Source organism: Chlorocebus sabaeus, chromosome 11, assembly GCF_047675955.1.
Source record: "Chlorocebus sabaeus isolate Y175 chromosome 11, mChlSab1.0.hap1, whole genome shotgun sequence".
Lineage (NCBI taxonomy): Eukaryota > Metazoa > Chordata > Mammalia > Primates > Cercopithecidae > Chlorocebus > Chlorocebus sabaeus.
The window spans coordinates 50,538,081-50,608,182 of NC_132914.1; the positions used below are offsets into that span (position 1 = coordinate 50,538,081).

Consider the following 70,102-nt stretch of genomic DNA (forward strand, 5'->3'; position numbering starts at 1 on the left):
ATTGTCACATGCCTTGCTTTAACATTCATTCCTCCATTGCCACCACCTTACACTCAAGTCAGGCTGGTCTTCGGTCCTTAGCCCACCTTCAGATCCCCCTACTACAGGGCAGCTCCTAGACCACCTTAGCCCAGATCACCGGGCAGGCAGAGCAAAACCTTGGAATTAAAATATCTGTAGAAGAGTCCACAAATGCTTGGAAGACTCATCATTTTAATCCCGGGGGGTTGGGTTGGGAAAGGCAGGCTGGAGGGAAGTGGGGGATAGTGCCTGGCTCATCTGGAATAGTCAAACAGGAACCTTCTTCTACACATGGAAATTTTCTAAAAAACTAAAATTCAGTCCCATAAGAAATCAAGCTTTTAAAAAAAATGTCTATTAAAATTTAACTGTGCATACATTTTCCTTCAGCAATTCCACTTATAGGAATTATTAAGATATCCTCACCGTTGTCATAGAAAATACTCACCAATAGAGGACTGGTTAAGTAAATTGTGGCACATCCCAAAGTGGAATATTATGCAGCTGTGAAAAAGAGTGGGGAAGCAACTTAAATGCTGATATGGAAGGAACAGGTATTAAGTGAATGTTAAAGCAAGGCATGTGACGACACATATAGTACAATACCCTTCATGAAGGATACATAGAAATGTATGCATGTATGTCCCTATGCAACTATATATAATAAATTATACCTGGAATGAATCACAAGAAACTGGTAGCATTTGCTGTCCTCTGGAAAAGAAACTGAGTGACTGGTGAAGGGTCCTCTTGTACTTTTGAATTATGTATAAAGGCCGGGCGTGGTGGCTCACACCTGTAATCCTAGCACTTTGGGAGGCTGAGGCGGGCAGATCACAAGGTCAGGAGATCAAGACTATCCCGGCTAACATGGTGAAACCCTGTCTCTACTAAAAAATACAAAAAAACTTAGCCGGATGTGGTGGCGGGCGCCTGTAGTCCCAGCTACTCGGGAGGCTGAGGCAGGAGAACGGTGTGAACACGGGAGGTGGAGCTTGCAGTGAGCCAAGATCGTGCCACTGCACTCCAGCCTGGGCAACAGAGTGAAGATTCCGTCTCAAAAAAAAAAAAAAAAAAAAAAAAAAAATTATATATAAAATGTATTTGTTACCTATTCAAAAAAAAATTGTTGACCGGGTGCAGTGGCTCATACCTGTAATCCCAGTACTTTGAGAGGCTGAGGCAGATGGATCACTTGAGGTCAGGAGTTCAAGACCAGCCTGGCCAACGTGGCAAAATCCTGTCTCTACTAAAAGTACAAAAATTAGCCAGGAATGGTGGTGCATGCCTATAATCCCAGCTACTTGGGAGGCTGAGGCAGGAGAATCGCTTGAACCCAGGAGGTGGAGGTTGCAGTGAACTGAGATCAAGCCACTGCACTCCAACCTGAGTGACAGAGCAAAATTCTGTTTCAAAAAAAAAAAACAATTATTGACACGTAAACGTGTTAAAAATCTAGTATTACTGGCCAGGTGCAGTGGCTCATGCCTGTAATCCCAGTGCTTTGGGAGGCCGACGTGGGCGGATTACTTGAGGCCAGGAGTTCAAGACCAGCCTGGCCAACATGGTGAAACTTCATCCCTACTAAAAATACAAAAATTAGCTGGGCATGGTTGTGGGCGCCTGTAATCCCAGACTCGGGAGGCTGAGGCAGGAGAATCGTTTGAACCCAGAAGGCGAAGGCTGCAGTGAGCCGAAATTGTGTCACTACACTCCAGCCTGGGTGACAGAATGAGACTCTGTCTCTTAAAAAAGGCTGGGCACAGTGGCTCACACCTGTAATCCCAACATTTTGAGAGGCCAAGGTGGGCGGATCACCTGAGGTCAGGAGTTTGAGACCAGCCTGCCCAATATGGCGAAACCCTGTCTCTACTAAAAATACTAAAAAAATTAGCTGGGCGCGGTGGTGGGCACCTGTAATCCCAGCTACTTCAGAGGCCGAGGGAGGAGAATCTCTTGAACCTGGGAGGCGGAGGTTGCAGCGAGCCGAGATCACGCCACTGCACTCCAGCCTGGGTGACAAGAGAGAAACTCTGTCACTCAAAAAAAAAAAAAAAAAGAGCTAGGCACAGTGGCTCACACCTGTAATTCCAGCACTTTGTAAGGTCAGGAGACGGAGACTATCCGGTCTAACACAGTGAAACCCCGTCTCTACTAAAAATACAAAAAATTAGCCGGGCGTGGTAGCAGGCACCTATAGTCCCAGCTATTCAGGAGGCTGAGGCTGGAAAATCACTTGAACCCAGGAGGCAGAGGTTACAGTGAGCCGAGATTGTGCCACTGCACTCCAGCCTGGGCGACAGAGCAAGACTCTGTCTCAAAAAATAGAAAAAGAAGAAAGAAAAAAAAAACTAGTATTGTCAAGAGTCAGGACACCACTTACATAAGCTTAGACTGATTCTACCCCCATGAATGGGGTTTTAAGCCCTGCCTCACAGGATCGTTGGAGAGTTGAAATGAGATGACGCACAAGCAGGTGAAGTGGATATTTAAGAAATATCAGCTTCTGTTCTTCCTGAGTTTCCTCATCTAAATGACAGTTGGATTTCCAGCTCTTCTGTCTGTGTAGTTTCTGAAAGATAAATGGGAGGGATGGTGTCCCCTTAATGCTGGGTGACCTTGATCCCATGGTAGATGTACCAGAACCTGGAAGGAGCAAGCAGGGAGGGAACTCCCTGGAGCCATCCTGCCTTTCCCTGAGCAAACACCCAGGGCGTGGAAACTATCCCTGGAGACTATCTGGCGGGCGGGGAGGGGAGCGGGGGAGCCCTGGCTGCCCCCAGCATGCCTACTTCTGGGAACAGGGGTTGATAAGACAAGTGACTGGCTTCAGGGAGGATTGGGTGGGGCACAATTGAAAATATTGACTTATGGCACCCATGGTAAGAGATCCTTCTCACTGGGTACTATGACTGCCCCGGGCTCTAACACCACCCACCTGATTGTTGCTGAGGGCCAGGCTACACGTGAGCAGAAGGCAGGAGGTTGGTATTGTTTCATGAATTGTTATTTCAGCTATATATATGTATAAATACTTGCAGGTGGTGATAAAATGAATTTCTTACTGTGGGCCTCTGCCAAAATAGAGCCCCTGCTCTGGATAATGGTGCCGTTAATGTGTACTACCAAAGAGTGAGATCCTCTAAGGTGACAGTGTGCAGATCCCTGGGCCTGGCCCATGGGCTGGGTGGGAGGGATTGGCGGTGGGGGGTTCCTGGGCTCCGTCTGGAAGCCCAGCTCCATCGATGTGGGTAGCTAGTGAGGTGCTGTGTGGTAGCTAGGGAGGTGCGGAGATGGGGCCCTCAGAGGGGAGCCCGGGGGCTGGGAAGCTGAGGGCCCAGGGACAGGAGCCCTCAAGAGGGACTCCACAGCAGAGCCAGACAGGAGCTTCCTGCACCAGCCTGTACCCACTCACAGTACCCTCTGCCTGTCTCTGTCTAATCTCCGTTGGTGTTTCAGAAAGTCTGGAAATGCCCCCATCTCAGTCATGCTAAGGGCTTGTGCACCTAGCCCAATGCCAAATGGACAGGGTGGCTGCCTGGAACTCTGTGCTGGTGGCAGTGGAGCAGGACTGTGGGGATGCACTGCTCCACCCAGCTGTGTCCTAACCCCTCCCGCCCTGAACCTTGGAGGTTGTCTCAAGAGTCAGGCAAACCCCTTCACACACTGTGCACACCCATGCACACACAGTATACCCTCCACATGCAAACACAGAATGCACACACACCCTTTATATCATACACACAGCATATAAAAACGATAGGAAAGGGGTGGTGGCTGTGACTGAGTGGAGCGGGGAAGAGCCCACATATCAAAGCCAAGTCCCATACAATCTTAGCTTCTAGAAATTGTGGGTGTGACACACCCAAAGGCTGAGAATAGACTCTGACCCTCTGAGGGGATGGAAAAGCCAGGATGCCTTAGTCCCTGACTGCAAAGATTGAAGGTGATAAAAAGACATGTCTGGCCACAAGGAAAGACCACGTGCCTGGCCAAGGAAGTGTACAAGCCTGAGAGCTGGACAGCTCTGGGTTCCAATGCCAGATCTGCTCGTTTCTAGGTGAACCAACTGCTTGGCTTTTCTGAGCCTGGCTTTCCTTATATGCAAATAGCCGGGATGCCAAGGTATAGGGAAGCACACTAAGCTCTCTGCTGCTAATGCCCTCAAAACTTGCTCTGCCTGCCTCTTAGGCCTTGCTACACAGATCAAATGAACCCTGGTATTTGAAAGCACGCTGTAAACCAGAAAGCACTGTGCACAGGTCAGTGACTATTATACAGGTGTACACGTCTATGGCAACGAGCAAGGTTTCAACCAGGTTTCAACAAAGGAGCCTCTTTAGGAACAGTTGAGGGGGTCAGACTTTCCCGCTGTACACCCCCTGCTTCCTGGACCCCTCCCTCCCACCTCGGTCGGCATCAGATGCACACACAGCAAGGACAGTTGGCAGAGCTAGCTGAGGTTTTATTTTGGACCAAAAAAAGAAGCAATTGAATTGTTTTATAGCTGGAGGCATGGGCAAGGGGGGTTCCCACGTAGTAAACTCCCCTGTGGGTGGGCTGAGGGCCCTCAGGTGGGTCTCCTGTTCCCAGTGGTACCCTACATAGCGGTCTCCCTCCCAGGCTCTGGGGCAGCACAGGAGGGGTAGGCTGGGAGGGGGTGCCACAGCTGTTCACTTGGGCAGGACGTCAGAGGACTCAGACACCAGCTTCCCATCGCGTGTCTCGATCTTCTTCACAACTACGGCCCTGGAGGAGCTGGTGCGGCTGAAGGAGCTGGAGCCCGCGCCAGAGCCAAAGCTGGAGCCCAGGCCGTAGCTGAGGCCGGGGCTTGTGAGGCCCCCATAGGCCGAGCTCAGACCACCTGGTGAGGGACAGAGGTAACCACATGAGTACAGAAGCCCACCCTGCGGCAGGTTCCATGCCCCTTCCCCCTGCTCACTCCCAACACAGCCCCAGGGATGGGAGGTTAGCCCAGCTCTGCCTGACCACTGATTGCATGGTCCACTACTCCAGCACTGTCAGGGAAAACCAAGAGCAGGGTGGGAAACAGCTGCCATATATACAGCTGTGTGACCTTGGACATTTAACTGGACCTCAGCTTCCTCAACTGAGGACATTTACAGGTGTCATATAAAAAATAAATGACAGCCAGGCCCAGTGTCCCATGCCTGTAATCCCAGCACCAAGCACAAGGTCAGGAGTTCGAGACCAGCCTGCCCAACATAGTGAAACCTTGTCTCTACTAAAAATACAAAAATTAGCCAGGCATGGTGGCATGCGCCTGTAGTCCCAGATACTTGGGAGGCCTGAAGCAGGAGAATTTCCTGGACCCAGGAGGTGGAGGTTACAGTGAGCTGAGATCACACCACTGCACTCCAGCTTGGGTGACAGAGCAAGACTTCGTCTCAAAAAAAATTAAATTAAATTAAATTAAATTAAATTAAATTAAATCAAATCAAATTAAATTAATGAATCACATAAAGCATGTAGTATACTTAGCACAGTGCCTGGCACAGAGCTATGGTTTATTTGGATGCTTTCTAATAGTAACTCTATTACTGGGGTCCTGAGCATGTGACCCCCACCCTGGGATTCTCCCAAGAACGTGAGTGCTCAGGCTGAGGTCACTGTGAGCGACTGAGCACAGCCCCCTCCCTGGAGCTGAGGCCTCCCTGGGCCCTGCCTCCTGCCCTCATCCCAGGGCCCTGGACACCCACCTGCATAGCCGCTGGTGGTCTTCGTATGAATACTCATGTTCTGCATCCCGGACTCCAGCCTGTACCCAGACACAAGGGGTATCAGGACCAACTCCTAGCCCTTCTTGGCCCAGAACAACAGGATCCCAAGTCCCAAGGGGCTTCAGGGGGCTTCCACCCTCCCCACCCCAGGACACAGGGATAGGGAAGTGGGTCTTGTCAGAGGTCCCCACACCCACCGGCTCTCCTCGCCCTCCAGCAGCTTCCTGTAGGTGGCGATCTCAATGTCCAGGGCCAGCTTGACGTTCATCAGCTCCTGGTACTCACGCAGCTGCCGCGCCATGTCTTGCTTGGCCCGCTGCAGGGCGGCCTCCAGCTCGGACAACTTGGCGTTGGCATCCTTAATGGCCAGCTCTCCACGCTGCTCGGCATCTGCAATGGCAGCCTCCAGGGAAGCCCTCTGTGGGGTAGGGGACAGGTAAGCAGGTCAGGTTGGGTATGCCTCCCCTGCTCCCACCCTCCCTTACGGTCCTCCCCACCACCACCTAGGCTGACTCCCCCCAGCTCAAATTAAATGAGACTAAGGAAGCAGATCAGGGAGACATGAGCAGCTTCCAGGTGCTTCCCCCTCCACACCCTGCTCAGACCTGTGACACTGTAAGGTCCTCCCATCCTAACCGGACTAGATCCCTGGGTTCTAGACTTTCCTTAAAGCAGCAGAGCTCAACCTTACCCTGATACATATGACTGATTTAAAAAAGCAGACTTGGGAGCATGCATCCCGAGCCCCAACATACCTGCCTCAGCCCCCTTTCACCTCTGTCCTGGCCCAAGGGACCTTCCCTGCATCCCTTAGCTTCCCAGAAGCAGACTGAGAAGCGGAACTGTGGCTGCCCCTCCAACTCCCGAACCCTGGTCTAGGATTCCTTCCCCAACTCCCAGAACCCTCATTCTTCCTACATTATCTCCTCTCACCAGGATGTGACTAAGGATCCCCTCCCATCCCCAGCCCAGCCCATACCTGGCCTTTGAGGCCCTCAATCTCAGCCTGAAGCCGGCTGATGTTCCGGTTCATCTCGGAGATCTCAGTTTTGGTCCGTCGCAGGTCATCCCCGTGCTTCCCAGCCAGGCTCTGCAGCTCCTCATACTTGATCTGGTACATGCTCTCAGCCTCAGCCCGGCTGCGGTTGGCGATCTCCTCATACTGTGCCTTGACCTCAGCGATGATGCTGTCCATGTCCAGGGAGCGGCTGTTGTCCATGGACAGCACCACAGATGTGTCCGAGATCTGGGACTGCAGCTCCCGGATCTCCTGTGGGGGGAGAGGGCAAGTGGTGAGGCCCTGTCTCTGCACACAGGGAGCCCCCTTTTCCACAACAGCCTTCCTTAGGGGATAAGACAGGGGACAGGGGCAGCAGAGGAGAGGAGCAGGTGGGAGTCAGGGTTAGGGAGAGGGCAAAGTTCCTGAAAAAGGAACTAGGTGCACCAATACTAGGTGCACAGAGGGATCCAATGCAACTCAAAGATTAGGAACAAAGACTTTGGGGACAGAGTTGCTGCTGAATCGCCACACCCTATGATGACCTTGGATATGTTATTTCACTTCTCTGAACCCAGTTTCTCGTGTGTGAAATGGGGTTGATGACTCATCCCTCATGCGGGGGACAGAACATATAGACCAATACTAGCTGAGCAAATACTGGTGGCTGTAATTAGTCAGCAGTGGACCTTTGTCTTATTAGTGTGCTGGGGGCTGGGAGGAGCCTCTGGCTGAGTCTCAGCATGGAGGCGCTGACAAGGCTGGGGGACCCTCAGTCTCCTGCGACCAAGAACATACCTCTTCATACAGCTGCCTGAGGAAGTTGATTTCATCAGTCAGCCCTTCCAGACGAGACTCCAGCTCTACCTTGTTCATGTAAGCTTCATCCACATCCTGGGGCATGAGAAGAGGGGAGCCTGAGCTGGGTTTCCACACCCAACCCCAACCGAGGGACTCCCAAGTTCCACCCAATGGCCTGGTCACAGGACTTTCTAATTGCCCACTTTGTGGTTTGATCTTCCAGCCCAGCCTCTGCCCATCACATGTGCATTCTCAGCCCACACACCACCTCTGCTTCCTGCAACACACCCTCTTCCACCTCCTTCTCTAGGAAGCCTTCTAGGGTCAGATCTCCAGTTCTACTGCTCTGTTTTCTGAACCATGTTCCAACATCACTGTCAAGAGTTCTGTCCAAATGCACCTACCACTCTATACTTGTCTACCTTTCTGTGCACCCAAATGTTGAAATAAATGAGTTTGTCCCACTACTTAGGAATATTTAGGCGCAGAACCCAGAAAGCCTCTTAGTCTGAGTCTCCGAGCCCCAGCCTCCAGTGTCCAGATGGGGGAAGGGAGACTCCCTCACCTTCTTGATGAGGACAAATTCATTCTCCATCTCTGTACGTTTATTTATCTCATCCTCATACCTGTGAGGAAAAGACTTAGAATTAGAGGATGAAGGCAAAAGGGAGGTTGCCCTTGGTCTTTTGGGAGACAAGGACGTTGTGAAAATCAGGAAAATTCAGTTCGCAGAGATGCAGGATATGAGAGGGCTGGTCCTTCTGTCTTCCCCAGCTACCCTCTCACACCCTCACCCCTCCCTCAGCCTGTGGGAAGCAGGAAATCTCTCTCCAAATCCACGAATACACATCGCATTGGACACCTTAAGAGTGTTAACAGCAGGACCTGACATGAGACCTCAAACAGAACTTGCTGGAGTTTGCTAGAGGTCAAGGGTCAAGACTAAAGAGGGGCCAGAATGTACAAAAGTGAGGCCCGTAGACTGCCTATCTCTCCCATCTCAGGTTTACCACATAAACGTTGACACATAATTTTTTCTCCAAATCCAGACAGTTGAGATTGAAAGGGGGTGGGTACTATCAACAATTACGCTAGGACCCCGCACATAAACACAGACTGTTTCGAGCAAACCTCATCATGTGGTCACCCTAATTAGATAGGACTGCGATGCCCACAACAGAGGGCCATAGGGACTTAGTCCCAAGGTCCCAAGGGGTGGAAGAGAGCACGGTGACTTCAGTTGGGTGGAGAGTGGGAGTTGCTCACTTGTTCTTGAAGTCCTCCACCAGCCCCTGCATGTTGCCAAGCTCTGCCTCCAGTTTCAGCTTCTCCTGGCCCAGAGTCTCCAGCTGCCGCCTAAGGTTGTTGATGTAACTCTCGAACATGTTGTCCATGTTGCTCCGAGCTGTCTTCTGCTGCTGCAGGAGGCTCCACTTGGTCTCCAGCATCTTGTTCTGCTGCTCCAGGAACCGTACCTGTATGAAGTAGGAGAGAGCAAAAAGGTCCACATCAGGCCAGGGCTCAAAGTCTGGAGGGAAGGAAGCAGTCTTTTCTCTTAATCCACTCTCCAAGCAGTAATGTCTCCAGGCCCCAGGAACCTGGTTAGCTGTTCTGGAAGGATCGCCTACGTCCAGGGGTAGAAAGCAAGGCATGATGGTGAGTGAGGTGGGGAGCAATGTCCCTTAGCATTGAGTGGGGGAAAGAGTTAGAAGGAGATGGTGAGGGAGTTATGCTAAAACTGCATTTGCAAATTAATAGGTCTAATGTCATTTACATAGATTGTATATTACAGATCAATAAAAAAGGCCAAGCTTTCTTCCTTTTTTTTTTTTTTTTTTTTTTTTTTTTTGAGATGGAGTCTCCCTCTGTCGCCCAGGCTGGAGTGCTGTGGTGCAATCTCAGCTCAGTGCAAGCTCCACCTCCCGGGTTCACACCATTCTCCTGCCTCAGCCTCCCGGGTAGCTGGGACTACAGGCGCTGGCAACCACGCCCTGTTAATTTTTTTTGGTATTTTTAATAGAGACAGGGTTTCACCGTGTCAGGCAGGATGGTCTCGAACTCCTGACCTTGTGATCCGCCTGCATCGGCCTCCCAAAGTGCTGGGATTACAGATGTGAGCCACCGTGCCCGGCAAAAAATAGCAAACCTTTCTAAAGATGTTAAGATTGAAAAACAGGCCAGGTGTGGCGGCTCACGTTTGTAATCCCAGCACTTTGGGTGGCCACGGCATGCTGATTTCTTGAGGTCAAGAGTTCAAGACCAGACTGGCCAACATAGTGAAACCCTGTCTCTACTAATAATACAAAAATTAACTGGGTGTGGTGGCGCACACCTGTAGTCCCAGCTACTTGGGAGGCTGAGGCAGGAGAATCATTTGAACCCGGGAAGCAGAGTTTGCAGTGAGCTGAGATCATGCCACTGCACTCCAGCCTGCGTGACAGAGTGAGACTCTGTCTCAAAAAAAAAACACACACACTTTGTAACTCTTTATAAACTGGAGGGTCTTCTTGGAAGACAGAAATCTTTTAAGAGTACAGCCTAGTTCCCTCCACCACTCTCTGCAAATCGCTTTCTTCCCCAGGTCATTCTGTCCCAAAATTATTAAAAAAAAAAAAAAAATAGTGATTATAACATCTTATCTTAATGGAATGTGGGCCAAGCACTGCTGAACTCTTTACATACGTAAGTTTCAATAGGCAAAAACTCTTGGATTTAGGGGCTCTCGTGTTCATTTTATAGATGAGGAAATAAGACTTGGCAAGGGAGTCCATCACCAGGAACCGGCAGAGCATTGCGAACCAAGAATTCAGATTCCAAAGCCTATGCTTAGCTGCTCTCTATAAGGACCCCAGGGCTAGCAAAACGCAGTCAACAAGTCAAGTCCAGGCACTTGGAGCGCCAAGGGCCCCCGACCACAGGGTTCCTGGGGCTCCGGTTCCTCCCGGCTCACTCTGCCCCAGGATTTCCCTCCTCCCGTTCCCACAATGCCTCCCAGGAGCCAGTCAGCGTGAAGGACCCAATCCTCGGGGCCGCCGGAGGCCGGGGGCCCCTAAGGCAGCGGAGTCCCAGGGCTGCAAAACCCGGCCTGGCTCCTGCTGTGTGAACGTGGAGCCAGACCGCTGGGGCGGAGCAGGGACACGACGCGAGAAAGGGACACGGGCTGAATGGGCGAGGGGTGTTGGTGGGCGACTGCGTTATCTGAAGCCATAAACTTAACAGGACGTGAACCCCGGGCGGGGCGTCCCACACCCACAGACTTTGAATCCTGGATGGGCTTTCCGAGGCCAGGTGCTGGCGCCTCCTCCACCCCACCCCAGCCCAGCCCAGCCCAGCCCAGCCCACCCCACCCCATCACACCCCCGACGCCGAGCTCCGCCAGGTGGAGTAGCGCATCCCGAGACGGCTGCCAGCAACCCCTCACCCCGCCCGCGGCCCCGCCCACGCTGCCGGCGCAGAGGTCAGGGTATGACTCATTCTGTGACCCCCGCACTCAAGCCTCCGGGCGCCAAAGGCCTCAATCAATATTTGCCAGTTTGAACCGAGACATCCACTTCCTTCTCCTAGAATGCTAGAATCCCACCAAACACCTATGTAAAAAAAAAAAATCACAAAGGCACCACTGGGGAGCCCTTGGGGTAGTGCCGGGTAAAAGGCGAACCTGGAGGAGGGTAGTCCCAGAACAGCTGGGACTGCCGCAGGGTGATAGCTTAAAAGACAGTCAGAACTCGGGTTGGGGTGAGAACAATAACTGCTATTATTTTCTATAATTTAGGAACAGAATGACCTAGGGAAGAACGGGATTTGTAGAGAGGGGTGGTGGGAACTAGGCTGTACCCTTAAGTTGTCTCTCTCTTCCAAGACGCTCCAGTTTAAAAGGGAAGGAGGAAGCCCCAGGATTCATCCTGGCTGTCCAGACCCTCTCCCCATCCTCACCCAGCCCAAACCAACGTGCACGGGAGGGGTGAGTCGGAGGCTGGAAGGGAGAGTGTCGCCAGGGCAGGTGAGGCCTAGCAGGACGCCAGTTGGGGGCTGGAGATGTGCACAGGGACCGGGACTACCAGGAGAAAGGGGGCGCGGGCACAATCCGCCACGCAGGAGGGACCCTCACCTTGTCTATGAAGGAGGCAAACTTGTTGTTGAGGGTCTTGATCTGCTCCTTCTCCTGGGTGCGCACGGCCTGGATGTTGGGGTCCACCTCCAGGTTAAGGGGGCTCAGCAGGCTCTGGTTGACCGTGACTGCGGTGATGCCTCCCATGCCGCTGGCCCCACCATAGCCGCCGCCCAGGCCACCCCGAAAGCTGCTGCTTCCCACTCGGGAGAAGCTCGAGGAGCTGATGCGGGCACCGGGCCCACTCGTGTAGGAGCGGCTGCTGAAGGCCCGGGGGCCAGAGGTGGACACCTTGTAGGACTTCTGGGTCACCCTGATGGACATGGTGGAGGCAGGAGTGGAGGCAGGCGGGCCGAAGCAGAAGGAGATCCTAGAAGGAGCGGAGATGAGGAAAGCTCTCAGGAATGGCCTTTTATAAAAGAAAGCCCAGCCCCGGGGGATGGGGGGGAAAGGCCTCGTACCTGAGTGGCTAGGCCCAGAGGGGGCTGGGCCTAACCCGTCACCTGCCACCTCCGGGCAGGACTCAGGTGGGGGCAGCAGAGAGCTGCTGCCACCCAAGGACCCGCTCCAGCCCTGGAGCCCACTCCAGCACCACCCCCAGAAACCCAGGAAAAGGCAATTCAGTGAATATGAAACTGGAAGAAATCCTGTCCTGGCACAAGCGCCTGTAACAAGGAGACTTGCCTGGGCGGCCCAGCCACTACAACCCTGACTCCTGGGTCTTGTCTCCCTCCCTCCTGGGGGAAATAAACTGGAGGACTGCGAAGTATGGCAAAAAGGGGTCTCCTAGCATTTGGGTCTCCTCTGAGCTGCGGACACCCCAAAGAAACTCTCCTGTGTTCTCCCTGAATGAAGCGATTACCAGGGCCTGCCTGGGCTGGATGACAGAACAGCTGGAGTCCAAAGCCTTGAATCTGAAATCAACCATTTGCCTCATCTCTCCAGGTTACTGTTCTACCCCTAGCACCTGTTGCAATGCCAAGAGGGTCTGGGTAGATATTTGTGGAATGAATGAATGAATAAATAAACATCACACACACACACACACGCATGCACACAGAGTGGCTGTCATCCCTCTGCATCTGAAGGTGCAAGATAAAAGGAGATCCAAGGCCAGGCGCGGTGGCTCATGCCTACAATCCCAGCACTTTGGGAGGCTGAGGCGGGCGGATCACGAGGTCAGGAGTTCAAGACCAGCCTGACCAACATGGTGAAACCCCATCTCTACTAAAAATACAAAAATTGGCCAGGTGTGGTGTAATCCCAGCTACTCAGGAGGCTGAGGGAAGAGAATCACTTGAACCCGGGAGGTGGAGGTTGCAGTCAACTGAGATCGTGCCACCACACTCCAGCCTGGACAACAGAGCAAGATTCAGTCTCAAAGAAAAAAAGAGATCCAACACAGCTCTTTTCCTGAACATAACCCAGGGGCCTCCTCTCCTCCCAAGATCCTAGGATTCCCTGGGCCAGGTGAACACTGTAGGCCTCACTGAAGGGCCTAGAGAATGATGAGCAAGACTAGAAGGCAGAGAACACAGGGATGGGGGGGCCAGAGGAGATGGGAGCTATGTCAGGGACTTCATAGTTCTTACTGCTCTTTGCGGGAGTCACTCCCATTTCTCCCAGTGGTGAATAATGGGAAGTGAGACAGGATGGCGGGGGGTACAGTGGAGTGGCGTGGCACTGGTGGTGCTACCTAGACCCTCCTGCTTTTCCCAGTCTCCCAATGGGCCAGAGGAAATAGAGGAAGAGTCCCTGCACCTGTCTCCCTGATCCCATTATCAAAGTGAGTCAGGAGGGCAGGTTGGGACGTAGCATGTACCTGTGGGAGGTTGGAGACTGGGGAGCTGAGCAAGGCACCCCAGGCCTGGGTGGGGCCGGGCGGGGCACGCTGTGGGTGGAAGGCAGGAGGTTTAGGTCCCCAAGGCAGAGATTCCACCTGCAATTACCTGATGGCTGGGGCTGGGTTCTCTGGAAGATACTGCAGGGTATGTTGTGGGGCCTGGATGAAACTGAACTGAGAGGACCAACAGATGACAGCCAGATCCCCTTGAGGAGAGGGACAGGTGACATACAGTCCTGACCCAGCAAAGGGGGTGACCACCTACTAGGAGGACAGATGTACAGTTTCCTCCCCATCCTTCTCTAGGAGAGACACCCAGGCTCACAGAAAGATAGGCATATAGGACCCCTACCCGGAAGGACAGAGAGACCCAGAAGCCCCCTCCTTGGAGGACAGACATAAACCTAAAAAGACAGACACACAGACAAGCTCTCTTCACAATGCATGCATGCATACATACACACACACACACACATCACATTGAAGTCCCTTCCGGAAAAATGCACATATCCCCAGAGTGGGCACAGAGAGTGGCTCCTTTTCCTCGCCTTCCTCCCCTCCCCAGGCCCTGCCCCCTGCTGTGCTGAATGGAGCAAGGGAAATTCAGTTAGCACCTGTTTACACTAGGCCTTCTCCCAGCTCCTTTAAACAATGCCTACTTTTCCGAAGACTGATTGGAATGCATGCTACCCCCTCCCCAATAAACACTCTCACCCACCAGGGCTGAGAAACTTTTTCCAGAAGACCAAAGGCAGAAAGGCTGGGCCCAGTGCCAAACCTGGGACAGGGAAGGCGGAAGGAGGGAGGGAGGGGCTGGTCAGACGGGTATGGCAGGCCTGGAAAGGGAGGACAGGCCCTCTCCCTATCTTCCCTCCCCCACGCTGCTGTTAGAGGGAGCAGGAGGCACTCAGGTCCTGCTCCTAGGCAGCACAAGGAGCAAAAAAACAGCACTCCAAAGCCCTTCCTGACATTTCAGTCCCCTCCACCCCACCTTTCTGGATCCCTGGTTCTAGGCGTGTCTCTTGTTTAAGGTGAGGACAAAGGGGGTTTCCAGGGACCCTGCAGTATGCAGGCTGGAGGGCTGACCCAGACCTTACCCAGCCAGGAAAAGCCCATTTTTTCTGGGGCAGCCCAGGACAGTCCAGGGCCAGAAGTGTTTGTGTCTCATTTGTCAGCTCTCTATTGCCCAGAGACCCCAGCCAAACCCTCCCCCAGATGCTCCAAGCCCAGCCTGAGTGCAGGAGAAGAGGCCAGAGTTGGCCTCTCTGATGGCCCCTGCCTGGGACTTTGGGGTTAAAGGCAGAAGGGGAAGGCCCCTGGGACTAGGGCCAAGTGGTGAGGGAAGAGAGAACCAGACTGGGGCGGGCCCACAGGTACAACTCCTTGTAAGGCATTGTGGTCTACACACAGCTGCCTGCCCAACAAAAGGGAACAACATGTTTGCGGTGCCTGCCCTACCCAGACAACTCTGCCTCAAACCGCCTTTCCTGGAGAGTGAACCAGGGAAGGAGACACTCCCTGTGGGCCAGGAGTGAGGGTCAGCCCCCCTACTTGTGATGGTGCAGGATAATTCAGAGAAGGACCCGAGACCCTGAGCAGTGGCATTAAGTCTTGGGGCCAGTGGGGTAGGCAGGTAGCTGTTATCATCACTCATGATCATGGGAAGAGATGGTCTGAACAAGTTTTGCTTAGTGTTCAGGACTGATGATCTCATTCACTGCAGCATTGTTCATAATAGCCAAAGAGTGGGAACAAAACAAATGTCCACCAAATGATGAATGGATTTTTTTAATGTGGCATATCCATACAATCTAATGTTACAATTAAAAGGAATGAATTACCGATGCATGTTGGGTGTAGATGAGCCTTGAAACCCATATGCTCAGTGAAAGGAGACAGTCATAGAAGATCAGGTACCCTCTGATTCCATTTGTATCACATGTGCACAATAGACAAAGCATACAGACAGGAAGTAGATTAGTGGTTGCCTAGGGTGGGGAGGAATGGAGGTGAATGCTAAAGAGCGTGGGGTTTCTTTTTGGGGTGATGGGAATATTCTAAATTTGATGGTGGTGGGCAGGCACAATGGCTTTACCTATAATCCCAGCACTTTGGGAGGCCAAGGCAAGAGGATTATTTTAGCCCAGGAGTTTGAGACCAGCCTGAGCAACGTAATGAGACCCCCATCTCTACAAAAAATACAAAACTTAGCCAGGCATGGCGGCACACGCCTGTAGTCCCATCTGCTCTGGAGGCTGAGTTGTGACAATCACCTGAGCCCGGAAAGTTGAGGCCGTATGCATTGAGTCAAGATTGTGCCTCTGCACACTAGCCTGCCTGGGAGACAGAGTGAGACTGTGTCTCAAAAATAAATAAATAAATAAACAAACAAATAAACAAATTAGATGATGGTGAAGCTGCACAACTCTGTGAACATACTAAAAACCACTGAACTGCAAGCTTCAGATTGTTGAATTATATTGTATGTGAATTACAGCTCAACAAAGCTATAACAAAAAGATAACCGCAAACGCATAAATGAGCTACACATAAAAAGCAGGGCCTTTGTGCCCAGCATAAGGGTCAGGGGAAAGAAGGAAAGAGTTTGTTTTAAGATGCCCCAGGTAGAGGCTTTTTGCCTCTGGGTTAAGGCAGTGACCCAAAAGTACCCAAAATCCCTTTAAACGATGGAGCATTTTGAAATGTTATTGTTGGCATAGAAGTAGCTGCATTTAGCATTGAGACAGCAGAATAATTTGTTTAAATAGGAAGCCACAGGTGGTGGGTACACCCCTCAGCAAGCAGCATCATGAATAATAGAGTCAATTCGAGTGCTAATTTTATGTTGTGTGCCTCAAGGCTAAAATTTTTCTTTGTCAAAGCTTAGCAAATGGTAATTTTTTTGCTCTTGATCAGTGGTGAATCTGATGATTAAAGCCAGCCAGGATGGAAATGGACTGCCTAGAGAGGGAACAAGCTCCTGTCCCTGGAGACATGGAGAGGGACCTTGCTCACCAGCTGTCCACTGCCTCAGTGGGAGTGGGCGTCTCACATTTGCTAGGGTTTGAATTAGAATGTCCAAGTCCCACCAACTCTGAAAGCCTTTGATCCACTTCCACTACCGCAGAGCTTTACATACTGAAGATGAAAATCTGCAAATGTTCTCTGGTTTGAAATTTTGGTTGTGATAAGAGATACGATTAGAAATTATTAGAACAAGAGTGAGGGAGGACAGCACAGCCTTGTTGTGGAGGAAGGAGACACAAGTCCAACAGCCTGGAGATGATGAGGTCTCCCACACTTTTTTTTCTTTTTTTTAGAAACAGGATGTCGCTGTGTTGCCCAGCCTGTCTCGAACTCCTGGATGCAAGCAATTCTTCTGCCTCAGCCTCCCAAAGTTCTGGGGTTACAGGCGTTAGCCACTGCGCACAGCCTGTCTCTCACACTTTCAACATCCTGTCACCCTCCTCTCCACTGACACCAAACCAAGAAGATCATCCCACTGGGTGAGCATGAAGCCTAGGTGGAAGGTCCCAGCTATGGCTCAGTCCACAGAGTCCTTCCCCTTAACTCTGGTTCTCCATCACATCAAGATTGCCCGTGGGAGATTATAAAAGTACACATGCTCAGGCCACATCCTGTCTGCATTTTCAAGGCTTCCTCTGTGCAGTCAGAGTCAGGCACCATGCTTTAGCTCTGGTCCCACCACCAAGACCCTTAGGAACACAATTCCTTCCTCTTCCCAGAGGAAATAGGCCAGAGCTCAAATCCAGAGCACTGCAGCGTTCCTGCTTATAAAGGGTGATATACTCTGTCCCTCAGGAAGGAAAACAGAGTGGTTCAGTCCCCAGAACCTGACACTCCACCACCGTTGGCCAGGGCCACAGAGACAGAGACTGCGAGAGGACAGACACAAATGGGTCCCATGCCTGACAGTGAGGACAGCAGTGCCGGAGACTTGAGTGACGGGAAGTGGAAGTTATTGAGAGGATTTCAAGGATTTCAAGGAAACTTCAGAACCTGACATTGAGATAGGGGAAGCCCTCATGGTGTTCAGGCAACTGGACAGGAGTGCAGGAGAGGAAGGACAAACAGGAAGGACCTGGGGCTCAGCTATAGGCATCCTGCCCACCCCCACCCCAGCCCTGAGGATTCCCCTGGCCTGAGTGCTTAGCACTGGAGCTGATATCCAGAGGCCCACTGTTCTGATTTTCCTGCTGGGCAACCTGAGGACAAAGGTGAGAGTGGCAGGCAGGGACTAGAGGCCTTTATTCCTTCCTGTATTCACCTATTCATTTATCCACATATTTGCTTATCAGACACTAGTCTAAAAAATTTCGGGAGATGAGCTATTTGGGTCCTCTCAAACCAAAGGAGGCAGGAGCCTCCTTTAGCCAAAGCGAGGTATTTCCTGAAAGTCCCTGTTGAGAAGTGACCATCAGGCCAGACGTGGTGGCTCACACCTATAATCCCAGCACTTTGGGAGGCCGAGGTGGGCGGAACACCTGAGTTCAGCAGGTGTTCACCCGATTCTGGTATTCCCCGCTTCACCACCACCATCAACAAAAGGTTTATGATTCTATGTACCTTTCAAGGACTCTAAAAAATTTGGCATCAGTCTGAAAACAATGAGGATTTTCAGGATGGTAGAGGTGAATGATGATAAGCAGGTGTTTTTGAGCAGGTGTCTTTATATGCGTGTATCCATATAAATCCATATAAATCCAAAGCACACGTTTGATGGTTATCTCCCAGAACAAACAGCCCCCTTAACAGGCCCATCTCCCACCCTGTGGGCACACAACCTCAGTCTATAGCACACACGCCCTCTTGTCCCTCATACACTCTCTCATACACCCCACCTGCCCTCTCACTTGCATGGCCTGACACACAGGCCAAGGTGCAGTACCACCTCAGATCCTCATCTCAGGCACAAGCATGTGTGTGTACCACCCGTCAGAGTTCCGTGCATACCACCTTCCTACGAACATCACACACACACCTGTGCACACACAGCCGTATATAACACACATCCAAACCCAAACACACAGTTACACGTTTGTTTGTTTTTTCTTTTACACAGACAGAGGTTTCACTATGTTGCCCAGGCTGGTCTCAAAATCCTGGCCTCAGGCTGAGAAAGGGGGCTCACGCCTGTAATACTAGCACTTTAGGAGGCCAAGGCCAGTTGATTACCTGAAGTCAGGAGTTCAAGACCAGCCTGACCAACGTGGTGAAACCCCATCCCTACTAACAATACAAAAATTAGCTGGGCATGGTGGCGGGCACCTGTAATCCCAACTACTCGGGAGGCTGAGGCTGGAGAATCGCTTGAACCAGGGAGGCAAAGATTGCAGTGAGCCAAGATCGCCCCATTGCACTCCAGCCTTGGTGACAGAGCAAGACTCTATCTCAAAAACAAAACAAACAAAACAAAACAAATCCACCAGGTGCAGTGGCTCACACCTGTAATCTCAGCACTTTGGGAGGCCAAGGCAGGCAGATCACCTGAGGTTGGGAGTTTGAGACCAGCCTGACCAACATGGAGAAAATGTCTTTACTAAAAATACAAAAAAATTAGCCTGGCATGGTGGCGCATGCCTGTAATCCCAGCTACTCTGGAGGCTGAGGCAGGAGAATCGCTTGAAGCAGGAAGGCGGAGGTTGCAGTGAGTTGAGATCAAGCCATTGCACTCCAGCCTGGGCAACAAGAGTGAAACTCTGTCTCAAAAACAAACAAAAAATCCTTGCCTCAAGCGATCCTCCCACCTTGGCCTCCCAAAGTGCTATAACTCCCAAAGTTACAAGCGTGTGCCCCAGCTCCCAGCCAATGGATACACATTCTTGATTGCATATGACTAAAACCCAACTCAAACAGACTTAAGCATAAAAAGATCATTTGTTTGCTCTTATAATTGAGAAGTTCAAGGGTGCATTTGGCTTTCAGCCTAGCCAGATAAGGGGCTCAGTGATATCATCAGGCAAGGCTCTTCCTCCCCATCTCTTGGCTGTTTTCCTCCATGTTAGCTTCGTCCTCGGGCAGGCCATCTCCCTGCTGCAAGAAGGGCGACCACTAAGGGAGAACCTCTTTCCAGATGCTTCCTGCTGAAGTTCCAGGGCTGACTCTCACTAGGCTGATGTAGGTCACATGCTCATCTCTGAACCAATCCCTGTGGCCAGGGGAATATAATACTGTTATGTATTCTAGACTAGACTAGATCATGTAACAAGACCCTGCGGAGGGGTGATCAGCCCCGCCCAACCTATAGAGAAAGGGGGCAAAAAAATGTGATTTGCCAAAAGACCAGGAAGAAATGCTGGACAGGGCCGGGCACCATGGCTCACACCTGTAATCCTAGCACTTTGGGAGGCTGAGGTGGGCGGATCACCTGAGGTCAGGAGGTTGAGACCAGCCCAGTCAACATGGTGAAACCCCGTCTCTACTAAAAATACAAAAAAATCAGCCAGGCGTGGTGGTGCATACCTGTAGTCCCAGCTACTCGGAAGGCTGAGACAGGAGAATCACTTGAACCCAGGAGGCGGAGGCTACAGTGAACCAAGATCGCAGCACTGAACTCCAGTCCAGCCTGGGCAACAGAGCAAGACTCCGTCTCAAAACAAAAAAAACAAAAAAAAAAAAACAAAAAAGAAAGTAAAAGAAATGCTGGACGGGCAGAAACAACAGATGTTCACTACATACACTAACCAAAATGTACACCAATAAAGAGGTGGAACCAGAGAGGCCAGTTATAAAGATATCCGTGTACACACTGAGCCCTTGTATAAATACAAATACTACCTGGCCAAAGTCTACCTTCTGTACCTTATCAACAGAATATTGATTTCAGATAAATAAATGATTCAGATGTATGCTATAGGACTTCAGGGGAAGGAGAGGGCCCTTAGAGCAAGCTGAGCTTAGAAAAGTAAGATATGGATGGAAAGATCTGGAAATGTGATAAACCATTGGACAAGAACAGGATTCCTATGGAAGAGTAGAAAGGCTAGGTACTGGGGAGGAGGGTGAGACTAGGGGTTTCAGAGACCAGACAGAGCTTTCTTCTGCAGGCTTCAGGAAGGGAGGAGCAGGGTGATGAGCTTAAAGAAGTGTTTTAGGAAAATTAAGCTGGCTGGGGTGTTCAGGGTAGATTGTAGGGGCAAAAACTAGGGGCAGGAGACTATAAAGGAGGCTACTGCAGAAAGCAAGTCTGGAGGCCTGTGGTGTGGTAGGAGCAGGAAGATAGGGATAGACTCAAGCTAGAACCAACAGGATGTGGCAGTTGACTGCATGGGCATGAGTCCAAGGTCACTCAGCTGCACTTCCAGCAGCTCCCTGCTGAACCCTCGCACCTTCTGTTCCAGCTAGACTGTTCCATGCACTTGCTATGAGCCACTGGGCTTACCATCGTGTCATCCAATCAGTTTTAGACACAGCTCCTTGGAGACAGAGCAGGTTCCTGCAGAGTCTGTGTCTGGTTCCTGTCTCAGTGCCAGCATCTGCCTGGCATGGCACTGGCCCAGAGTAGATGCTGCAGAGTAAATGTGTAGACCTTCCCCTGAACATGCAGTTTACACTTGCCTTCTTAGCTTGGTTCATCCCACACATACCCCTTCATTCCAGTAACAGCACGATGAGGCTATCTCAAAACCCACCACAGTCCTTAGCAGCAAAAGCAAGTGTGGACAAGCCCGCCTTCTTGCATGCTGACCATGCTGGAGCAGGGTTTGGCTCTTATCTGACTCCTAGGACTGACCGATGCAAGGAGGTGCCTGGGATAGTGAGGAGAATGGGAACCATATTCCAGTGAGACACAGCGCAGGAGCTGGGAGTGCCAGCCCTGGAGAAGAGGTTCCCAACATGTGTTAAACCTCAGGACTGCCTGGAGGAAGAGGGTACATTCATCTGTGTGACCCAAGGGATATAACCAGCACCAATAGGAAGGATTCCCCCAGAGAGAGACTTCTGCTCCCTGTAATCAATGACTTCCCAAAAGTTGGAGCTTTGTGAAAAGAGAGTCAGCGGCCAGGCACAGTGGCTCACGCCTGTAATCCCAGCACTTTGGGAGGCTGAGGTGGGTGCATCACTTGAGGTCAGGCATTCAAGACCAGCCTGACCAACATGGTGAAACCCTGTCTCTAGTGAAAAAAAAAAAAAAAGAGAAAAGAAAAGAAAAGAAATTAGCCGGGTATGGTGGTGGTGCACACCTGTAATCCCAGCTAGTTGGGAGGCTGAAGCAGCAGAATTGCTTGAACCCAGGAGGTAGAAGTTGCAGTAAGCCAAGATCACACCATTGCACTCCAGCCTGGGCAACAAGAGTGAAACTCCATCTCAAAAAAAAAAAAGAAGAAGGCTGGGCGCAGTGGCTCACGCCTGTAATCCCGGTACTTTGGGAGGCTGAGGCAGGCAGATCACCTGAGGTCAGGAGTTCAAGACCAGCCTGGCCAATATGGTGAAACCCTGTCTCTACTAAAAATACGAAAAATTTGCTGGGCGTGGTGGCACAAGCCTGTAATCCCAGCTACTCAGGAGGCTGAGGCAGGGAGAAATGCTTGAACCCGGGAAGTGTAGGTTGCAGTGAGCCAAGATCGCGCCACTGCACTCAGCCTGGGTGACAAAGCAAGACTCCATCTCAAAAAAAAAAAAAAAAAAAAAAAAAAGGAAGAAGAAGAAGAAGAAAATAAGCCGGGCACGCTGGCTCAAGCCTGTAATCCCAGCACTTTGGGAGGCCGAGGCGGGTGGATGACGAGGTCAGGAGATTGAGACCATCCTGGCTAACACGGTGAAACCCCGTCTCTACTGAAAATACAAAAAACTAGCCAGGCGTGGTGGCAGGCACCTGTAGTCCCAGCTACTCGGAGGCTGAGGTAGGAGAATGGCGTGAACCCGGGAGGCGGAGCTTGCAGCGAGCCGAGATCGCACCATTGCACTCCAGACTAGGCGACACAGTGAGACTCCGTCTCAAAAAAAAAAAAATTAAAAAAAGAAGAAGAAGAAGAAAATAGAGTCTGTGTCAACTGGGAAGTTCATGAGGAGGGTTCAGGCAGAAGGTCAAGGGGCCTCTACTGTATCAGCTGGGTTGTTGGAGCCTCAGAAACATGTGGGCCTACTGTATGCACTGCATGCATCACCTCGTTTAAATTCATAAAGACCCCACCAGGCAGAGATGGAAATGTGCCCACATTCACACAGCCATGAAGGGAAGAACTGGCATCTGAGCCCTGCCAGACGCCGCACAGGTGGAACTGCCCCAAGCCTGCCCATGCACGTTCTGCTGCCCCACAGCCATGTGTGACCAAAACCCAAAGGACAGTGGGTGCAACCAAAAGAATTTCGCAGCCACTTCCTAATGGTGTAAAGAGTTACCTCACCAGCTGAAAATGCAGATAGTAACAACTACCTCAGAAGACTGATCTGATCATCAGGTAAGGAACAGTGCCTAAAATCGCAGGTTTTCAAGACATGTTAGTTTGACTCTCACCAACTTTCCCTGCTTGTACCCCAGCCTTTCCCAAAGCCTTTCTCCACACAATTTCCCCCATCCCCTCACCACCTTCAGACCACCCTCACCCATGGAACTTGTGCTCACATCACTTTGATACATTTGCCCTGTGAGAATTTAAGCTTTGTGTTTCCCTACAAGAAACAACCTCCTTGCAGAACGGAACAGTGTCTAATGCCTCTTCCCAGGGTAGGTGGTCAGGTGGGAGAAAGTGCTAGCTCAGCAGGGTGGAAGGTAACTAGAAGGAGGTGGCAACTGGGTCTATAAGGAGAAGCTTATAGGGTAGCAATAAAGAAATGGCATGTAAAAATCCTCTGTTATGCAAAACAGAAGCTTGCAAATCCAATTCCTAGGGAGCTAGCCATGCAAACGGAGCCCTGCCTACTGACGCCCACTCGCTTTCCCCAACTCTCAACCCAGGGCTCCTTTCCTTGCCAGTGATGGTGGCAGTGGTAGTGATTAGGATTGGGAACCATGGTGATCATGATGGCTTTCTTTTCTTTTTTTCTTTTTTTTTTTTTTGGAGACAGAGTCTCACTCTGTCACCCCGGCTGGAGTGCATGTAGTGGCACGATCTCAGCTCACTGCAACCTTCGCCTCCTGGGTTCAAGTGATTCTCCTGCCTCAGCCTCCCAAGTAGCTGGGATTACAGGCATGCACCATCACTCTCTGCTAAGTTTTTGTATTTTTAGTAGAGACAGGGTTTTACCATGTTGACCGGGCTGGTCTCGAACTGCTGGCCTCAAGTGATCCGCCTGCCTCAGTCTCCCAAAGAGCTGGGATTACAGGGGTGAGCCACTGCACCTATTATTTATAATCCTAAACTAATCCATGAGGAAGGTAACATTGTTCCCATTTTACAGACAAGGAAACTAAAGCCCAAGGTCCTTCAGTTAGTGTGACAGAGACAGGAATTGAACCCAAGTCTGAAGTAATTTTAGAGCTTGAACATTCTCTTTTCAATTATGCTGTTTTATAGTTAGGATCCAATTATCTCCATTAAGAGATGCAATAATGTCAATAATTCAAAAGGGAGGATTCAAAACATGTTTATTATTTTATTTAGCAATCCAAAAGAGCTATACTACATTTATTTATTGAGCATCTGTACTACGTCTCCTACAGTAGGGATTCTGGCAGACTTGGGGGACTCTCCCCATCAAAATGGACAGCCCCAGCCTGGGCACAGTGGCTCACACCTGTAATTCCAGCACTTTGGGAGGCCAAGGCAGGCAGATCACCTGAGGTGGAGTTCGAGACCAGCCTGACCAACATGGAGAAACCCTGTCTCTACTAAAAATACAAGATTAGGCCGGGGGCAGTAGTCATGCCTGTAATCCCAGCATTTTGGGAGGCCAAGACGGGCAGATCACGAGGTCAGGAGATCGAGACCATCCTGGCTAACATGGTGAAACCCCATCTCTACTAAAAATACAAAAAATTAGCCAGGCGTGGTGGTGGGCACCTGTAGTCCCAGCTACTTGGAAGGCTGAGGTAAGAGAATGGCGTGAACCTGGGAGGCGGAGCTTGCAACGAGCCCAGATCATGCCACTGCACTCCAGCCTGGGTGACAGAGCGAGACTCTATCTCAAAAAAAAAAAAAAAAATTAGCCAGGCATGGTGGCGCATGCCTGTAATCCCAGCTACTTGAGAGGCTGAGGCAGGCAAATCACTTGAACCCAGGAGGCAGAGGTTGTGGTGAGCTGAGATAGTGCCATTGCATTCCAGCCTGAGCAACAAGAGCAAAACTCCATCTGAAAAAAAAAAAAAAAAAAAAAAAGGACAGACCCATGAGGGCAGAGACCTTAACTATGTTGTTGACCGTCAGATCCACAGCATTAAATAGGCATCTAACAGGCACTCCACCAATATATGATGAACGAATTCACAAATGGCTGAACCAGCCTGCCAGGTCAGCCTGTGCCCAACCAGGCACAGTGGCTCACACCTGTAGTCCCAGTACTTTGGAAGGCCAAGGGAGGATCACTTGAGGCCAGGAGTTCAAGACCAGCTTGGACAACACAGCAACATAGCAAGACCCTGCATGTGTGCGTATGTGTCTGTAAGAGAGAAAATGAGACAGAGAGACTTAGAGAGCACGCAGCTCAGCTAAAGGAAAGACCTGCTACCCACCACTCTATAACCAACCTGCCCCCCTCCCCATTCCCTGGTCTCTAAGGACTAAGATAACCCCAACCCAGATACAATGACCCATTCATAGGCCATAAGGAAAATCTGCTGACCTGGATGGTGGGAATGGGCTAAGCCTGGGCCAGCCCAGGCCAGTTTAGCCTCAGGGACCTGTTAGTCAAGCTCCCATGGCAACACAACTAATTGTGTGTTTACGCATTCCCTACAGAACTCCAGGCAGAGGCCATCTATTCCCCAAGGCCACATTCTACCTTCTCTCTCCTTCCTTGCCTCCCCAAGTTTCCTGGGTGACCATCCAGGGAACATTAAGAGAAGCTTGAGTAGCAAAAGCAGCCTCCAGAACATGGAAAGCAGAGGAGGGAAAGCCTCTCCGAGGGAGAGGACCAGTGCTTTTTGCTCACAATTGTCCAGCTGCAAAAGTCAAACTCCCTAGTCCTCCTCCTGGACCCACAGCCTCATGGCTTCAATGGTTCCTACATGTCACCACACTAACCATCCATCCCTAGGCCCCCATGGCCTGACCCTATCCTACTTGACTGCCAGGTCCTGCACAAACTCCCTCTTCACTTATGCAGCGCACAGGCCCAGGGTCCCTCCTTCCTCTCTCTCTGTGTCCCTCTACCCTGGCTCTACCCCCAAGGACTTCCTTCAAGAAGCCCTCCCAGATGGACTATTCCTCCCAGGCTTCTCCCTCCAGCCCTCCAGCCTGGAGCCTCTGATTGTGCATCCCCAGCTCTGGCCTGATCTCCCAGAGCTGGGCATGGGTTCAGCTATTCCCCCACGGCCTAGGAGTTTCCTTAAGGTGGTAAAGCTTTTAATTCTTACAGAAACTATAAAATAAGCATTATCTGCATTTTAGAGTGGAGAAAACTGAGCCTCAGGATTAAAAGCAATGTGTGCTGCTTGGCACAGTAGCTCACACCTGTAATCCCAGCACTTTGGGAGACCAAAGTGGGAGAATGGCTTGAGGCCAGGAGTTCAAGACCAGCCTGGATAACATAGCAAGACCCTGTCTCTACCCAACTCCTCCACAAAAAAAAATTGTTCTAATTATCCAAGCAGAGTGGTGCACACCTGTAGTTCCAGCTACTTGGGAGGCTAAGCGGGAGGATAACTGGAGCCCAAGAGTTTGAGGCTGTAGTGTACCATAATTGCACCTGTAACAATGGCACTGGATGACAGAGTGAGACCCTGTTTCAAAAAAAAAAAAAAAAATGTAGCAAATGGGAGAACCAGAACTGGACCCTGTCTGCCTCCAAAGCCATGTCTCTCCTCCCTACCTTATACCTCCCTCTTTCCCTGAAGACAGTACAATATGCCAGGCACTCCCTGTACCATAGGTTTTTATAACCGCATTTACTCCTCACAATTAAATCTATCAGGAGGCCGGGCGCGGTGGCTCACGCCTGTAATCCTAACACTTTGGGAGGCTGAGGTGGGTGGATCACTTGAGTTCAGAAGTTCAAGAACAACCTGGCCAACATGACTGAACTCCGTCTCTACTAAAAATACAAAAATTAGCCAGGCGTGGTGGCACATGCCTGTAATCCCAGCTACTCGGGAGGCTGAGGCAGGAGAATTGCTTGAACCCAGGAGGCAGACATTGCAGTGAGCCGAATTTGCATCACTGCACTCCAGCCTGGGCGACAGAGCAAGACTCCATCTCAAAATAAATAAGAAAACAAACCTATGAGGAAAGTACAAATAGCCTCATTTTACAGATGAGAATATGAAAGCTCAGAAACTTTCCATCCACTTCTTTTTTTTTTTTTTTTTTTTTTTTTTTTTTTTTGAGACGGAGTCTTGCTCTGTAGCCCGGTCTGGAGTGCAGTGGCCGGATCTCAGCTCACTGCAAGCTCCGCCTCCCGGGTTCACGCCATTCTCCTGCCTCAGCCTCCGGAGTAGCTGGGACTACAGGCGCCCGCCACCTCGCCCGGCTAGTTTTTTTGTATTTTTAGTAGAGACGGGGTTTCACCGTGTTAGCCAGGATGGTCTCGATCTCCTGACCTCGTGATCCGCCCATCTCGGCCTCCCTAAGTGCTGGGATTACAGGCTTGAGCCACCGCGCCCGGTCTCCATCCACTTCTTAAGTCATGTAGCATCTAAGGGCGAGGGTCAGAATTCAACCCAGTTCTTCTGGCTCCAAAACCCAAAGTTTAGTTTCCCAGTCCCCTGGATCTAGGCAGACAGGCTGGGAGATGCAGGAGGCAGGAAGGCAGATTCTGCAGCAGGCATGAGAGCTTGAACGGATCGGCCAGCACCTCCGATAAAGGAAGGTGCCTTCCAGAAGACCTCCAGGAGCTTCCCCGCTGATCTGGGGAGACTCAGGAGGCCCAGGACAGCTGAGTGAGGGCTCGGCAGCCAGGCTCCCAGCTCTCTGCCCTCTCACTCATCCTGTGAGCTGAGCCTCCCTCACATCACTGCACTTCTGCAAATTCCTACCACTACCTCCAAAGTGCTCTAGGATGTGTGATTAAAATCAGAGTGTTCTAAGGTTTATGATGAAAATTAAATGAAATTAAGTTAAATTTTTGTTTTTAGAATTGTTTTAGACAATTCCTAGAACAATGTGCAGTAGGAGGAAAACAGAAGTTTGGAAATCAAATAGCCTATGTCTCAACTCGGTCGCTTAATTGCTGTGTGACATTGGACAAGTTACCGCTCCTCTCTGAACTACAGCGGCCTCATCTATATAATGAAGGGGCAGGACCATTTATTTCTAAATTATTTTTATTATTAATTATTAATTTTTGAAATTATTTTAAAAGTATCTGTATTATTACATTTAAATTAATATGGATTTTAGAGCTTTGAATTGCCTAAAGTGCTTGCAGTGTAGTGAGAAAAGCATTATACTTTTTTTTGTTGTTGAGACGGAGCCTCACTCTGTTGCCCAGGCTGGAGTGCAGTGGCATGATCACGGCTTGCTGCTACCTCTGCCTCCCGGGTTCAAGCAATTCTCCTGCCTCAGCCTCCCAAGTAGCTGGGATTACAGGTGCCCACCACCACGCTTGGCTAATGTTTGTATTTTTTCAGTGCAGATGGGATTTTACCATGTTGGCCAAGCTGGCCTCAAACTCCTGACCTCGGGTGATCCGCCTGCGTCAGCCTGAGCCGAGGTGTGAGCCACCCACCGCACCTGGCCAACAGCATTATACTTAAAATCATACTTGATTCGGGCTCTCAGCTTTTGTTCTCTCATCTGTAAAATAAATTAGATTGAGGCTGCAGTGAACTATGACAGGCCACTGCATTCCAGCTTGAGTGACAGAGCCAGACCCTGTCTCGAAAAAATAAATAAATAAAAATTTAAAAATAAAATTAATTATATGATGATGTTTGTAAAGCTAATTGCTTGTATAGGACTCTACTGTGATGGGAAAAGATCATGCACTCTTCTCTAAGAATTCACCCTTCCTTCTCTCTTTCGCCTTCCTCCCCTCAGCTGAAGGGCTCCTGGAGTGAAGCGGATCCTCAGCTGTACTCTCTGGTCTGAGGCAACAGCCAATGCACAGAGGAGCATCCTCTCCTTAACTAAGCACTGAAAGGAAGTGAAAGGGTAGACTGAAGGAAGGACTTACTAATTCAAGGAATCATTGGAGCAGAAGTGAGTGACCAGGAATGGGGAGGAGGCTTCTGTGGAAAAGGAACAGGGCTAGGCCCCCTTGTCACTGGTCCTAGACCAGATCAGGCCTGCCCAGAAGCCAAGAAAAAGATGGGGTATAGACCTCCATGGGGCAAGGCCAGGATGATGGAGGGGATACCTTCAGGGGAGGAGGTGCTAGGCAAGTTTCTGAAAATGGTGCGTTCAGACAGCTCACTACTTCCTGTGGTAATTCCTGGAAAAGACTGAGTAAGACAAGGTCAGGCCAGGGAGGAACGCAGCTGGAGGAGGTGTGTATGCACAGTCTCCCCAGAGTGAGCCTGTCCAGAGCCTTACACCTTATCTCCTTCCTCTGAAGAGCTGGGATCGCTATCTCTGGCTCCCAGGGGCTCAGGCTGAGTCAGGGCTGGAGGCTGGGAGAGATTGTGGGCCCTGAAGCATACCTAAAACTGTGGGACCATTCAGCACTTAGGTATGAATGGAATCATATAGGTCTGAAATGCTCACCATTTTCAGAAACCTGTTCAACACCTCCTCCCCTGCAGGTATCCCCCTGCAACATCCTGGCCTTGCCCCATTGAGACCTGAAGTGTGGTACATTCAGGAATGAGATTGGAGCAAAAGGGATCTCTTTGGCAGAGGTGGGGTCAAAGAGATAGTTTAGGATGATTCATCTCCACAAAGGTAGATTCCTACCAGCCAGCCCCAGGCCAGAAATTTCCCCTTCCAGGAAAGCTGGGCTCCAGGGCTGGGTAATACTATCACCTCAATTATCCCTCTGTTCTTGAGTTTTAGGGGTTATGCACAGTTCTTAATGGGGCCTAACAGCTTCTTTGTCTCTTCCAGCCCTCTATCTTAGAGGACAGGAGGTGGAACCTGCCAACAAAGGGACCCAGGTTCACATTCCAGGGCTGCCTTTCTCTCTCCCTCCGGGCCCAGTACTCTGAGCTGGATCCGGGGTAGGGGACGAAGGAGGAGAAAGGAGGCAGTGTTCTCCTGTTCTCTGTGTCCCTGAGAAATTCCCCCACCTCCCTGCCAAGCTCCCTCCTAGCAGGCTGGTGAGACCTGCCCTGGAGACAGGCTGGTGCGAGAGGCCCCCTCTGCAGAGTGGAAGGGGGTGGCATCATTGCCTGTCCTGAGCCTCCTAGACATATACACACTCTCCCTCTGCCTGGTGTGTCCCTGCCCCCTACCACCTCTCCTGCTCACTCAGGTGTCCTCTCCCATGCCCAGCCAGATTGATCTTCTACAAACATTGCTTTGATCCTGTCACTCCCCAGCTCAGAGCTTCCCGTTGCCTTCAGAATAAAGGTCAAATTCCTCATCTGGTGGCTGAGGCTTAGCCTTCCCCACCTGGCACTAGCTGCCTTCCCCACCCCACCCCAGGACTGTGCCCTCCTCTCTTGAAGCACCTCCTTGTCACCTGCACCTGTTGAAACCTTACCCTTCCTGCAGGTCCTGGCTCCAGTTCACCCCATTCATTCCGCAAACATTTGCTGAATGAAAATCATGCATCAGGCACCTCCCCACAAAGTCTGCCCCAGTCACCTCTGCCAGAAGTGGCCACTCCTATAGAGACCCCAAGAACAGGGCTTTGTTACACTCCTGGACTGGATTACACTTGCTGTGGGCATGTCTGAACTCCCCTCCCTGATTGCAAACCTGATCCACAGTCATTTAGCATGCATTGAACATCCACTATTAATGAGGCATTTTCCATATTTATCTCATTTGACCCTCACAAGGACCTTGGGAGTTCAGTCTTCTTATTGTTATTTACAGATGAGGAATCCAAGGCTCTGTGCCCAGCAAGTAGTAGTCAGGGCTCAAACCAGAGTCCTGGACCCTAAGTCCAGGGTCTGCACATCAGCATTAAGGCACCTTCCTCAAAAGTAGGGGCATGTCTTATACATGTTTCTGCTTCCCTCCACACCCAGCACAGGAACTTGATTCACTGAATGAATGAATGAATGAATGAATGAATGAATGAATGAATGATTCAATTCTACACCATGAGTCCTCTTCTCTACTCTGACCCTATCTCCTCTCTCCCACATTGCTTTTCTCCTGTCTTCTGTCCTTTACCCTGGACCCCAAGGATTCCCACCAAGGGAGGAAAGGAGCTGTGATTGTTTCATGGATAGCAGAGATGGGAGCTAAGCCTCAGAAGGGTGTCCACAGCCTGGACACACCCCAGGGAGGAGATTCAGGACAGGAAGACCCCTTCCCCTTCACCACCACTCGGTTTGATAGACCCAGGAGAGTCCTAGTCCTTCTCTCCAACCCTCCCCAATTCCAGCAGGAAATAGGTGGGCCCGAGGGAGCAGCAGGACAAGCCAGAGAACAGTGAGAGGGCGAAGAGGGGCCCAGATTCAGTGACTCACCACCCTCGGGCCTCCCCGGGGGAAAGGGTGGGGAGTCTGGACACTTGGAATTCCTGCCTGTCCCTAGGGAGACCCTTGGGTGTTAGGAGGCTGAACAGGAGGAGGAAGAGCTCTGTTTGTCCCAAACTAAGGGGTGGCCATGGCAACAAGGCTGGAGCCATCGGGGCTGGGAGCAAAGGTCCTAGCCAGGGGTGGAGTCGCGAGGGCCCTGCTGCCTGCCTGCCAACTGGGCCACTGTCCACACCATGCCAGCCAGGACTTCTCTGACTGAGCACCCCCTTGTGGGCAGAGCTGAACCTGAAATCTGGGGAGGGGTAGTCCTGAGGGGGAAGCTACCCGCTTTACAGATACACATATTCTTGTCCTCTCCCAGTCCCTCCATGTGTCTTCTCAACTGCGACCAGAGACAGACTCTAGAATAGGGAGCGCTCGGCCAGGCACAGTGGTTCATGCCCGTAATCCCAACACTTTGGGAGGCTGAGATGGGTGGATCACCTGAGGTCAGGAGTTCGAAATCAGCCTGGCCAACATGGTGAAACCCGTCTCTACTAAAAATACAAAAATTAGCCCAGCTTGGTGGCAGGCACCTGTAATCCGGCTGCTTGGGAGGCTGAGGCAGGAGAATCACCTGAGAGGTGGGAGACTCAGGTTGCGGTGAGCCAAGATTGCGCCATTGCACTCCAGCCTGGGCAACAAGACCGAGACTCCGTCTCAAAAACAAAAACAAAACCAGGGAGCGCTCTTGGCCTCTGTGCCGCGGAAAAAAAGGCATGGAGAACTGAGTCTGCTGCTGGGAAGGGGGTAGGTTGGAGGTGTCAGTCTGGGAAGGCTTCCTGAAGAAGGATGTCTCAGGCTAAGGAAAAGACAGTAGAGGCTTCAGAGCAGAAGAGTGTGTCTCCTCCACTGGTGTGAGAGACCAAAGCAATGTGGCTGGAGTCACAGATGGCGCCATCCCTCCTCTTCTGCTAGTCACCAGAATCTTGGTGTCCCAAGGAGCCCCCAATGCTGCCACCACCATCCTTAACAATGCCCCTTATCATTAGGCATGTACATTCCCACCCTCACCTCCCCTTGGAGGTGGAGATAGCACTTCCTCTGCCCAGGGCCATGCCTCCACCTGTGCTCTGATCCACACACCCCTCCCTTCACACACAGAACCTTGTCTCATCAAATAGTATCTCTCCCTTGCCATACTCCTCCCACCCCCATCCTAGGCTGAATTTTATTCCTCTTTACTTGTAGCCATGCTCATGTCACTTCCTCCTTTAAAAAAAGAAAGAGAGGGGCTGGGTGCAGTGGCTTACGCCTGTAATCCCAGCATTTTGGGAGTACGAGGAGGGCGGATCACCTGACGTCAGGAGTTTGAGACGAGCCTGGCTAACATGGTGAAACCCCATCTCTACTAAAAATACAAAAAATTAGTGGGGCATGGTGGCTGTAATCCCAGTTACTTGGGAGGCTGAAGCGAGAGAATCGCTTGAACCTGGGAGGCGGAGGTTGCAGTGAGACAAGATCGTGCCATTGCACTCCAGCCTGTGCAACAAGAGTGAAACTTCATCTCAAAAAACAAAAATAGAAAGGGAATCATCCTTGACCTGTGTCCTGCACCCACTACAGCCCTCTCTCCTTGCCTCTACAGTCAAGCTTCCCAAGAGGGGAGACCATACTCATTCTCAATTTTCACCTCCTACATCCTCAACCCTAGCCACCATCCATGGAAATAGCTAAACCAATGATCAACTCCTAGCCAAATTTGATGGACTCTTTTCTTTTTTTTTTTTTTTTTTTTGAGACAGAATCTTACTCTGTCGCCCAGGCGGGAGTGCAGTGGCGCAATCTCGGCTCACTGCAACCTCCGCCTCCTGGGCTCACGCCATTCTCCTGCCTCAGCCTCCTGAGCAGCTGGGACTACAGGAGCCTGCCACCACGCCTGGCTAATTTTTTTGTATTTTTAGTAGAGACGCGGTTTCACCGTGTTTGCCAGGATGGTCTCGATCTCCTGACCTCGTGATCCGCCCACCTCGGCCTCCCAAAGTGCTGGGATTACAGGCGTGAGCCACCGTGCCCATCCTGATGGACTCTTTTCAAACCTTTTCTTCTCTGCCTCCCTGGAATAGTGGATACCACTGACCACTACCTCTTTCTTTCTCTTTCTTTCATTCATTCTTTCTTTCTTTCTTCTTTTTTTTTTTTTTTTTTTTTTTTTGACAGATTCTCGCTCAGTCGCCCAGGCTGGAGTGCAGTGGCACGATCTCAGCTCACTACATTCTCCGCCTCCCAGGCTCAAGTCATTCTCTTGCCTCAACCTCCCGAGTAGCTGGGATTACAGGTGCCCACCACCACGCCTGGCTAATTTTTTTGTATTTTTAGTAGAGGCGGGGTTTCACCATGTTGTCCAGGCTGGTCTTGAACTCCTGACCTCAGGGGATCCGCCCACCTCAGTCTCCCAAAGTGCTGGGATTATAGGCATGAGCCACCGCATCTGACCTCCTTTCTTAAAAGACAATTCCTTTGGCCTCCTGACATTGCCTTCTGCATTTCTTGCTATCTCTCTGGCCACTTCTTTCCAGTCTTCTTCCTTGAATCCTTTTTATCTACTTACCACTTACACCTGTCATCCTTAATCTTCTTGGTGGGCCATGCTCCCCTTTAAGACTCTAATGCAGTATCACAGATTGCAAGCATCTCCCATACAGCTCAAGGGGCACATGCACTTCTGAAAGCCACCCACAGAGGCCAGATTAAGAGCTTTGCTCTTCAGTGTTAGGATTCCCACCTCCCTGCCTCCACCTCTTCAGGCCAATTCCCATCCACTCTCAGGGATGATGACTCCCAGATCAATATCTCCAGACTCTCCTCGGAGACCCGTGTTTCTAATTGCTGCCTGGATGTCCCACCCAAGCCTCCAACTCACAGGTTCCAAACTCAAGTCGTTATCCAACGCCATCCTCCAGGCCTCACTTCCTCTCATAATTCCTCTCTGGTGGACATCACTGCCTCCAAAGCAAAAAGCCTGGAGTCAGCAAAAATGCTGAGGATGGCACTAGAACCCCTCTCACAGGATTTCTATGTTAAATAATGTGATACATGTGAAGCACATAGAATGGTGCCTGATGCATCATAGATGCTCAGTGTTAGTTATTATTGTTACTATTATTGCTGCTTATTTCCCCTTACATCCAATTAGACACAAAGTCCTGCCAATTCTATCATCTTTATTTATTTATTTATTTTCTTGAGATGGAGTTTCGCTCTTGTTGCCCAGGCTGGAGTGCAATGATGTGATCTAGGCTCACCACAACCTCTGCCTCCCAGGTTCAAGCGATTCTCCTGCCTCAGCCTCCCGAGTGGCTGGGATTACAGGCATGCGCCACCACGCCCGGCTAATTTTGTATTTTTAGTAGAGACAAGGTTTCTCCACGTTGGTCAGGCTGGTCTCAAACTCCCGTCCTCAGGCTATCCGCCCACCTCGGCCTCTCAAAGTGCTGGCATTACAGGCATGAGCCACTGCTCCCGGCCACCAATTCTGTCTTCCAAACTTCCCTTTTTTTTTCTCTTTTTCCTCTTTTTGAGACAAAGTCTAACTCTGTCACCCAGGCTGAAGTGCAGTGGCACAATCACAGCTCACTGCAACCTAGACCTCCTGGGCTCAAGCGATCCTCCCACCTCAGCCTCCTGAGTAGCTGAGACCACAGGCATGCACCACCACACCTGGCTAATATTTTTATTTTTTGCAGAGACAGAGTCTTGCTATGTTGCCAAGCTGGTCTTGAGCTCCTGGGCTCAAGCAATCCTCCCACGCTGGCCTCCCAAAGTGCTGGCATTACAGGCAGGAACCTCTGCACCCAGCCCCTAAATTTCCTTTGAATCTATTTTCTTCTGTGTATTTCCACTGATTCTGTCTTAGTTTAAGCCATCATTACTACTAAGCTAGATGATTGCAGTAATCTCCACTCTTGTCTTTTCAAATCTTTCCAAGACATCCGGCTAGAATGTTGTCAAAATGCAGTTCTGATCATGATGCTTCCCCACTTCAAGCTTCAGTGTCTCCCCAGATTCTAAAATAGTTTTCCTCAGTTTTTGGTACTTTCCTAGGGAACTTGTTATAGAGATCCAGCCCCAATCCCAGAGAGTATTATTCTGCAGGTCTGGGATGATATTGGGCACCTGCATTCATGACATGTTCCCAATCATAGCTGGTACAAAACAAAGTTGAAAAGCAAGGCAGTGCAAACTCTTCAAGGTCTACGAGGCTCTTCTTGACCTGGTCTTCATTAACCTTTCCCACTTCATCTCCCACCTCTTCCTTTTTCCACTACTCACTGGCTCCCCATATATTGCATATATATATTTGAGATGACGTTCCACTCTTGTTGCCCAGGCTGGAGTGCAGTGACATGATCTCGGTTCACAGCAAACCCCACCTTCCATTTTCAAGCAATTCTCCTGCATCAGCCTCCCGAGTAGCTGGGATTACAGGCACCTGCCACCGTGTCCAGCTAATTTTTGTAATTTTAGTAGAGATTGGGTTTCACCATGTTGGCCAGGCTGGTCGCAAACTCCTGACCTCAAGTGATCCACCTGCCTCAGCCTCCCAAAGTGCTGGGATTACAGGCATGAACCACCGCGCTTGGCCATATTTTTATTTTTTGTAGAGACAGGGTTTTGCCATGTTGCCCAGGCTGCTCTTGAACTCCTCCTAGACTCAAGCAATCTGCCCGCCTCTGCTTCCCAAATTGTTGGGATTATAGGCGTGAGCTACTGCGCCTGGTAAATAATTTTTTTTTTTTTTTTTTTTTTTGAAATGGAGTCTCACTCTGTCACCCAGGCTAGAGTGCAGTGGCGCGATCTCGGCTCACTGCAACCTCCACCCCCTGGGTTCAAGTGCCTGCCTCAGCCTCCCATGTAGCTGGGATTACAGACACCTGCAACCGCACCCAGCTAATTGTATTTCTAGTAGAGACAGGTTGTTACCATCTTGGCTAGGCTGGTGTTGAACTCCTGACCTCGTGATCCACCCTCCTCGGCCTCCCAAAGTGCTGGGATTACAGGTGTGAGCCATCACGCCCGGCAAATCGTTCTTAATAGTGAAAGAATGACCACTTTCTCCACAAGATCAGGAACAAAGCAAAGACATTTGCTCTCCCCACTTCTTTTTTTTTTTTTTTTGTACTTTAAGTTCTACGGTACATGTGCACAATGTGCAGGTTTGTTACATATGTATAAGTGTGCCATGTTGTTGTGCTATACCCATTACCTCGTCATTTACATTAGGTATATCTCCTAATGCAGTCCCTCCCCCCCTCCCCCCACCCCACAATAGGCCCCGGTGCGTGATGTTCCCCTTCCCGTGTCCAAGTGATCTCAATGTTCAATTCCCACCTATGAGTGAGAACATGCGGTGTTTGGTTTTCTGTTCTTGCGATAGTTTGCTGAGAATGATGGTTTCCAGCTGCATCCATGTCCCTACAAAGGACATGAACTCATCCTTTTTTATGGCTGCATAGTATTCCATGGTGCATATGTGCCACATTTTCTTTTTTTTTTTTTTTTTTTTTTTTTTTGATACGGAGTCTCGCTCTGTCGCCCAGGCTGGAGTGCAGTGGCCAGATCTCAGCTTACTGCAAGCTCTGCCTCCCAGGTTCACGCCATTCTCCTGCCTCAGCCTCCCGAGTAGCTGGGACTACAGGCGCCCACCACCTCGCCCGGCTAGTTTTTTGTATTTTTTTAGTAGAGATGGGGTTTCACCGTGTTAGCCAGAATGGTCTCGATCTCCTGACCTCGTGATCCACCCGTCTCGGCCTCCTAAAGTGCTGGGATTACAGGCTTGAGCCACCGTGCCCGGCCTTGTGCCACATTTTCTTAATCCCGTCTGTCATTGATGGACATTTGGGTTGGTTCCAAGTCTTTGCTATTGTGAATAGCGCTGCAATAAACATACCTGTGCATGTGTCTTTATAGTGCTCTCCCCACTTCTTTGTGTTTGTTTTTTTCTTTCTGGCCTCTTCCCTGTAGGTATGTTCTCATCACTTTTATTCAACATTGTACTGAACGTGCTGGCCAGTGCAATAAGTCAGGAAAAAGAAATAAAAGGCATACAGATGGGAAAAGAAGAAATAAAACTATTTTTATTCACAGATAAAATAACTATCTGTTTAGAAAATCCCAGCCATGGGCAGTATGCACACCTGTACTCCCAGCTACTTGGGAGGCTAAGGCAGGAGGAGAACTTGTGCCCAGGAGTTCAAGGCTTCAGTGAGCTATGATCACCACTGCACTCCAGCCTGGGCAGCAGAGTGAGGCTGTGTCTATAACAACAACAACAACAACAAAAATCCTGAAGAACCTACCTGCTAAAAAGCCACTAGAACTAATAAGAGAATTTAGCAAGATTGCAGGATAAATGATAAGTGATCAATACACAAAATTACATTTTGTGTGTGTTTTTTGGTTTTGTTTTTGTTTAGAGACAGAGTCTTGCCCTGTCACCCAGGCTGGAGTGCAGTAGTACAATCTCAGCTCACTGCAACCTCTGCCTCCCAGGTTCAAGCAATTCTCCTGCCTCAGCCTCCCAAGTAGCTGGGATGACAGGCACACACCACCACACCAAGCTAATTTTTTTTTATTTTTAGTAGAGACAGGGTTGCACCATGTTGGCCAGACTGGTCTCGAATTCCTGACCTTAGGCAATTCGCCCACCTCAGCCTCCCAGAGTGCTGGCTTTACAGGCGTGAGCCACCACACTGGCCTCACAAAATTACATTTCTATATACTAGCAATGAGCAATTGGAAATTCAAACTGAAAAAGTAATATTATTTACAATCATATTTAAAACATAAAATATCTTCTAATCAAACTAACAAAATAAGTGCAAGATTTGTATGCTGAAAAGTACAAAACATTAATGAGAGAAATTAAAGATGTATATGAATGGAGAGATATATTAAGTTCATGGATTGGAAGACTCAATGTTGTTAAGATGATCTTGGAATTGATCTGCAAGTTTAATGCCATCCCAATAAAAATCTCTGTAGATTTTTTTATAGAAAGTAACAAATTGATCCTAATAATGTGTACAAAAAAGCAAAGGGCCTAGAATAACCAAAACAATTTATTATTTTATTTTTTTATTTTTTTTTGAGACGAAATTCTGCTCTTGTTGCCCAGGCTGAAACTCAATGGCACAGTGTCAGCTCACTGCAAACTCCGCCTCCCGGGTTCAAGCGATTCTCTTGCCTCAACCTCCTGAGTAACTGGGATTACAGGTGCCCGCGACCATGCCCAGCTGATGTTTATATTTTTAGTAGAGACGGAGTTTCACCATGTTGGCCAGGCTGGTCTACAAACTCATGACCTCAGGTGATTCACCCATCTCAGCCTCCCAAAGTGCCAGGATTTTAAGCGTGAGCCACCGCACCCAGCTTCAAAACAATTTTTAAAAAGAATAACCAGAAACAGTGGCTCACGCCTGTAATCTCAGCACTCTGGGAGGCCGAGGTGGGTGGATCACAAGGTCAGGAGTTCAAGACCAGCCTGGCCAGTATGGTGAAACCCGGTCTCTGCTCAAAATACAAAAATTAGCCAGGCATGGTGACATGCGTCTGTAATCCCAGCCACTCAGGAGGCTGAGGCAGGAGAATTGCTTGAACCCTGGAGGTGGAGGTTGCAGTGAGCCGAGAGTGTGCCACTGCACTCCAGCCTGGGTGACAGATAAGACTTCATCTCAAGAAAAAGAAGAAGAAGAAGAAGAATATGCATGGCACAGTGGCTTACGCCTCTAATCCCAGCACTTTGGTGGGGTGAGGTGGGTGGATCACTTGGTGTCTGAGTTCAAAACCAGCCTGGCCAATATAGTGAAACCCGTCTCTACTAAAAAATACAAAAAATAGCCAGGGTGGTGGCACACACCTGTAGTCCCAGATACTCAGAAGGTTGAGGCAGGAAAATCGCTTGAACCCAGTAGGCAGAGGTTGGAGTGAGACGAGATCAAACCATTGAACTCCAATCTGGCGACAGAGCCAGATTCTGTCTCAAAAATAATAATAAACCAAAAGAAAAATGAAAAGAATAAAGTTGGAAAACTCCCATTATCTGGTTTCAAGACTTGCCATAAAGCTGCAGTAATCAAGACAGTGAAGTATACAGCATAAAGATAGATAGGTACAGGTCGGGCGTGGTGGCTCACGCCTGTAATTGCAGCACTTTGGGAAGCCAAGGCAGGCGGATCACCTGAAGTCAGGAGTTTGAGACCAGCCTGGCCAACATGGCAAAATCCTGTCTCCACTAAAAATACAAAAAATTAGCTGGGGGCGGGGGGCAGGTGCCTGTAATCCCAGCTACTTGGGTGACTGAGGCAGGAGAACACTCGAACCCGGGAGGCATAGGTTGCAATGAGTCAAGATCGTCCCATTGCACTCCAGCCTAGGCACACAGAGCGAGACTCTGTCGAAGGAAGGAAGGAAGGAAGGAAGGAAGGAAGGAAGGAAGGAAGGAAGGAAGGAAGGAAGGCAGGCAGGCAGGAAGGCAGGCAGGCAGGGAGGGAGGGACAGAGGGAGGGAAAAGAAAACCCTTCGTGACCTTGAGTTAGGCGAAGGTTTCTGAAATAGGACACAAAAAATGCAAACCATACAAAAAATTTCATAATGAAAATTTTTTTTTTTTTTAGAGACACATTCTTGTTCTATCACCCAGGCTAGAGTACAGTGGTGTGATCATAGCTCCATGTAACCTTCAACTCCTGGCCTCAAGCAATCCTCCTGCTTCTGCCTCCCAACAGCTGGAATTACGGGTGTGAACCACCAAGCCCAGCCCATCAGGAATTTTATCAAAATTAAAACTTCGTCTCTTCTAACAACATTGTTAAGAAAATACAAAGATAAGCCACATACTGGGCAAAAATATTTGCAAAACACATTAACTCAAATGAATCATAGGCCAAAATGTGAAACTGAAAACCATAAACATTCTAGATAAGGCTGGGTGCGGTGGTTCATGCCTGTTATCCCAGCACTTTGGGAGGCCGAGGCAGGTAGATCATGAGGTCAGGAGTTCAAGACCAGCCGGGTGAACATGGTGAAACCTCGTCTCCACTCAAAATACAAAAATTAGCCAGGCGTGGTGGCACACACTTGTAATCCCAGCTACTTGGGAGGCTAAGGCAGGAGAATGGCTTGAACCCGGGAGGCAAAGGTTGTGGCGAGCTGAGATCACGCCACTGCACTCCAGCCTGGGAGATAGAGCAAGATTCCATCTTTTAAAAAAAAAAAAAAAAAAAAAAAATTCTAGGTAAAAACAGAAAATCTTTGTGACCTTGAGATAGGCAAAGATTTCTTGTGATCATAGCTCATTGCAACCTTGATCTTCTAGGCTCAAGTAATCCCCCTGCCTCAGCCTCCCATGCCTTTAATCCCAGCACTTTTGAAGCTGAGACTACATGTGCACACCATCACACCAGGCTATTATTTTATGTTTTGTAGAAAAGGGGTCTCACTATGTTGCAGAGCTAGATTTCTTGTTGTTGTTGTTGTTGTTGTTGTTGTTGTTGTTACGGAGTTTTGCTCTTGTTGCCCGGGCTGGAGTGCAATGGCGCAATCTCTGCTCACTGCAACCTCTGCCTCCCGGGTTCAAGCGATTCTCCTGCCTCAGCCTCCTGAGTAGCTGGGATTACAAGCATGAGGCACCATGTATGGCTAATTTTTTCTGTATTTTTAGTAGAGATGGGGTTTCTCCATGTTGATTAGGCTGGTCTTGAACTCCGAACCTCAGATGATCCGTCCGCCTCAGCCTCCCAAAGTGCTCGGATTACAGGCATGAGGCACTGCACCCGGCTGCTAAATTTCTTAAATACAGCATCAAAGTATAATCCACAAAATAAAAACTTGATAAACTGGGCTTTGCCACAGTTAACTTCTCTTCAAAAGACATTAAGAGAATGAAAAGATAACCACAGACTGGGAGAAAATAGTTGCAAATTTCATGAGGAAGAACTTGAATCTAGACATATTTTCAAAACTCTCAACATTCAATAATAAAAAAGAGACAACCAAATTTTTTAAATGGGCAAAAGATCTGAACAGATATTTCATCAAAAAAGAGATACAGGCTGGGCGTAGTGGCTCACACCTATAATCCTAGCACTTTGGGAGGCTGAGGCTGGTGAATTGCCTGAGCTCAGGAGTTTGAGACCAACCTGGCCAACGGTGAAACCCTGTTTCTACTAAAATACAAAAAATTAGCCTGGCGTGGTGGCGTGCACCTGTAATCCCAGCTACTCGGGAGGCTAAGGCAGGAGAATTGCTAGAACTCGGGAGGCGGAGGTTGCAGTGAGCTGAAACTGTGCCACTGCACACTCCAGCCTGGGTGACAGACAGAGACTCAGTCTCTAAAAGAAAAAAAAAAGAGAGAGAGACAGATAGGGCAGGGTGCAGTAGCTCACGCCTGTAATCCCAGCGCTTTGGGAGGCTGAGGCAGGAGTATTGCTTGAGCTCAGGAGTTCGAGACCAGCCTGGGAAACATGGCAAAACCCTGTCTCTACAAAATATACAAAAATTAGCCAGGTATGGTGGCATGTGCCTATAATCCCAACTACTCTGGAGGCTGAGGCTCAAGAATCACTTGAATCCGGGAGGCAGAGGTTGCAGTGAGCCAAGATCCCGCCACTGTACTCCAGCCTGGGTGAGGGAATGAAACTGTCTCAAAAAAAAAAGAAGAAGAAGAAAACAGGCCAGGCATGGTGGTTCATGCCTATAATCCCAGCACTTTGGGAAGCCAAGGCAAGTGGATCACCTGAGGTCAGGAGTTTGAGACCAGCCTGGCCAACATGGAGAAATCCCGTCTCTACTGAAAATACAAAAAAAAGTAGCCGGGCATGGTGGCACACACCTGTAGTCCCAGCTACTCAGGAGACCGAGGCAAGAGAATTGCTTATGCCCAGGACGCAGAGGCTGCAGTGAGCTGAGATCATGCCATGCACTCCAGCCTGGGCAAAAAGAGCAAAACTCCATCTCTAAATAAATAAATAAATAATAAAAGTTGCAAAAAATAAAAAGATACAGATGGTAAATAAGCACATGAAAAGATGCCCAGGATCATTAGTCATTAGGAAAATACACGTTAAAACCACAAGATACCATTACACACCCACTAGAAAGTATATATATATATATATATACACACACACACACATATATATATATATATATTTTTTTTTTTTTTTTCCCACAAGGTCTTGCTCTGTCGCCCAGGCTGGAGTACAGGGCCGTGATCTCAGCTCAGTGCAACCTCTGCCTCCTGAGTTCAAGTGATTCTCGTGCCTTGGCCTCCCGAGTAGCTGGGATTACAGGCATGTACCACCATGCTAATTTTTTGTATTTTTAATAGAGCTGGGATTTTGCTGTGTTGCCTAGACTGGTGTTGAACTCCTGGCCTCAAGTGAGCCGCCTGCCTCAGCCTCCCAAAGTGCTGGGATTACAAGTGTGAGACTCCACATCCGGCCTAACTTTTTTTTTTTTTCTTTTTAATAACAGGCCAAGCACAGTGGCTCAGGCATGTAATCCCAGCATTTTTGGGGGCCGAGGCAGAAGGGTCACTTGAGCCCAATAGTTTGAGACAAGCCTGGGTAACAAAGGAAGACTCCCCTCTCTACAAAAGAATTTTTTTTTTTTTTGAGACAGAGTCTTGCTCTGTTGCCCAGGCTGGAGTGCAGTGGCACGATCTCGGCTCACTGCAAACTCTGCCTCCCAGGTTCACGCCATTCTCCTGTGTCAGCCTCCCGAGTAGCTGGGACTACAGGTGCCCACCACCATGCCTGGTTAATTTTTTTTGTTTTTAGTAGAGATGGTGTTTCACAGTGTTAACCAGGATGGTCTCAATCTCCTGACCTCGTGATCCTCCCACCTCGGCCTCCCAAAGTGCTGGGATTACAGGCTTGAGCCACCATGCCTGGCCTACAAAAGAAGTTTTAAAACCAGCCAGGTGTAGTGGTATGGGCCTGTAGTCCTAGCTCCTGAAGAGGATGAGGCAGGAGTATCACTTGGTCGCAGGAGTTCGAGGCTATAGTAAGCTATGACGGAACCACTATACTCCAACCTGGGTGACAGAGCAAGACCCTGTCTCTAAAAAAAAGTAAAATAAAAAATAAAAATAAAAAAGGACAGAAAATATACAGTGTTGGTGAGGATATAGAGCATCATGTTACTGAGGGGGTGCAAAATGGTACAGCTACTTTGGCAGTTTCTTAGAAGAATAAACTTGGCCAGGCGTGGTGGTTCATGCCTATACTCCCAGCACTTTGGGAGACTGAGGCGGGCAGATCACTTGAGGTCAGGATCTCGAGACCAGCCTGGCCAACATGGTGAAACTGTCTCTACTAAAAACAGAAAAATCAGCCGGGTGTGGTGACACGTGCCTGTAGTCCCAGCTACTTGGGAGGCTGAGACAGGAGAATCACTGGAACCTGGGAGGCGGAGGGTGCAGTGAGCCAAGATCACCCCTCCAATCCCAGCGCTTTGGGAGGCTGAGGCAGGCAGATGGCTTGAGTCCAGGAGTTTGAGACCAGCCTGGCTAACATGGCAAAACCCCATCTCTACTAAAAAATACAAAAATTAGCAAGGCATGGTGGCTCAATTCTAGCTACTTGTGAGGCTGATGCGTGAGAATCACTTGAACCCTGGAGGCAGAGGTTGCAGTGAGCCAAAATCAGGCCATGGAACTCCAGCCTGATTGACAGAGGGAGACTCCCTCTCAAAAAAAAAAGAAAAAAGAAAAAAAGGAAGAAAACATATATCCACACAAAGATAAACAGCTTTATTCATAATTGCTGAAAACTGGAGCTGAGCACTATGGCTCATGCCTGTAATCCCAGCACTTTGGAAGACCAAGGTGGGAAGATCACTTAGGGTCAGGAGTTCAGGCCGGGAATTTAAGACCAGCCATATTGAGACCCTCATCTCTACCAAAAAAAAGAAAGAAAGAAAAGAAAAGAAAAAACTAAGAACAAAATAAATATTCATCTACTGGTGAATGGATAAACAAATTATGGTAACTCTATGCAATGGAATATTATGCTGCCATTAAAAGGAAGGAAAAATACTAATACCCTGCAACAACATAGATGAATCACAAAAGCATCATGTTAAGTAAAAGAAATCAAAGACAAAAAGCTACACACTGGGCCAGGTGTGGTGGGTCATGCCTGTAATCCCAGCACTTTGGGAGGCCGAGGTGGATGGATTACCAAGCTCAGGTGTTTGACACCAGCCTGGCCAACATGGTGAAATCCCGTCTCTACTAAAAATACAAAAAATTAGCCAGACATGGTAGCTTATGCTTGTAGTCCCAGCCACTCGGGAGGCTAAGGCAGGAGAATCGCTTGAACCTGGGAAGTGGAGGTTGCAGTGAACCGAGATCATGCCACTGTACTCCAGCCTGGGCAACAGAACAAGACTCAGTCTCAAAAGAAAAGAAAAGAAAAGAAAAAAGCTACACAAAAAACTACACATTGTGTAGTGTATTTTATACAACATTATGGAAAAGGAAAAGCTATAAGGACAGAGAACAGATCAGTGGTTACCATAGCTGGGGGTATCGGGGAGGAGGTGTAGGGGTGAGCAATGAACTTGACTATAAAAGAACACAATGGAACTTTTTTTTTTTTTTGAAACGAAGTCTCACTTTGTGGCCCAGGCTGGAGTGCAGTTGTGCCATCTCAGCTCACTGCAACCTCCACCTCCCAGGTTCAAGCAATTCTCTTGCCTCAGCCTCCTGAGTAGCTGGGACTACAGGTGCCCACCACCACGCCCCACTAATTTTTTTGTATTTTTAGTAGAGACGGGGTTTCACCATCTTGGCCAGATTGGTCTGGAACTCCTGAACTCGTGATCTACCTGCCTCACCCTCCCAAAGTGCTGGGATTACAGGCGTGAGCCACCATGCCCGGCCTGAAACTTTTTGAGGGGATAAAAATTATGTATTTTGATTATGGTGGCAGTTCCACAGTTGCATCCATTTGTCAACACCCATCAAACTGTATACCTAAAAAGGGTGAATGTTACTGTAGGCAAATTGTGCATCAAAAAACCTAAATTTTTTTTTTTTTTTTTTGAGATGGAGTTTCACTGTTGTTGCCTAGGCTGGAGTGCAATGGTGCAATCTTGGCTCACCACAACCTCCGTCTCCTGGGTTCAAGCGATTCTCCTGCCTCAGCCTACTGAGTAGTTGGTATTACAGGCATATGCCACCACGCCCATCTATAAATCTAAATATTTTAAAACAAGAAAACCCACAGATGCGGGAAGATCATAGGCTCAGCCTTATATGTGAAAAGCGTAAGGTTTCCTTGAAACCTCCAATTAGGGATAATATCCAGCATATTGACCAGCAGGAGATATGGTTCTGAATCTCAGAGGAGATAATTCTGGTGGATGCTATAAAAAGCCACGGTGCCAAGTGTTCTATTTGGAAAACCTTACCTAGCAAGTTTTTGCTTTTTTTTTGAGACAGTGTTTTGCTCTTGTTGCCCAGGCTGGAGTGCAATGGCGTGATCTCAGCCCACCGCAACCTCCACCTCCCGGGTTCAAGCGATTCTCCTTCCTCAGCCTCTCGAGTAGCTGGAATTACAGGCATGCACCACCACGCCCGGCTAATTTTGTATTTTTAGTGGAGACAGGGTTCCTCCATGTTGGTCAGGCTGGTCTCAAACTCCCAACCTCAGGTGATCCGCCTGCCTCAGCCTCCCAAAATGCTGGGATTACAGGTGTGAGTCACCGCGTGCCCGAGCTTTTACTCATTTTTTGACGCCCTGTCTGAGCATTCATTTGACCTCCATGAGGTTCTCCATGACCCCAGTCCTTCCATGACCCCAGTCCCCAGTAGAACGCAAGCTCCAGGAAAGCAGCAACCTTGTGGTTTTTCTGTGCTGTATTCTCAGATCCTAGACCATGCTGGCATTAGGTGCCTTACAAAGCATTAATGAATTAATGAATTCTTCCTTTCTCTGACAGTCCTCTGGAGTTTTCATAGCATCAATCACACTGTATTTTGTGGTTTTTTTGTTTTGTTTTGTTTTGTTTTTTTGAGACGGAGTCTCGCTCTGTCGCCCAGGCTGGAGTGCAGTGGCCGGATCTCAGCTCACTGCAAGCTCCGCCTCCCGGGTTCACGCCATTCTCCTTTCTCAGCCTCCCAAGTAGCTGGGACTACAGGCACCCGCCACCACGCCCGGCTAGTTTTTTGTATTTTTTTTTAGTAGAGATGGGGTTTCACCGTGTTAGCCAGGATGGTCTCGATCTCCTGACCTCGTGATCCGCCCGTCTCGGCCTCCCAAAGTGCTGGGATTACAGGCTTGAGCCACCGCGCCCGGCCTCACACTGTATTTTGTTTGCCCAATGATCTATTCCCTCTAATAATAATCTCCTTGATTATTATTGTCTAGTTTTATTTACCTTTGTATTCCCAGGTCACTGTTGGTGGAAATTAACTAAACTGACAGCCTTAAACCTCCATGTTTATGATTCTTCCAGGAGGAGGAGGCAGGGAGCACACTTAACAAGCACCTGCTCCACCCCAAGCCCTATCATACACTCTTAATCTCTGCAACAAACCGATAAGGAAGCTGGAGATCAGAGAAGCCCGCTGACTTGGGCACCCAACTTGACCAAGGTCACCTAGCAAGGAAACAAGCAAAGCTGGGATTCAAACTGAGATCTGTCCAACTCCAAAATTTTGTTTCTCCATCCTCTCTTTACCCAAATATTCTTAACCCCATGATTTTCAGTGCCTTCAGCACCCTGAAATGACATCACCAGCTGCTCTGACCCCAGATTCTGATACCCCCTCTCACCTTTCCCATCTCACGATCCTGCGTTTTCTCTGCAGCTTCCAACTGCCGTGCCACATCAGTTCTGGGCTTCTTCTTTTTCCACTAAACTCTTCTGTTTGCCTTTGCTTCCCCACCCAAGGCCCAGCCCTTTCAGCCACGTTTTAAGGCTAAACTTCTTTGTCCCTGAGCTTCTACCACTCCTGCCTTCTCATCCCTCAGTGAAGCCCACCATTTTTTCTCTCCCACCCCCGGGATACACAGTGTTTCTTGTATGGCTGATCTCATCATGAAGCCATGTTGTGTAACTACTGTTGGGATCTCAAGACCACTGACTCACCCTCTTATGCCTCATGGTTAGACCACAGAGTTCACCTCATGTGCCACAGTGTCCTCCTGCCTCTGCCCCACACTTCTGATTGGAGAGGCAGGAGCCTACAGAGGTTGCACACAATACATCCCAGTTCTGCCACCTACTAGGATATCACTTTTCAGGTTGCAGCTTAAATGTCACTCCACTCCCTCAGAATCTCAAGCAAGATTAGTGTTTACTGCTTTGGGCTTCCATTGTTCGCGGACTCACCCAGGCATAGCACCAACCACACTTTAGTGCTATTGCTTGTTTAATTGTTGATCAGCCTTACTAAACTGTCTCATCCTAAGGCAACCTTCCATCAACTCTGCGACCTAACAACAGCATGGCCTCCTGATTTCTCCTGTCCTTTACTGATAGACTGCTTGAAAGAAAAGTCTATATTTTGCCTCCACTTGGTCCTCTCACTCCTCCCTCTTGGTCCACACTCCCAGCTCCATCGCTCTATTGAAAGTGCTCTTTTTGTCCTCAGCCTCCTTGATCCTTTTGTGCACCTGGCCTGTGGACTGCCCTTCCTTGAACCTCATTCTTCTTGGCTTTCATAACACCATCTCTCCTGGTATCTTCCTGGAAGCTTAGAGATCTAGGCCTTCTCCTCTTTCTCCTCTTCTCCCTCTGTCTCTTCCTCTTCCTCTTGCCTCAAGTCCCTCTGTGCTGACTCTGCTCCTTCTTTTCCCTGATCCTTTTCCTTAGGCCACCTCACCTGAAACTGGCTTCCACCCAAATCCTTGAGGGGGATGCTCCAGGTGAGCCCGCTGCATGTGGCTGTGCAGAGTGTTCAGTGCACAGGTACACCCTGCCGGGAGACAAGGAGGAGGCTGCCTCTCTGCAATTTGTTTAAAGGCCCCGCAGATTAGCTGTGACCCTGGCATCCATACCTCCTCCGTGCCTCTCCCAAGCTCCAGCCCTGCTCTCCTAGCTGCCCTAAACACTGCTGGCGAACCTGACCAGCCTAGGCCAGGAAAGAGGCTGACCGAAACAGGGCCGGTTGACTGGATGATCTGGAGATAGGTTCTTGGCCACACTGCTTTTCCATTTCAGCCCCCTTTTCAAAGACTCAGTCTTAGCCACCCTGCCTTGAGCACAGGTTAGATGGAAAAAAAGAGTGGTAAGCAGGAAGCAGAAGGATGGAAAGTAGTGAGGGCAAAAGAACAAGGGGGCTGGGAAGAAAAGGAACAAATGGGGCATAGCAGAAGGAGGGGAGGTCAGTTGGCCTCTCAGCTGCCAAAGCTCTTCCAGGCATGTGATCTCATTTGGTTCTCATGAAAACTCTCGAAGTGGATGTTACTCTTATTCTCATTCTACATCTAAGGAGAGACCAGGCTAGTAAAGGCTGCTGAAGATCACTAAGCCAGAAGTGGGGAATATTATGAAATATTGAAATATTTCATTATTTCATAGAGACAGGGTCTCGTTATACTGCCCAGGCTGGTCTCAAATTCCTGGCTTAAGCGATTCTCCCTCCTCAACCTCCCAAAGTGCTGGGATTACAGGCATGAGCCACCTGGCCGAATCTGGGTCTTTTGACACCAAATGCCCTGTTCATCCCTTTGCCCTCCCCTAATCTCTGGGTGGATTTGAGTGAAGTGATAGGCTGGGGGGTATGGCATTGGGATACTGGGGTTGCACCTGGGGAGAAGCCAACAGCACCAGGGTCAGAAGGGGCAAAGGACATAAGCACAGGCAAGGCCATTCCTGGTGGGAGCTGGGCCAAGGAGCTGAGGGGCTCCTAGAAGGGCCAGGTTCCCCGACTTCTCTGAGCTTCAGTGCCTGGAGGTTCCTGGGCAGCCATGCTTCTCAGAGCTGACCGTTCCTCATCCTTTATCGCTGGAGAATAATCGGTTGGGTTCGAAGCAATGATACTAAGTGTCAGAGCATTCCTCGACTGTCCCACCCCTGGGGGAGAGGGCCTGGCCCAAGCCCTGAGAATCTCTCCCCACCTCCACAGGCAGTGCCAGGGACTCCAAATAGGGTGCTGAAATTCCAGAAGTCTTGATATCAGACTGGGTCCTGCACCCAGCTGCCACCCGCATCCTCCGCCTGCCCCACAGCTGCCTCTGAAGCCTGTACCCTTGCCCCCACCTCCTGTCTCTCTGCAGGTTACCTGACTGCACATTCTGATGACCCCCACTGACCTCTCCTAGCACCCCGTGTTTATTAATTACTTAAACCTAAAGTATTTACAGAGCTCCACCTATGTGCCAGATGTAGGGCTGGGCACAAGGATCCCCATTCTGCCCCAGATTCCTTTTCCTTTGAGTTCCACCCCAGATCTCCCTGTCTCAACAGCTCTGCCCCTAACTCAGCAGCCCTGGGATTTCTCCTGTGGGAGGCCCCCCTGCATGGGTGCACCCTCCACTGACAGTAGCTGAAGGGAGCCCAGGGGAGCCTCCGAGGCGATCCCCTCCTCCCTCCAGCCCACCCCACCAGAGGGCCTTCTCACTGTCTCCAACACAGTGGAGTCACCCTCAGTCTTTGAAGAAGAGGATGGGAATCGGTCTCTCCCTGTTTTGTGTATAGACCCCATCCTTACACCTCAGTTGCTGTTCCAAACACCTCCCTCCTCCAGGCTGAGCAAGGCATTTCCAGCTTAAACGTTAAAGCAAAGGCGGAAGGACTGCAGGCCTTCCAATCCTCCCTAATCCTCTCATCTCCCTACCACATAGTTTCCCCAGAGCCATCAGCTCTAGCCCTTTGTGGGAGAATGTGGAGGGGGCGGAAAGAGCTGACCCACCCCTATCAGGTCATCTCTGAGTCTAGTCTGAAATTAAACCTGCCTCGCAGGTTCCCACTCCCCTTCTGCTGGACGACGGAATGCAGGACTGATGGTGGGTGGAGAACCATTTTCCCTCCTTCCGGATTCCCCCCTGTCAAGGCTCATTACTCTTCGTGTCTGTTCTGGGAGCTTCTCACCCTCTCCCAGGACTGTCCTCACAATCACACCATTCCCCTTTCCACCTTGCTTCCCACCCCCACCCCAGAACCCTAGTGCTGGGAATCTGGGGGCTGAGACTTTCACCCCAGGTCTCTGAGAGACTCTCTGACAAAGTGAAAAAGCCCTGAGCCACAGAGGAATCTGGAAGTGATGGGAAGGGGCAGGCTGGTGCTGGAAGCCCGAGGTCGGTATTTGCCCCATGCTGCAAGAAGTCAGGAATGCGGCCATCGACATCAGTAGGAGAGATAAGGTCTAGCCGGCAGCTCTCCCTCTCCAGCCCCCATGCTGCACCTCTACAGGTCCCAGAAGCTTCCTAGCAGTTGGGGTGGGGCAGGGATCAGACAAGGACCTGGGAATGAGCTTGGAAAAAAATTCTAGAATCTGGTTTGATTGCTGGTAGAACTCAAAGTGCCCCAGGGTTTTTAAGTGACTCAGAGAGACAGACTTCAAACCCCTTGAGCCTGTCTTTCTAATTAAATTGACCCCTCTATCTGCCCTCCTGGATGTACTGAAGCCTTCCTTACTTTGAAGGAAGGCTCCAATACAAATAATTAGTATTTGTTTGATGAATGAGTGAGTGATAATTTACATTTACATCCACTGCCACCTGAGGAAATAGACTGGACAGGTCTTACTATTTTCCTTGTACAAGTGAAGAAACTGAAGTTCAGAGTTAGGTGACTTCCCCAAGGTTACACAGCTAGCAAAGTACCCGGGCTGTCTGACTTAAATCTTAGCAATAACAGTAAAAGGCAGTACATTGCTTGTTGAATCCACATACTTTATTATAAAATTCTGCACAACTTGACAATTCTGGAATTCAGTGGGGGAATGTAAAGGTGAAAGCAAGAGAGACCCCTCTGACTGGAACCTCTTACCTCCCAGAAGCCTTGTATGCAAAACCAGTGGGTATTCATTTGTACGTTATTTTGCATCCCGTTTGCCTCCCAGCCATCAGTAGGCCCTGGCCCTCCCTGGCCAGCTTCCACCCTGACCTGCCAGCCCTGGCTGGCTCCCATTGAGCACTGTGGGCCTCTCCCCACCATTAGGTGACAGATCAGGAACAATCCAGGGTCAGGCTCTTTATCTGTGCTGTGCCTCCCACCTGGCAGGTCCACTGGCCAGGCTCTGCCAGAGTCCCTTCTCTCCCAGGCCTACCCTACTGTTTGTCCTCCCCTTCCCCCTCAGCTGACAGCTCGATAAGAATCAACAGGTCCACTCCAGAGCAAAGAACAGAGCCAAACGTGTCATACCAGGACCTGCCAGAAAAACGAGCTGCTGGAGCTGACGAACTTGAAGGCCCAACACCTAGGGGTTCCCCCCAACACTTCATTCAGTAGAGATGGTCATTCGGGTTCAGGGGGCAGGCAGCATGGAAGCCTCCCCACCTCCATCCTTCTCACACAGAGGCTGGGGAGAGCGTCCTGGAGGATGCAGTCCCCTGGGGACAGGCTTCAAATCCAGACAGCCTTACAAGAGGGGACAGGGAAAGGAATGGCCAGGATAAAAGTCCTAGTAAAGAGGGAAGGGGCACTGGCCACCAGGGCTGGGTTGCTGCTATGGTGGTCCTAGGAGTGCCTGCCTGTCCTCTCAGGCCCCGTGCGATGTGGAACACATTACTTTTATTTTATTATTTATTTATTTATTTATTTTGAGTCAGAGTTTCACTCCTGGTTGCCCAGGCTGAGGTGCAATGGCACGATCTTGGCTCACTGCAACCTCTGCCTCCTGGGTTCAAGCGATTCTCCTGCCTCAGCCTGCTGAGTAGCTAGGATTACTGGCACGCGCCACTGTGCCTGGCTAATTTTTGTATTTTTGCTAGAGACAGGGTTTCACCATGTTAGCCAGGCTGGTCTCAATTTTTTTTTTTTTTCTTTTTTGAGAGAGTCTCGCTCTGTTGTCTAGGCTGCAGTGCAGTGGCATCGAACTCTTGACCTCAGGTGATCCACCCACCCCGGCCTCCCAAAGTGCTGGGATTACAGTTGTGAGCCACCATGCCCAACGATGTGGAACACATTAACATCTCCGTGAGAGATTTTTGGTCTCTTTTGTCACCGCCCTTCTCTCCCAGCTCCTAGAACTGGGCCTGGCTCACAGTAGGTGCTAAATGCATACTGGTTGAATTGTAAATGCTCAGGATTTTTTTAACTAAGGATGCAGGAAAGGTGATATACGGGTGTGCAGAAGTCAGGACGCATTCCCTGTTCAAATCACAGTGTTCCACTGAGGCAAGGCCCCTGGGAGTGAGGTCGGGAGAGGGAAGGGAGATGGAGGGGGCTCAGAGACTGGGTTTGTTTTGGGGAGTCTGCACCTATTTGCTGAGTGAATGTATGTCTGTGTGCATTTGAGAGCACACCTCTGTGTGATTCGGGTGTGAGTGAGTGTGTGTGAGGAAACGTGGGCAGGCGGGGGAGTGTTTGGGAGCCAGGTGCAGCTGAGGTGTGAGTGTGTAAACCAGCAGCTGTGAGGCTCGGCATTGCTTCTCCTCCTCTTCTTCAGCTCCCAGCCTTTCTTCCCTGGGACTCCTGGAGTTCCAGGATGCCCCCAAGATCCCCTCCGCAGGTGGATAATTTGGGCTGCAGGTTGAGGACAGCTAGAGGGACTCACAGGCCATTCCACCTGCACATCACCAGACCCGCAATTGAGGACAGCTAGAGGGACTCACAGGTCATTCCATCCGCATATCACCAGATCCCCAAATTTCTTTTTCTTTTTTTTTTATTTTCTTTTTCTTTCTTTCTTTTTTTTTTTTTTTTTTTTTGAGACGGAGTCTCACTCTGTTGCCAGGCTGGAGTGCAGTGGCGATCTCGGCTGACTGCAACCTCTGTCTCCCGGGTTCAAGCGATTCCCCTTCCTCAGCCTCTCAAGTAGCTGGAACTACAGGCGTGCACCATCACGTCCGGCTAATTTTTTGTATTTTAGTAGAGAGGCGGTTTCACCATGTTGGCTAGGATGGTCTCGATCTCCTGACCTCGTGATCTCCTGACCTCGTGATCCGCCCGCCTCGGCCTCCCAAAGTGCGAGGATTACAGGCATGAGCCACTGCGCCCGGCCAAGACTCCCAAATTTCAAACTCGCCAGCACCTCCTTCACCTGGGGGAGAAGGGCATAATAACGTCATTTCCTGCCCTGAAAGCAGCCTCGATCGAGGTCCAACAACACCTGCTGCCCGTGTCCGTGCCCTGTTGGCCACCCCGTTTCTGGGGGATGAGCGGGGCTTGGCAGGGCTGCGCGGAGGGCGCAGGGGTGGGGCCCGGGGCGGGGCGGCCCGGGGCGGAGGGCGCGGGCTCCGCGCGGTCCACCTGTGGCTCCGGCTTCCGAAGCGGCTCCAGGGCAGGGGCGGGGCCTCACTCTGCGATATAACCCGGGTCGCGCGGGCCGCCACCTTCGTCGGCAAAGCCTCAGTCCTGTCCTCTCGCTTTCCTCCCATACAGCATGAGCTTCACCACTCGCTCCACCTTCTCTACCAACTACCGGTCCCTGGGCTCTGTCCAGGCGCCCACCTACGGCGCCCGGCCGGTCAGCAGCGCGGCCAGTGTCTATGCAGGCGCCGGGGGTTCTGGTTCCCGGATCTCCGTGTCCCGCTCCACCAGCTTCCGGGGCGGCATGGGGTCCGGGGGCCTGGCCTCAGGGATGGCCGGGGGTCTGGCAGGAATGGGAGGCATCCAGAACGAGAAGGAGACCATGCAAAGCCTGAACGACCGCCTGGCCTCTTACCTGGACAGAGTGAGGAGCCTGGAGACCGAGAACCGGAGGCTGGAGAGCAAAATCCGGGAGCACTTGGAGAAGAAGGGACCCCAGGTCAGAGACTGGAGCCATTACTTCAAGATCATCGAGGACCTGAGAGCTCAGGTAAGGGGTGGGAGGGACCTCAATTCCCATTCTTGTCTGATCCTCAAATTACACACTCCTTTGCCTCTTTCCCTCATTCCGTATCCACCCCAACCCCTACTCCACCGGGAGGGGGTTGGGCATAGGTGGATTTCCATCCACTCTCCTAGCCACAGTGTCCCCTAGAGCAGCAGCTAGGGATGGGAGGGCTCTTTCCCAGGAGAGAGGGGGAAGGGGACAGGGTTGAGAGCTTTACAGAAGAAGTGGACAGCATGGAGGGAGGTGAGGAAAGTCCTGTAAAGAGGAGACACTGGCTCTGGCGGAGTGGGGACTATTGGAGGGTTAAGCGGATGTGGCTAAGGCTGAGTCATCTCGGAGTAAACAGAAGGCCTTCCTTTGGGAGGAGCCAATCCAGGGTGTAGGGGGCCCAGAGTGACCAGGTGCACTAGGGAAAAAATGCCAGGAGAGGGCCAGAAAGACTTGTGAGTAGCGGCTCACTTCTGGGCAGGCAGGCCAGCCAGCTAGCCAGCCTGCTGAGGCTTCCCAAGAAGGGCAGAGTGCTGGGATCTGGGAATCCAGAAAAGGAGGGAATGGGTGGGGCTAGATGAAAAGGGATAGGTGTCCAGGGAGAGTCTCTGGCTATTCCTGGGACCAGGAAGTTTTCACTAGGATACATAACACTTTCTACACAGTCAGCCCACCCATCCCTGACTTCCTATTCATGGAGCAACCTCTCTCGACAATCCCCCTAGATCTTCGCAAATACTGTGGACAATGCCCGCATCGTTCTGCAGATTGACAATGCCCGTCTTGCTGCTGATGACTTTAGAGTCAAGTAAGTTGGGGGCGCTAGGGAGCTGGGGGTCCAGGGGTGGAGCTAAGAAGGGTCTGCTCCTCAGGCTGGGTCAGGTAGGGGCTCACAGTGGGATCTTGTTTAGGTGTGGGTGGATGAGAATCGGCGTCCATCAGTGTATTCATTTATTCATTTGTATCACCTCGTTTAAGAATACTGTCCTCATGGCTGGGCACAGTGGCTCACGCCTGTAATCCCAGCACTTTGAGAGTCTGAGGTAGGCAGATCACCTGAGGTCGGGAGTTTGAGACCAGCCTGACCAACATGGAGAAACCCCGTCTCTACTAAAAATACAAAATTAGCCGGGCGTGGTAGTGCATGCCTGTAATCCCAGCTACTTGGGAGGCTGAGGCAGGAGAATCGCTTGGACCCGGGAGGCGGAGGTTGCAGTGAACCAAGATTGCGCCATTGCAATCTTTGCCTGGGCGACAAGAGCAAAACTCCATCTCAAAAAAAAAGAGCAAAACTCCATCTCAAAAAAAAAAAGAATACTGTCCTCTAAGTGCCAAGAATGGTGCTCAGGGGATTACCACCTAATTGCTGACTCAAGTTGCTGGTTCGCAGTAGGCATAGAACTGCTCTTAGTAGGTGCCACAAGTTGAGAAGGTTCTGGATCAGAGATAGCGGCCCCTCTGATCACCTCCACTCCTACAGGTATGAGACAGAGCTGGCCATGCGCCAGTCTGTGGAGAACGACATCCATGGGCTCCGCAAAGTCATTGATGACACCAATGTCACTCGACTGCAGCTGGAGACAGAGATTGAGGCTCTCAAGGAGGAGCTGCTCTTCATGAAGAAGAACCACGAAGAGGCAAGCAGGGGCCAGTGGCCAGGCCAGGGATTGAGGGGCCATGACAAGTCTGGGTGGGAGAATAGACAGGACAAGCCACCTGCAAGTAGCCTTGCTAAGAAGTTTAGAAATAGCAGCCTGGGCTCTTCTTAATGAGACCATTCTGATGAAGAGCATTCTCAGGGGGTCAAGTACACCCTGGCTCACCTGATTTACAGGTCAAAATGATGCGGGTTAGAGAATGAGATGAGAACGGAAGTAGAAGCAGCTAACACTAGGAGCTGGGGGTGATAGAGGAATGAGAGCAGGTGGAGTTGGCAGTGCTTCCTAAAAGATGGTAGAAGGAGCAGGTTTGTAAAGGGAAGGGTGGATGAAGGGACAGGGTGAAGTTAGGAGAGAGAAACCGTCAGTGAGTAGGTGGCATTTCTATCCACTGGAGTAGAAAGGCCAGAACTGGCATTGCCCTGAGTGCAAGCCAAGGGGTTCCTCCTGTCTTTTCTCCAACTGTAGGCCTCCTAGGAGAGGCAATCACAGACGAAGGACCTTGTTGGAGCTCTGACCCTGAACCCTCCTCACTTTTGCCCCTGTCACCTTTAGGAAGTAAAAGGCCTACAAGCCCAGATTGCCAGCTCTGGGTTGACCGTGGAGGTAGATGCCCCCAAATCTCAGGACCTTGCCAAGATCATGGCAGACATCCGGGCCCAATATGACGAGCTGGCTCGGAAGAACCGAGAGGAGCTAGACAAGTACTGGTCTCAGCAGGTGCGTGAGGGGAAAGGATGGCTGCCAAGGTGTGGGAGGGAGGCAGACAGGGAATGAGGGGCCTGATGGACTGTCCCCACCCTGCAGATTGAGGAGAGCACCACAGTGGTCACCACACAGTCCGCCGAGGTTGGAGCTGCTGAGACGACGCTCACAGAGCTGAGACGTACAGTTCAGTCCTTGGAGATCGACCTGGACTCCATGAGAAATCTGGTGAGTGCCTTCACATCACCCACTCAGCTCCTCCTTCACTTGGCCTCAGGCTCAACCCTGTCTCAACCCAAATCCTATCCCTCCCATCATGAGTTCCTTTAGCTCAGAGTCAGTCTCCTCTTTGCATTTCCCACCACTTCTACCCCTTACGCCAGTACTTGGCACACAGCACATGCCCAAAAAAGTTTCCAAAAGTGAAGGGATGAGCAGTCCTGGGACTCTGAGTGCACCCTGCCCCTCCTCCTTGTGCCCCTGCAGAAGGCCAGCTTGGAGAACAGCCTGAGGGAGGTGGAGGCCCGCTACGCCCTACAGATGGAGCAGCTCAATGGGATCCTGCTGCACCTGGAGTCAGAGCTGGCACAGACCCGGGCAGAGGGACAGCGACAGGCCCAGGAGTATGAGGCCCTGCTGAACATCAAGGTCAAGCTGGAAGCTGAGATCGCCACCTACCGCCGCCTGCTGGAAGATGGCGAGGAATTCAAGTGAGTGGGGCTCTCCTACCCACACATGCTGGGATCAAGAGATCACTTCTCTCAGAGCAAATGAAGTTTGGCCTTGGGTTTCCCTTTTCTGGAGGAAGAGGCTGAGGGGGATTTGGAGATAAAGGTAGAGGTAGGAGGCTTTTTCCCTCTACCTTTCTTGTCTCCCTTCTCCGTGGGACTGTTTATAACTTGGGCTTGGTGTTCTGTTACAGTCTTGGTGATGCCTTGGACAGCAGCAACTCCATGCAAACCATCCAAAAGACCACCACCCGCCGGATAGTGGATGGCAAAGTGGTGTCTGAGACCAACGACACCAAAGTTCTGAGGCATTAAGCCAGCAGAAGCGGGGTACCCTTTGGGGAGCAGGAGGCCAATAAAAAGTTCAGAGTTCGTTGGATGTCACTTTTTCTTCTTTTGGCTGTTTTCATTGCGCACAAATGCCCTAACCCAACAGTCCCATCTCTGATCCAGCAGAAACCACCTCTGACCCCTGAGGGTTTCATATAGATTGGGGTGTGGAAGGAAGAGGGCTCTGTATTCTTGGAAACACTTCTCAGAGACAGAGGAGGGAGCGGTAGATGTGATGGGTCACAGGCAGTGGGGATCCCTCCAAGGGAATTGTGGAATCTTTGCCTTGAAGCAGTCTGGTGTTCATAAGGTCCCTGACTGATCATTAGCAGAAGTCTGAACCAAAGGAGGAAATTAGGCCAAAGACAGAGGACAGAGGAGACAGACACATCTGGCCCTACCCTACCCTGCTGCTTTGCATCCTTGGCCCACTGCCCAGGGCTTCCCACCCACAGTTTTTTCCTCCAACCCCAAGCCATACTCATTCCCCAAACCTATGGTGCCCTAAACTCTGTTCATTCACTCAATGGAGATAAGATTTTTAGGGTGCTAGAGGTCTGGCTAGAAGTCGAGTAAATGATCATGGAAGTTCCCATCTAGGAAAGAAGTGCCCCTGAGTAAGCACCCATAGGTAAGGATGGACATCTTAAAGCTAACCGAGGCTGGGCACAGTGGCTCACACCCATAATCCCAGCAATGCCACCACACCCGGCTAATTTTTGAATTTTTCATAGAGTTGGGATTTCACTATGTTGCCCAGGCTAGTCTGGAACTCCTGGCCTCAAGTGATCCTCCCGCTTGTACCCTTTGGAGTGACTAGATGTCACCTTGTGTCTTCCTTGGCTGCTTTCATATTTGTGTGCAAATGCCCTAACCCAACATGATTACATGTAGATGTTAATTGTAGCAGTTTTGCCAAAACAAAACTACTAAAGATCAAGGCATCAATCACTCAAAGACCTAGGTTAGGTTAATTTTTTTTTTTTTTTTTTTTTTTTTTTTTTTTTTTTTTTTTTTTTTGAGGCAGAGTCTTCCTCTGTCACCCAGGCTGGAGTGCAATAGCGCAATCTGGGCTCACTAGAACTGCCTCCTGGGTTCAAGGGATTCTCCTGCCTCAGCATCCCGAGTAGCTGGGATTTCAGGGGGCTGCCACCATGCCTGGCTACTTTTTGTATTTTTAGTAGAGACGGGGTGTCACCATATTAGCCAGGCTGGTCTTGAACTCCTGACTGACCTCGTGATCCGCCCGCCTCAGCCTCCCAAAATGCTGGGTTACAGGCGTGAGTCACCGTGCCCAGCCTAGGTTAATTTTTAAAATGTTGGGTTAAGGCAAAAGGAATTTTTTTAATTTAAAAATTAGCCAGGCATGGTGGCATGCACCTGTAGTCCCACTTACTCAGGAGGCTGAGGTGGAAGGATTGCTTGAGTCCAGAAGGTCAAGGTTGCAGTGCGTTGTGATTGTGCCACTGCATTTCAGCCTAGGTAACAGAGTACCACTGTTTCCAAAAACAAACAAAGTTGGTTGGGTAGGGTGGCTGAGGCCTGTAATCCCAGCACTTTGGGAGGCCGAGGCGGGCGGATCACGAGGACAGGAGATCGAGATCATCCTGGCTAACACAGTGAAACCCCGTCTACTAAAAATACAAAAAATTTAGCCCGGCATGGTGGCGGGCGCCTGTAGTCCCAGCTGCTCTGGAGTCTGAGGCAGGAGAATGGCATGAACCCGAGAGGCAGAGCTTGCAGTGAGCCGAGATAGCGCCACTGCACTCCAGCCTGGGCGACAGAGCGAGACTCGTCTCAAAAAAAAAAAAAAAAAAAAAAAAAAAAGCTAACTGAAATGTCATCGTTCTGTGCTTTTAATTGGAATTGTGTCACGTAGCAGTGAAAACAATTGATGTCTAAAACCGGTGATATGCTTTAATTGGAGGGATAACGTATCTTCTTCTTCTTCTTTTTTTTTTTTTTTTTTTTTTTTTTTGAGACGGAGTCTCGCTCTGTCGCCCAGGCTGGAGTGCAGTAGCCGGATCTCGGCTCACTGCAAGCTCCGCCCCCCGGGTTCACCCCAATTCTCCTGCCTCAGCCTCCGGAGTAGCTGGGACTACAGGCACCCGCCACCATGCCTGGCTAATTTTTTGTATTTTTAGTAGAGACGGGGTTTCACCGTGTTAACCAGGATGGTCTCAATCTCCTGACCTCATGGTCCGTCCGCCTCGGCCTCCCAAAGTGCGGGGATAACAGGCGTGAGCCACCGCGCCCAGCCAACATATCTTCTTTTACAGAAAAATGTATATGTATCGGCTGGGTGTGGTGGCTCATGCCTGTGATCCCAGCACTTTGGGAGGCCGAGGTGGGTGGATCACTTGAGGTCAGGAGTTTGAGACCAGCCTGACCAACACGGTGAAACCCTGTCTCTACTAAAAATACAAAATTAGCTGGGTGTTGTGGCACATACCTAAAATCTCAGCTACTTGGGAAACTGAGGCAGGAGAATCACTTGAACCCAGGAAGTGGAGGTTGCAGTAATCCGAGATCGCGCCAATGCACTCCAGCCTGGCAACAAGAGCGAAACTCTGTCTCAAATATATATATATAATGTGTATATATATGTATATATATGTTTATATATGTGTGTGTATGTGTATATGCGTGTGTGTGTATATACGTGTGTATATATGTGTGTGTGTGTATATATATGAAATAAAATTTAAAATCTTGCTGGGCGCGGTGGCTCACGCCTGTAATCCCAGCACTTTGGGAGGCTGAGGCGGGCGGATCACAATGTCAGGAGATTGAGACCATCCTGGGTAACACGGTGAAACCCTGTCTCTACTAGAAATACAAAAAATTAGCCAGGCAGCTGGGCACGGTGACTCACACCTGTAATCCCAGCACTTTGGGAGGCCGAGATGGGCAGGTCATGAGGTCAGGAGTTCGAGACCAGCCTGGCCAACATGAAGAAACCCCATCTCTACTAAAAATACAAAATTAGCCAGGCATGGTGGCGCATGATTGTAATCCCATCTACTTGGGAGGCTGAGGCAGGAGAATCGCTTGAACCAGGGAGTTGGAGGTTGTAGTGAGCTGAGATTGTGCCACTGCACTCCAGCCTGGCAAAAAGGCAAGACTCTGTCTCAAAAAAAAAAAAAAAAAAAAAAATTAGCCAGGCGTGGTGGCACACACCTGTAGTCCCAGTTACTTGGGAGGCTGAGGCAGGAGATTTGCTTGAACCCAGCAGGCAGAGGTTGTAGTGAGTCAAGATCGCACCACTGCACTCCAGCCTGGGTGACAGAGCAACACTCCTAGAATAGAATAGAATAGAATAGAATAGAATAGAATAGAATAGAATAGAATAGAATAGAATCTCCCCACTCCACTCCCTAGAGGTAACCACTGTTAAATACTTTTAAAACTTAGACATGTACAAGCATATTTCATTTTGTTTTATTTATGTAAAATTAACCAGCTCCGCATCTTGATTTCTTTTTTTTTTTTTTTATTGAGATGGAGTCTCGCTCTGTCGCCCAGGCTGGAGTGCAGTGGCGCGATCACAGCTCACTGCAACCTCTGCTTCCCGTGTTCAAGCAATTCTCCTGCCTCAGCCCCCTGAGTAGCTGGGATTACAGGCGCTCACCACCACGGCTGGCTAATTTTTGTGTTTTTAGTAGAGATAGGGTTTCACCATGTTGATCAGGCTGGTCTCGAACTCCTGACCCCATGATGCACCTGTCATGACCTCCCAAAGTGCTGGGATTACAGGCGTGAGCCACCATGCTTGGCCTTGATTTCTTAAATTCTACTTTCTTCGTTTAACAATACGTCTTGGGGCTGGGCATGGTGGCTCACGCCTGTAATCCCAGCGCTTTGGGAGGCTGAGGCGGGTGGATGACGAGGTCAGGAGATTGAGACCATCCTGGCTGACACGGTGAAACCCTGTCTCTACTAAAAATGCAAAAAATTAGCCGGGCGTGGTGGCGGGTGCCTGTAGTCCCAGCTACGCGGGAGGCTGAGGCAGGAGAATGGCCTGAACTCGGGAGATGGAGCTTGCAGTGAGCTGAGATCACGCCACTGCACTCCAGCCTGGGCAACAGAGCAAGACTCCGTCTCAAAAAAAAAAAAAAAAGTTATGTCTTGGACAGCTTTCTGAATCAGTATGCATAGACCTGCCCCATTCATTTGAGTAGCTGCTTAGTACTCTACTGCGTGGAGTACAAATTAATTCACCTAACCTAGGTCTTCAAGTGATGCATATCTTCATCTTTTTTTTTTTTTTCTTTTTGAGACAGAATCTCGCTCTGTCTCCCAGGCTGGAGTACAGTGGCACAATCTTGGCTCACTGCAACCTCCGCCTCCCGGGTTCAAGTGATTCTCCTGCCTCAGCCTCCTGAGTATCTGGGATTACAGGCACCCGCCACCATGCCCGGCTAATTTTTTGTATCTTTTAGTAGAGATGGGGTTTCACATGTTGGTTAGGCTGGTCTTGAACTCCTGACCTCGTGATCCACCCGCCTTGGCCTCCCAAAGTGCTGGGATTATAGGTGTGAGCCACCACCCCCGGCCATCTTGATCTTTGGTAGTTTTGTTTTTGCAAAAAACAGACACCAGCCAACGTTATAGGATGCACAGCTGATTGAAGGTAAAACAGGAAGTCTCTTGGGAGCCTGAGCAGTACTTGCAGCTGAGTCAAGCTGATCAAAGTAATCCAAGACGATGCACCTGATACGATTAGCCCTCCCATTCGACAAAGTCTCACAGTTCCCAGGGCGCTTATGCATTTGATCCTCATTACAATCCTGTGAGGTATGCAAGGCAGTGGGTATTATTGGCTCTGGCTCTGAGAGTTGGACACTGAGGTCCACAGGCATCATGCGACTTGTCTGAGGTCACAGAGCTGGAAGCTTAAAGCAGGAACCGTATCTTCAGGTTCCCAGTCTGTAGGTCTTTCCTCTGTGTGCTATAACTTAACTGCACAGGCTGCACATTAGACTCCCTGGGAAGCTTTACAAACAATACTGAGGCCCGGGTTCCAGCACCAGAGATTCTGATTCAGGTGTTTGGAGGGCAGGACTCGGCAAATGTTTGAAAAGCTCCCTAGGTGACTCCAATAGGCAGGCAAGGTTGGGGACCAGACCCAAGCTGTACCTGGGATTTGTAGCACGACATTCCTTCCTGATTCAGATCATGGTTGTGTCTGATTTATTTATTTATTTATTTATTTACTTTTTTTTTTTTTTTTTTTTTGGAGACAGAGTTTCACTCTGTCGCCCAGGCTGGAGTGCAGTGGCTGGATCTCAGCTCACTGCAAGCTCCGCCTCCCGGGTTTACGCCATTCTCCTGCCTCAGCCTCCCGAGTAGCTGGGACTACAGGCGCCCGCCACCTCGCCCGGCTAGTTTTTTGTATTTTTTAGTAGAGACGGGGTTTCACTGTATTAGCCAGGATGGTCTCGATCTCCTGACCTCATGATCCGCCCGTCTCAGCCTCCCAAAGTGCGGGATTACAGGCTTGAGCCACCGCGCCCGGCCTATTTATTTACTTAGTTACTTATTTATTTGACAGAGTCTCACTCTGTCACCCAGGCTGGAGTGCAGTGGTACAATCTTTGCTCACTGCAACCTCCGCCTCCTGGGTTCCAGCGATTCTCCTGCCTCAGCCTCCTGAGTAGCTGGGATTACAGGCGCACGCCACCATGCCTGGCTAATTTTTGTATTTTCAGTAGAGACAGGGTTTCACCATGTTGGTCAGGCTGGTCTCCAACTCCTGACCTCATGATCCACCCACCTCGGCCTCCCAAAGTGCTGGGATTACAGGCGTGAGCCACTGTGCCAGGCTGGCTGTGTCTATTTTAAACAGCGCACTGCTGGAAAATCCCGAGGCCTCTGGAACAATCCTACTCATTCCCCAGCATGGGAAGATGTCTGAGGGGCAGCCTATTTTGTCCCCCAAGCACCAAAAGAAAAAATTATCAATCCCAAGGTTATAATATGAAGTCATCTGTTCTTTATTATATCAGTCCTATCTTATCCATTCCCTATCTAAGTGCAACCCAGCCCAGATGATAAAATTAATAAATGGTACTGGAAGACACGGAATAGTATATAGTGCCATTTATGGGGAAGAAAACAACTCATATGTATATACCCTTGTACATGCAAAGATCTCTACAAGGAGACATAGGAAATTGGAATTCGTGATTGCCTCTGGGGAGGGAAATTGGTAGGGGGGAAGCAAGAGGGGAAGGGAGACTTACTTTATATTATCCTTTTATTCCTTCTGAATTACTTATTACTAATTACAGAGAAAGCAGGAAAGGATTGTTAACTTTTCAATGGTACAGGAATCTACAGACTTCCAGGGAAGGAAATGTTGCTGCTGTCTTTGTTCCATTCTTTTTTCTTTTTTTTCTTTCTTTTTTTTTTTTTTTTTTTTTTTGAGACAAGTCTTGCTCTGTCACCCAGGCTAGAGTACAATGACACGATCTCAGCTCACTGCAACCTCTGTCTGCCGATTCTCATGCCCTAGCCTCCCAAGTAGCTGGGATTACAGGTGCACGCTATGCCTGGCTAATTATTTGTATTTTTAGTAGAGGTGTCACGCCTGGCTCCACCATATTCTTTCAGTCATTCAATAAGTATTTCTTGAGCACCTACTGTGTACTAAGAACTGTTCTAAGTCCAGAGAATATAGTGGTGAATAAAACAGACCAAAAAACTCCCTGTTCTTGTGGAGTTTACATTCTAGAAGATAGAGACATAATAAATGATAATGTGGCAAGTAAATTATAGAGTACGTTAGAAAGAGTAAGTGTTATGGGAAAAGATAGAGCAAGGTATGAGGACTCAGCAGTTGGTGGGGTGGGGGTATATTAATTGCCTATTACTGCTCTAACAAATTACCATAACCTTAGCGACTTAAAACAACATACGGCCGGGCGCGGTGGCTCACACCTGTAATCCCAGCACTTTGGGAGGCCAAGGCGGGCAGATCATGAGGTCAGGAGATCGAGACCATGCTGGCTAACACAGTGAAACCCCGTCTGTACCAAAAAAAGTACGAAAAATTAGCCGGGCTTGGTGGCAAGCGCCTGTAGTCCCAGCTACTCGGGAGGCTGAGGCAGGAGAATGGCATGAACCCGGGACGGGGAGCTTGCAGTGAACCGAGATCACGCCACTGCACTCCAGCCTGGGCGACAGAGCGAGACTCCATCTCAAAAAAAGAAAACAACAACAACAACAAAAACAACATACACGTCATCTTACAGTTTGGTATATCAGAAGCCCTATCAGGTTGTCTGTAGAGCTATTTTCCTTCTGGAGGTTGTAGGTGAAACTGGTTTCCTTGACTTTTCCAGCTTCTAGAGGTCACCTGCATTCCTTGACTTGGTCCCATCTGCCATCTTTAAAGCCAGCATCTTCAAATCTCTCCTCACTTCCCTCTCTCCCGACTTCTGCTTCCACTATCCTCACATCTCCTTTCTCTGATCCTTCTGCCTCCCTCTTATAAGGATCCTTTGATGACATTAGATTTACCCAGACAATGAGCATAATCTCCCCAACTTAAGATCCTTGATTTACATGGCAAGGTCCCTGTTGCTGTGTAAGGAAATATTCACAGGCAAAGAGAGGGGCGGTTAGGATATGGACATCTTGGGATGGGAGGGGACCATTATTCAGCCTACCATAGGAAGGGGGCAGCAGATTGCAAGGTTTGTTGTTTTTGTTTTTCTTTTGAGAGGGAGTTTCATTCTTGTTGCCCAGGCTGGAGTGCAATGGCTCCATCTCGGCTCAGGGCAACCTCCACCTCCCGGGTTCAAGCAATTCTCATGCTTCCCCCTCCCGAGTAGCTGGGATTACAGGCATGCGCACACCCGGCTAATTTTGTTTTTTATTTTATTTTATTATTTTATTTTTTTTATTTATTTATTTTTTTGAGACGGAGTCTCGCTGTGCCGCCCAGGCTGGAGTGCAGTGGCACCATCTCGGCTCACTGCAAGCTCCACCTCCTGGGTTCAGCCATTCCCCTGCCTCAGCCTCCCAAGTAGCTGGGACTACAGGCGCCCGCCACCACGCCCGGCTAATTTTTTGTATTTTTAGTAGAGATGGGGTTTCATCGTGTTAGCCAGCATGGTCTCGATCTCGTGACCTGGTGATCTGCCCACCTAGGTCTCCCAAAGTGCTGGGATTACAGGCGTGAGCCACCACGCCTGGCCAGCAGATTGCAGTTTTAAGTAGGGCAGCCTGGGCAGGAAGCAACATTGGGCCAAGACTAAAAGAGGTGAGGGAGCTAGCCTGGCAGCAGTGAGGACAGGTCCTGGGTTTACGAGCAGCATCTCTCAGCCCCCCACCTGCCCATTCAGGTTTGCCCTTGTTTGTGCCCTTAGGTCTCCTTGGGGCCCACAGGGCGTTGGGGAAAGCGTAGACTGCCAACATACTTTACCCCAAAGCTCCTCATCATCCCCCCTTCACACTGCCACTGAAGCCCCTCACAGGCCACCAGTCTGAGTCCAGCAGCCTCCTCTGTCTCTTCATCTTTTTCAGCTTCTGCAGTACTTGACCCTGACGCCCTTCTGCTCTTGGCCTGCACACCACTGTGCTCCACAGTCCTCTCACCTCTGCTTGCTGTGCTTCATCCATTTGCCCTTTAAACACAGGCTTTGCAGGCTGTCATCAGCTTTTTCTCTTCCTGGGCCATTTTTTTGTTGTTGTTTTGAGATGGAGTCTCACTCTGTCGCCCAGGCTGGAGTGCAGTGGCACGATCTCAGCTCACTGCAACCTCCACCTTTGGGGTTCAAGTGATTCTTCTACCTCAGCCTCCCAAGCAGCTGGCATTACAGGCACCCACCACCACGCCCAGCTAATTTTTTGTATTTTTAGTAGAGATGGGGATTCACCATATTGGCCATGTTGGTCTTCGACTCTTGACCTCAAGTGATCCACCCACCTCAGCCTCCCAAAGTGCTGGAATTACAAGTGTGAGCCACTGTGCCTGGCCATGGACAACCTTATTTTTATTCCCTGACTCTATTACTACCTCTGAGCTGGTATCTCAATGTTTATCTCCAAACCTGGCCTCTCTTGAGCCTCAGAACCGTGCCATATTTTCCAACTGCCTTTGTTTCATTTCATCATGTGGCATACTCATGTGGCATACTTAGCTATTTATGTCATCTTTCCCATGAGACTGGAAATGCCTTGAAGACAGGTATCGTATTATTTTGTTTGGTTGGTTTGTGTTATTGTTTTTTGTTTGTTTGTTTGTTTTGTTTTGACACAGAGTTTCACTCTTGTTGCCAAAGCTGGAGTGCAATGGCGTGATCTCAGCTCACTGCAACCTCCACCTACTGGGTTCAAGTGATTCTCCTGCCTCAGTCTCCCAAGTAGCTGGACTACAGGCATGCGCCACCACGTCCAACCATTTTTGTATTTTTAGTAGAGATGGGGGCTTCACCATGTTGGCCAGGCTGGTCTCAAACTCCTGACCTCAGGTGGTCCGCCCACCTCGGCCTCTGAAAGGGTTGGGATTCGAGGTGTGAGCCACTGCACCTGGCCTACCCTGTTTTATTCATTCTGGTGTCATCCTGGATTGGTCATATAACAATGGCAATTATCATAATAACCAGTATTTTTTTTTTTTTTTTTTTGAGACAGAGTTTCACTCTTGTCACCCAGGCTGGAGTGCAATGTCATGAACTTGGCTCACTGCAACCTCTGCCTCCCAGGTTCAAGCGATTCTCCTGCTTCAGCCTCCCAAGTAGCTGGGATTACAGGAATGCAGCACCATGCCTGGCTAATTTTTGTATTTTTAGTAGAAATGGGGTTTCACCATGTTGGCCAAGCTAGTCTCAAACTCCTGACCTCAGATGATCCACCTGCCTTGGCCTCCCAAAGTGCTGGGATTACAGGTGTGAGCCATTGCACCCGGCCAGTAACCAGTATTTACTGAGCACTTTCTATGTGTCAGGCGCTGTGCTAAGCACGTTACATATATTAATTCACTTAATCCTAACAACAACCCTATGAGATGGATAGTATTACAATTCTCATTTTACAGGTGAAGAAACTGAGGCTCAGAAAGGTAAACTACCTTCCTTAAGGTCTCACAGCTAAATAAATGGCAAAGCCAGAATTCAAACCCTGGTAGTCTGGCTGCAAAATCCAAAGTCAGTAGTTGGAATGGATTGGCATTCAGCTCCATTCCAAGTTGGTACCTTTCTGCTTCAGAAACCAAGGAGCTAAAAAGTACATTTTCCAGATGCCCTTCCGCAGCTAGGAAGTGAATTATGTTGCACTAATTAGATGCAGATGAATATGATTTGGAAACTGGAAGTGAGGTGAAGACCCTCCTCTGCTGCTTTGATTGTTCCTGCTGGCACATCTGGTCATGAGGCTGTGGGATTTTTCTGGAGCAGTGTACAGAGTCCAGTCATTTGCTTTGTAGGTATTGAGTACTGGGAGGCAGTTGAACCACGAGGAGCAGTAGTAGTTTCCTGATCCATGGATCACAGCTGCAATTGTGTGTTCATGGGGTCAGTCAGCTCCAGGATCCCCACCAGCTAGAGTGGTTTGTTTCCTGCAACTAGAATTCACGATGATACCTTCAAGGAAGGGATCTGAGAGTGGATATCTGAAGTAATGACAAAATGAATAACTTAATTTACCACCTGGGGTCACCAGGAATGACTGACCTGTTGAAGGTAAGGCTTTGGCAAGCTACACACCGTTGAGATTAAATCATTATGGTGGGGAAAGGAAATCAAAGGCTCTGGTGTGGTCTGGCTGCTTAACTGCACTGGTGAGTTTAAAGAAGAAGGAAAAAAAGGGCCGAGCGCAGTGGCTCACATCTGTAATCCCAACACTTTGGGAGGCTGAGGTGACTGGATCACCAGGTCAAGAGTTTGAGACCAGCCTGGCCAACCTGCTGAAGCCCCGTCTCTACTAAAAATACAAAAATTAGCTGGGCATGGTGGCACGTGCTTGTAGTCCCAGCTACTTGGGAAGCTGAGGCAGGAGGATCACTTGAACCCGGGAGGCAGAGGTTTCAGTGAGCTGAGATTGTGCTACTGCCCTCCAGCCTGGGCAATAGAGTGAGACTCTGTCTCAAAAAAAAAAAAAAAGCCAGGTGCGGTGGCTCACACCTGTAATACCAGCACTTTGGGAGGTGGAGGTGGGCGGACCACAAGGTCAGGATATTGAGACCATCCTGGATGACACAGTGAAACCCCGTCTCTACTAAAAATACAAAAAATTAGCCAGGCGTGGTGGTGGACGCCTGTAGTCCCAGCTATTCGGGAGGCTGAGACAGGAGAATGACATGAACCTGGGAAGCAGAGTTTGCAGTGAGCTGAGATCGCACCACTGCACTCCAGCCTGGGGAACAGAGCGAGACTCTGTCTCAAAAAAAAAAAAAAAAAAAAAGAAGAAGAAGAAGAAGAAGAAGAAAATGGCCAGGTCCGGTGGCTCATGCCTGTAATCCCAGCACTTTGGGAGACCAAGGTGGGCAGATCACGAGGTCAGGAGTTCAAGACCAGCCTGGCCAACATAGTGAGACCCCCCATCTCTACTAAAAATACAAAAATAAATTAGCCAGGCGTGGTGGCAGGGGCCTGTAGTCCCAGCTACTCAGGAGTTTGAGGAAGGAGAATGGCGTGAACCCGGGAGGTGGAGCTTGCAGTGAGCCAAGTTCACGCTACTTGTACCCCAGCCTGGGCAACAGAGTGAGACTCCGGCTCAAAAAAAAAAAAATTTCATTGGCACATAATAATTGTATAGTTACTGGAACATTATTGTTCCTTCTACTGGGCTGAAATCTGCCTCCTACTAACCTTCTAAACTCAGCTCTGCCCACTAGAGTTATGAAGAATTCCCTCTGCCATTAGATTTCAGGCATAAGTGATTATTCTTCCCCTAACCTGTATAAAAGCAGCCCCAGTCGTGGTGTAAGATTTAGCTGTACTGCTGGCCTCAACCTCGCCTGCCTGAATGAGCTGGAAAATAATTATCTACACAGAAACAGCCCAAGGAATTAGAATGACAGTGATGCTCAGATCCGGGGAGGCTGTGTCCCCCTGAAGGACCTGGTCAGATCCTGGTGAAGTGGATGGTGCTGCCACAGGAGGGATGTAGGGTAAACTTCTCAGAGACTCAGGGCACGCCAATGATCTGGGCCCAAAGCACACAGTTCCTCTTCCTCTCCCCACAGTCCACGCTGGAGCAGCAGGCTCTAGTGGGCCCCTCCCAGGCTGGCAGAACTTTCCCTATCACCCACTCCTCAGAAGCAAAAAAAGTTTAAAAAGCACCAGCCTAAGGCTGGGCGCAGTGGCTCATGCCTGTAATCCCAGCACATTGGGAGGCTGAGGCAGGCAGATCACAAGATCAGGAGTTCAAGATGTGCCTGACCAACATGGTAAAACGCCGTCTCCACTAAAAATACAAAAATTAGCCAGGCATGGTGATTCATGCCTGTAATCCCAGCTACTCGGGAGGCTGAGGCAGGGGAATTGCTTGAACCCGAGAGGCAGAGGTTGCAGTGAGCCAAGATCATGCCATTGCACTCCAGCTTG

The 70,102-nt window shown here is 49.8% G+C and overlaps 2 protein-coding genes and 1 long non-coding RNA gene across 4 annotated transcripts; 1 reads left to right on the plus strand and 2 right to left on the minus strand.

Moving 5' to 3' along the window:
- Positions 1-4,465: 4,465 nt before the first annotated feature.
- KRT8 (keratin 8) lies at positions 4,466-14,250 on the minus strand. Of its 2 annotated transcripts, none has more exons than XM_073020767.1 (9): positions 14,230-14,250; positions 11,669-12,038; positions 8,827-9,035; positions 8,126-8,186; positions 7,558-7,653; positions 6,742-7,032; positions 5,960-6,180; positions 5,742-5,800; positions 4,466-4,885 (listed from the first exon to the last, which is right to left on the minus strand). In XM_073020767.1, the coding sequence occupies exons 2-9, from the start codon at positions 11,990-11,992 to the stop codon at positions 4,695-4,697; spliced, it is 1,452 nt and encodes a 483-aa protein (XP_072876868.1). In that variant the 5' UTR covers positions 11,993-12,038; positions 14,230-14,250; the 3' UTR covers positions 4,466-4,694. The 2 variants fall into 2 exon arrangements, with proteins under 2 accessions (XP_072876868.1, XP_072876867.1); XM_073020766.1 differs by lacking the exon at positions 14,230-14,250 and adding an exon at positions 12,130-12,213.
- A 38,719-nt stretch (positions 14,251-52,969) lies between these two features.
- On the minus strand, positions 52,970-54,096 carry LOC140712767 (uncharacterized). The gene is made up of 2 exons (XR_012094501.1): positions 53,987-54,096; positions 52,970-53,362 (listed from the first exon to the last, which is right to left on the minus strand). It is a non-coding gene; the product is annotated as an uncharacterized lncRNA (long non-coding RNA).
- On the plus strand, positions 53,529-57,602 carry KRT18 (keratin 18). The gene is made up of 7 exons (XM_008005376.3): positions 53,529-54,121; positions 54,853-54,935; positions 55,608-55,764; positions 56,341-56,505; positions 56,593-56,718; positions 56,977-57,200; positions 57,413-57,602. Exons 1-7 carry the CDS (start codon positions 53,705-53,707, stop codon positions 57,531-57,533), a joined length of 1,293 nt encoding a protein of 430 aa, XP_008003567.2. The 5' UTR covers positions 53,529-53,704; the 3' UTR covers positions 57,534-57,602.
- Positions 57,603-70,102: the final 12,500 nt, after the last annotated feature.

What these genes read in the sequence shown, in the direction of transcription:
- KRT8 (XM_073020767.1), bottom strand. Translation starts at nt 11,992, where the DNA reads ATGTCCATCAGGGTGACCCAGAAGTCCTACAAGGTGTCCACCTCTGGC. An exon ending in TCAGGCAGCTGTATGAAGAG is followed by an intron (nt 7,033 to 7,557) that starts GTATGTTCTTGG and finishes CTCCCCCCACAG; the next exon opens with GAGATCCGGGAGCTGCAGTC. An exon ending in TTGAGGGCCTCAAAGGCCAG is followed by an intron (nt 6,181 to 6,741) that starts GTATGGGCTGGG and finishes CCTACCCCACAG; the next exon opens with AGGGCTTCCCTGGAGGCTGC.
- KRT18 (XM_008005376.3), top strand. Translation starts at nt 53,705, where the DNA reads ATGAGCTTCACCACTCGCTCCACCTTCTCTACCAACTACCGGTCCCTG. An exon ending in GCTGATGACTTTAGAGTCAA is followed by an intron (nt 54,936 to 55,607) that starts GTAAGTTGGGGG and finishes CCACTCCTACAG; the next exon opens with GTATGAGACAGAGCTGGCCA. An exon ending in ACAAGTACTGGTCTCAGCAG is followed by an intron (nt 56,506 to 56,592) that starts GTGCGTGAGGGG and finishes CCCACCCTGCAG; the next exon opens with ATTGAGGAGAGCACCACAGT.